The sequence below is a fragment of the Triticum aestivum genome, chromosome 1B, assembly GCF_018294505.1.
Source record: "Triticum aestivum cultivar Chinese Spring chromosome 1B, IWGSC CS RefSeq v2.1, whole genome shotgun sequence".
NCBI lineage: Eukaryota > Viridiplantae > Streptophyta > Magnoliopsida > Poales > Poaceae > Triticum > Triticum aestivum.
Window position 1 is genome coordinate 336431161 of NC_057795.1, and position 67089 is coordinate 336498249.

Here is a 67089-nt window from a genome sequence, read left to right on the forward strand (position 1 = left end):
CAGTAGCATAATTGTGTAAACACACAAGAACAGAAATAAAAATAGAAAAATATTTTATTCATTGGGTTGCCTCCCAACAAGCGCTATCATTTTATTCCCCTAGATAGGCATAATGCATAGATTCAAGCGTTATCATCTTTAGTTTTTGCTCCATATGTTGACCTCATGATTGATTCATATGGTGGATTAATTCTAGTTCTAGGGATGTGTTCCATGCCCTTTCTTAATGGAAACTAAAATTTAATATTCCCTTCTTCATGACACCTATAGTTCGTAAAAACGGTCTACCAAGTATTATGGGACAAGACGGATTACAATCAATATCAAGAACAATAAAATCTATGGGCACATAGTTCCTATTTGCAAGAATAAGAACATCATTAATTCTTCACAAAGGCTTTTTAATAGTAGAATCCGCCAAGTGCAAATTAAGAGAACACTCTTCAATATTGGTAAAACCAAGTACATCACATATAAATTTTAGAAGTCACTCATAATTTTTAATCTTGACTATAATGGTGGGTTCCCATTCATCACATAATTTTCTAGGAATTGAAATCTCTAGTTCTAACTTTACTTCTAAAGCTTTCATCATTGCTTCAACAATATGTATAGTAAAAGCTTTATTTTGTTCATAAGCATTGGGTGAATTTATCATGGATTGCAACAAAGAAATACACTCAATCAATGAACAACTATCATAATTAAAGTCTTTGTAATCCAAAAGAGTGGGCACATCACTAGCTAAAGTTTTTACCTCTCCAGACCCACTTTTATTAAATTTTTCAACAAGATATTCACCCTCCAAATTATGAGGACACCTTCTAGCTAAAGTTGACTCTTCTACAGTCCTCTTATCATCAATTTTAATATTACTAAACAAGGAATAAATAGAAGAAACACCAATCATCTTAAGATCTTCATCATTACTATGAAAGCAATCGGGCGAAAACGCTCCTTCTAAAAATTCTCTTTTAGCTCTTAGCATAGCGGTTCTTTTCTTACTTTCATCCATAGAAACATATAGAGCTTTAGTTGATTTATTGATATCAACTTGGGTGGAAAATTTTTAATCTTGAGATTTTCCACATCATGTCTAATTCTATCAATGTTCCTAGACATATCACTCAATTTTTCTTCTATCGTAGTGTTGAAAACTTTTTAAGCATTGATAAATTCTTTAATATTGCTTTCAAGATCAGAGGGCATCCTATTATTATTATTATTATTATTATTATTATTATTATTATTATTATTATTATTATTATTATTATTAGAAGAAGAAGAAGAAGAAGAAGAAGAAGAAGAATTACCATAGGAATTGCCATAATTATTAGAGGAATTTCCAGGGAAAAGCCTAGGATTAAAATTACCTCTATAAGCATTGTTATTAAAATTGTTTCGCGAGACAAAATTCACATCTACGGGATCACTATTTTGCTCAATTAAAGTAGACAAAGGCACATCATTAAGATCAATAGGAGCATTTTTACTAGCAACCAATTTCATAAGAGCATCAACCTTTTCACTCAAAGTACTAATTTTTTCAATAGAACTCACTTATTTACTAGTAGGAGCTCTTTCAATATGCCATTCTGAATAATTAGCCATAATATTATCAAGCAATATAGTGGCTTCACCCAAATTTCCATAAAAGATTTCTAGAAACAAAGTTCAATCCCGCATAAAATATTTGTATGATCATCCATAGATTTAAACCATGAGTAGGGAAATTTCTTATCATCAACTTCATTCTTTCCCAAGATTGGCAACATGTTCATGCTCAAGTTGCTTAAAATTCATGATTTGATTTCTAAGGGAAACAATTTCTCGGGAGGAAAATACTTAGTGATGAAAGCATCTTTGCAGTTATCCCAAGAATCAATACTATTTCGTGGCAAAGATGAAAACTAAATTTTTGCACGATCTCGCAAATAGAAAGGAAACAATTTTAATTTCACAATATCATTGTCCACATCTTTTTTATTTGCATATCACACAATTCTACGAAAGTGTTTAGACGGGACGCGACATCCTCATTAGGATTACCGGAAAATTGCTCTTTCATAACAAGATTCAACAAAGCAGCATTAATATCATAAGATCCGCACTAGCAGCGGAGGAGCAATTAGAGTACTAATAAAATCATTATTATTAGTATTGAAAAAATCACACAATTTGGTATTTTCTTGAGACATCGTGACTAGGCAAACAAGAACACAAGCAAACAAAAGATCGAACGAGAAAAAGCCAAACGTATTTTTGCAAAAATGTTTTAGAAGTGGGGGAGATGAAAACGAGAGGCAAATGGCAAATAAAGTAATTGCAAGGAGATGAGAGTTTGTGCATAGGAACCTGATAGATGTTGATGATGTCTCCCTAGCAACGGCGCCAGAAATTCTTCCTGATTGCTTGTATCTGCGTTGGTAATTCCCCTAAGAGGAGAGGATGATGCAACACAACAACGGTAAGTATTTCCCGTAGTTATCATTCCAGTAGGAGAACCAAGGAACACTATGTAAACAACACCTACACACAAACAACAAAAACTTGCAACCCAATGCGTAAGAGGGGTTGTCAATCCCTCCTCGATATTGAGATAGATTAAATTGTATGAAATTTGATAAATAGATCTAGCTAAAAGTGCAGCAAGGTATTTTGGTTTTTAATGTGATAGGAAATAGACCCATAAGCCGTAGATTTCACTAGAGGCTTCTCTCGAGAAAATAATATACGGTGGGTAAACAAATTACTGTTGGGCAATTGGTAAAAAAGCAAATAATTATGACGATATCCAAGGCAATGATCATGTATATAGGCATCACGTCCAAGATTAGTAGACCGATTCGTGCCTGCATCTACTACTATTACTCCACACATCGACCGCTATCCAACATGCATCTAGTGTATTAAGTTCATGGGAAAACGAAGTAATGCAATAAGAACGACGGCATGATGTAGACAAGATCTATTCATGTAGGAATAGACCGTATCTTTTCATCCTTAATGGCAACGATACATGCGTGCCATGTCTCTTTCTGTCACTCAGATTGAGCACCGCAAGAACGAACTCATCACAAAGCACCTCTTCCCATGGCAAGAAAAATCAATCTAGTTGACCGAACCAAACCAAAGTTTTAGAGAAGAAATACGAGGCTATAACAACCATGCATAAGAGAGTTCAACAAAGACTCAAATAATATTCACGGATAGATCTGATCATAAACTCACAATTCATCGGATCCCAACAAACACACCGCAAAAAGTCATTACATCAAATGGATCTCCAAGAACATCGAGGAGAACATTGTATTGAAGATGAAAAAGAAAGAAGAAGCCATCTAGCTACTATCTACGGACCCGTAGGTCTGTGGTAAACTACTCACGAATCATAGAGGGGCAAGGGTGATGATGAAGAACCCCTCCGTGATCGTTGACCCCTCCGGCAGAGTGCCGGAAAAGGCCCCCAGATTGGATCTCGTGGTTCTGGAACTTGCGGCGGCTGAAATTGTGTTTCCTCGACTCCCCTAGGGTTTTTGGAATTTTAGAGTATTTATAGAGGTAGAGGTCGGTGGAGAAGCTTCCCGTGGTGCCCACTACCCACCAGGGCGCGCATGGGCCTTCTGGCGCGCCCTGGTGCCTAGTGGGCCCCATGGGCCTCCTCTGGTGCACTTCTTTGGCCCAAAAAGACACCCAGGAGGCCCACTACCCAAAAAGACACCCAGGAGGTCCACTACCCAAAAATCACCAAAAAAATCATCAAAATTTATTAGCAATTTTATATTATTTTTTGGGACTAACCTATTGACATAGTGTCCAATGCAAGTTGTTATTTTCTGCTTGTTTTTACTTTGCGGATGAATACGAGGGAATTTGCGGGTTGCATAGCATACAAGCACACGTGCGAAACATCGAACTCGGCCGGGCTGCTAGTAGACTGCTCGGTCCCCGCACGTGCCCCCCTCGACTGGTGAGGCGAAGCGAAGAAGAGGTCGAGACATGGGCCAAAAGGTTAATTAGGGGAGGATCTCCCCTCTGATTGGCTGCATTCTTCATTCGACAGTACCCCACTTTCCACGCTACTCGTACCAAAGAAGAAAAAAAAAGCCTGTCACGGCCTCAGTCGTCGTCTCGTCTCTACACCCAAACACGCCGCCTCCACCGTGCTCCGTCCACCTCGCGCGCCACCTGCTCCTCCCAGCGCGCCGCCTCCTGCTTCCCCCAGAGCTCGCCTCCCTCCCTGCTGACCCTTCCCGCCCCCACCGTCCACACGCACACCTCCCCGGTGCGCCGCCCTCCGTCAACGACGACGTCATTGACGGCAGGGCGGTGATCCAGCGGCGACGGCGACCGTGACCGCATGATCGAGCGGCGATATTGACGAGGATTTCGGCGGCACACATGGTATGTTGCTTCTGTTCTGTGCGAGCGGCGATCAGCGAATTCGAGCCCCGATCTGGATCAGTCCTGCAGGGTCCGGGATCGGGGTTCCACGGTGGTCTGGACAATCTGATAACCGTGCTTGTATGCTTCAAGAGGAAGAAGGCACCAACAGTGCATTTTCTGATACATATGTTTCATCTTATGATGGTCTGATATCACACTAGCTGCTGGTTTGGTATGAATTTTCTGGTTTTTTTGGCTGTAATAGCTTAAAAACAGAGCGAGTGGGTTCAGTGTAGAACTGAAATGCTTGAATCAGATGCAGATTGCAGTAGCTCTTACTTTAGTTTGATCCAGTCGGTAACTGATTACTGATGGGTAAGCTTCGGCCCCTGTTGGTGTTGCCCCTGCGCCCAATTGGGTAACATCTCCGTATCCTCAGTTTGTCAAATGTATTGAAGATTTGACGCATCACTTCGTCCCTTGCCCAAGTCAGCTCGAACATCACACATTGTACCTGGCACACATCCCACACACACTGGTCCTAGCTAACATTTTCCCAGGCCTCGACTGCCAGCTCAAGGATGCTCTTACATGCATCTCAATTGGCCTCCCAACTACTCCACCTTAACCCAAACTACGAGTGCCAAAAAGATGAAACAATGCGCAGCAGCCACAAAGAACTGGCATTTCGTCAACCTCAACAAGGGACAAATCCCTGAAGCTGGTTCCTACTCCACTTTGGGCAGTTGACTAGTTAAGTCTTACGAGTACAATGTCATTTAGCAGAAATGTTCTCTTTAGGACTCTACATAGGGAATTGAGCCTAATGGCACCGACATAGGGGTTATATGATATTACTGACTAGCATCACTTGAGAAAATTAGGATCTGTACTCACTTTTCTGTTCCTCGTCTTGAATCAATGTCCACCTAAATAATGGGATAATGTATAATGATGCTTTCTGAATTTTTTTTCATTTCCAATTTACGTTTTATTCTTTGATGAATGAACTTAGGTTGTGTATTTTGTAATTACTAGTTGTAACACTGACACAATGGGCTGTAGCATTTGGTATTCCATAACTGCTCGACTCTCTGTTTGTCAGTAATGTTGCTCCAGGGTTGTGATCATTCGTTGATATTTTGGCTTGTTATTATTATTATTTTCAGTTTTTCATTCAGTCAGCTAACAATGTCATTTGTTCACAATGCCATGCCCTCCTCACGCGTTTATGAATATTCAATTGTAGGCATCCATGGGCCGCTTTACAGTGGGTTCTCATGTTTGGGTCGAGGATGCTGATGTGGCTTGGATTGATGGTCTGGTGGAGGAGGTCCATGGGGATGAATTAATAATAAACTGCACTTCTGGGAAGAAGGTACTCTCAGTTTCTCGATAACTTGCATTCTTCCTTGAAAATTAGAATTTAAGAATGTGTATAAACCAAATGTGGATCATTTGTACTCATGCTACCAGGGCTATTGCATTTTTCTCCTGAAATATTTGTTAAATCTCAGTTAATCATTATTTAGCTTCCAACTGTGAATTTGCTAGTGCCAGAATCCTATGCCTGTAGCTTTTAATTGTAAGTTAATGCACTGAAAGAAATTCCTAACTAAAATCTAACATTTGTGCACTTACTCTCAAGTTTTTATCTTATTACAGGTTACTGCCAATGTGTCAAGTGTCTATCCTAAGGATGTAGAAGTAAAACGCTGTGGTGTTGAGGATATGACAAGGCTAGCTTATCTGCATGAACCAGGAGTTCTCCGGAACTTGAAGTCAAGATATGGAATGAATGAAATATACGTGCGTTGGGTGGTGCAGCATATGATTTCTTCTTATGCTATTGATATTTGATAATGCACACATTTTCTCTAGGCTGGTAGTTGAATTATCTGATGAATTTACACCTGTACAATTGTCAGTTCTTATGTTTTGTAGTCTACAAGATTCCACTTGTGTAGTTGAGTTTACCATTTAGTGTTTGTAGTTTGTACAATTATGGAACTTGGAATTTATCAACACTATTTATGTTTGACCTGCTCTAATTGTTTGTTGTTAATATGGTAACATTTAATTGATTAAACTGTTCTTCCAGACTTATACTGGGAACATATTGATAGCTGTAAATCCGTTTCAAAGACTTCCTCACCTTTATAATGATCATATGATGGAAATGTACAAAGGAGCCGAATTTGGTGAGCTGAGTCCCCATCCTTTTGCCATGGCAGACCGTGCATATAGGTGTGTTTTCAGAAAACAATGAGCTTTTGAGTTTTTTTTGTGTGCTGGAATTTGTATATATATATTAATATACCCATGGTGCAGGCTTATGATGAATTATGGTACCAGTCAAGCCATTTTGGTGAGTGGCGAAAGTGGAGCTGGTAAGACAGAAAGCACTAAAATGCTTATGCAATATCTTGCTTTTATGGGTGGCAAAGTTGAATCTGATGGAAGGTCAGTGCAACAACAAGTGCTGGAGGTGAGGCCCTCATTATTGCTCTATTTCTCTTAAACAACCATGAAATAGTGGATACGTGGATTATGGGCTATCATTTTTGACTATTTTGTAATCCATCCCTTCATTCTTCAGGACTGCATCAAATTCGTATTTCATTAATTAAAGATAATGTTATATCACTGACTTATGTTTTCCAATTTACCTGTTCGATTACCACAGTCCAATCCTGTTCTCGAGGCATTTGGAAATGCAAAAACAGTCAGGAATAATAATTCGAGGTAATTAACTAAAATGGAACTATGATTCTGTTACTTTACCTTGTTTTCCTTGATAGTGTTTGTGTATTTAGCAGAAGTTTACGTTTTTCTTCTTACAATATGGCTCTACACATTTCTTGTGCCTCATAATGCAGTCGTTTCGGCAAATTTGTTGAGCTTCAGTTTGATCAGAATGGGAAGATCTCAGGAGCTGCTATAAGGACTTACCTTTTGGAAAGATCTCGTGTCTGTCAAATATCTGACCCAGAAAGAAATTATCACTGCTTTTACATGCTATGTGCTGCACCACCAGAGGTAACATGGCCGACACGATCAAATTAATGTGTAGGATACTGTAACTGAAATGCGGAATCACTATATTTTCTAACTTTCTGCATGCCATCATAAGGGGTGCTTTTATGATATGATACCAATATGTTTCTGGATAACCTGTGTAAGAGAAAACTGCAAACTGGGTACAAACATACCATCTGTACATAATCTGTGCCATCAGAGATACCGCGTTATACACTTAGTCAGTTGAGATGCCACATTATTAAATTACTTTCTCTGTAGGAAATAGTTCTTTGCTATTAAGTTCTTCAGGCATTTAACGGCAAGCATAAATAAAATATATAATACACTGTGTTGGTATTGCCTCTTATTTGCTTTACTTGTTTTAGGGTAGCCATTATGATTTGTGCTCTTAGTTACCATTTTTATCTTGTTGGGCGAAAACTACAACTTCTGATCTGTACTCAAATACTTGTGTTTCAGGACCGTGAGAGATATAAATTGGGAGATGCCTCATTGTTTCACTATCTCAATCAGTCTAACTGCATTAAGCTTGATGGAATGGATGATTCTTCAGAATATATAGCAACCAGGAGAGCCATGGATATTGTAGGCATTAGTTCTGATGAGCAGGTAGCCCAAGGTTTTGTTTGAAACTAGCTTAGTTCATCAGAAAGGTCATCTTTGCTTAGGATTTCTGTTGCATCGCAGGATGCCATATTCAGAGTTGTAGCTGCTATTCTTCATCTGGGCAATGTGGAATTTTCAGAAGGGAGCGAAGCAGATTCTTCTGTACCCAAAGATGACAAATCCCAGTTCCATCTCCGGACAGCTGCGGAGCTTTTCATGTAATACTCCTGGTCCAGGGTTCTGTCCACAGTATTTTTCGGTCATCTTTGACATGACATGCATTTTGCAACACTCTGCAGGTGTGATGAAAAGTCTCTGGAGGAATCTTTATGTAAGCGTGTTATGGTAACACGTGGTGAGAGCATTGTAAGAAACTTGGATTCACGAGCAGCAGCTCTTAGTAGAGATGCATTGGCCAGAATGGTTTACTCCCGTTTGTTTGATTGGTAAGTTTCAAAACATTGGTGTAGAAGGTACTTGTCATGTTGCCACCTATTATGTCACTGCCATTGCCAGAACAATAACTTTCACTTCTGTTCTTTAGGCTTGTGAATAAGATCAATACTACAATAGGACAGGATCCTACTTCAAAGCTTTTGATAGGTGTGCTGGATATTTATGGATTTGAAAGTTTCAAGACAAACAGGTACTTGTATGGAATGCTTTTGCATTTGGTCCTGTTTTAGGCTCAGTTTGCGGTTGCTGAACTGTGTCGTGCTGAACTTGTTAAAATCTATTGTTGGAAAATGGCCGCAAGAATAAACATAATTTGGTTAGCCAACATAAAATATGCAAAAACCGGTTAGTCTAATAAGATTATCACATCCACCACTATGCTAAATGCAGTCTTAATCTTAATAAAACAACAAATTAGAGTAATAAAACAATAAATTAGAGTATTTGCTGCAAAGAAATATTTGTTTTATTCGTTGAGTTCCTTTCAGTCAGCAGGAACGTCATTGTATAAATATCTCATTAACTTCACTGCTTAGGTTGTACTTCAAATATCTCATTAACTTCACTGCTTAGGCTGTACTTCTGCAAAGCAGAGAAACTTGGCTTATTCCACCAAATGAGATATAGCTATTATGTTAAACGTATGCAGTGACTTATATATGCAGAATCAGAATCATAGTTAAGATTTCAAGACGGTTTTTACTGTAAAACATTACCCCTAAGAGGAAAACCTTGATGGACTAAACATTGTGTAGCTAACATTAATGAGGACATCATGTAGGCTGGAAGTTATATGCGTTCTTCTTTTTGCAGTTATATGGATGTTCTGTTGCAACTGGTAGTAGCAACACGACAACAGGGTTGCTAATATAGTATTGGCATTTTTAGAAAGATCTCATTATTGGATGGTAGCATTCACATCTTTGCATGTTGTTGCTACAAGCTGCTATATAGTCAATTGCTCAGTTGCACAGAAACATGCTGCTGCTACGAAAGATTGAGTGTGATTTTGCGATTATGCTTTGACCGGGTATCTGTATTACGAAACTGAACCAGCACTGGTTAGATTTATTGATGGCGTTTATTGGGCAAGAAAGAGCTCCCATTTGATTGCTGTAAAAAGTAGAAAATGATGTGTGTCTCGGTACAAATAGTAGACATGGCATGTGCCTCAGAGGAAACTTGTGAAAGCACGTGAACATGGAAGAAAAATAGGGAAGCGTGCTTTTGCTTTTAGGCATGAAAATACAATAGCGTAGAGATAAGTCACTATAATATCTTCAACTCGATGCTATCTGCAGAATAATTCTCTAATTAGTAATTACTACCAGTTGACATGAAACTATCTACTCATGATATGGGGGATGATACCTTCTGTATGTTGATATTTTGCTATGCCACAGTTTCGAGCAGTTCTGTATCAACTTAACTAATGAGAAGCTCCAGCAACACTTTAATCAGGTTAGGGAGTTGAGGTCTAACTGATGAAATGTTCTACTTATGTTATATTATGGTCATTAAGTTTTACACTAATTCTACAATTTTCTGTGAGCAGCATGTTTTCAAGATGGAGCAAGAAGAATATACAAAAGAAGAGATTGATTGGAGTTACATCCAGTTTGTGGACAACCAAGAGATTCTTGATCTCATTGAGAAGGTGAACTGTTAAGTATACTAGTTGTACTACTGTAGTTGTGTAGTTTCTCTCTTGCATATGGTGTTACTTGCATTTTTGCCATACTCTTGTACATGTGCATATCCCGGCCTTTTGGCCCAATAATAAATAATTTAAGGCCCAGTTGCTACAACATTTGGTGTTTGTTGCAACATATCTTCCTATTATCTATATACACTTTCCTATATTAATAGTTTGCACTTGGCACACACTAACCTCTCATTTTGACCCTTTTTTTCTATATAGAAGTAAAACCCAGAACTGGATGTGAAATTGGCTTTTGGTCAGAATTAGTAAACAGACTAGAACATCTCAGTTATATGCATATCTTGTGATTACATATAATCCATTGATCGGTTCCAATGAGGTTGAGCCATGCTATGAAATATCATGTCTGATTTCTGATTTCCTGCAATGCAGAAACCAGGGGGGATAATTGCTCTACTGGATGAGACTTGGTATGTACAAGTACTGGTGTAGGTTCCTTTTCTGTTTGATTATTATCTGATTCTTTCTAACATCCCTTATCTTATACTTCAGCATGTTGCGAAATTCAAACCATGAGACGTTCGCTGAAAAGCTATATCAAAAATTCAAGGACAATCCACACTTCAGCAGGCCAAAATTTTCACGGTCTGATTTTACTATTCATCACTATGCGGGAAATGTAAGTGTCAAATTTCTCAAGTCTGTCTTAGTGAATAGACAGTTGTGTAGAACACATGTTGGATTTTGTACTGCTGATGCATTCGTCGTAGTGAGTAGTGACAGCAAAACAGGGAATCTCAGACTATACCAGTTTGAATGAAATATAGCTCAAAATCAGTTGGAGCTCTACATAATCAAGAGCCAACAACAAATAAACATACTTCTGCCCTATAATGGGATTTGTATTTTTAAACATTGATTAAACAAGAATTTATCAAATTGAACTCCCAAAGCTTGATGTCTGCTAAAGAAAGTTTTGTGTGCTGCCCTCTGGTATATTGAGTTACATTGTTGGATTATAAAACATGGTGAATGCCAAATAACCGTCTAATTTTACACGGAGATTCGTGTGATTTTTTCTTTTTTGGGGTTTCTGTTTGTTCCTTGTTGCACGTTTTACTCCTTTCTTACTTTCTTTTATAGGTTTCCATTTTTTTTTGTTTTCCATTAGTGGAACTACAGTTGCATGTTCGTCGGCTCTGTGTGCAACTGTCGTTTCTGGTTTTTCCCATTCCTTGGTACACGTTTTACGCCTTCTTTATCATTTTTTCTACTTTTTTTTTCTGCCCAGAACTACGGTGCACGCCCGTCTGGCCGCGCAGAACTACACTTGCACGCCCGTCATCCCCACGCAACTAAAGTTGCACGTCCGCTGCCCACACGCAACTACAGTTGCACGCCCGCTGCCCACACGCAACTACTGTTGCACGCCCGCGTACAACTGAATTGCATGCGCCACACTCCACGCGCCTGGTGTTTCTTTTTTATTTTTGCTTTCTATTTTATTTCACTGTGGACACGACACCAACGCGCAGATGCAACCAATTTTTTGGTTGATTTTTTTTTTGAAAATTTCCTATCAGTTGCACACCGGCCCCTACAGGCTAGTCTACTAAGTAGGCTTCAACATGCTGAAGCCTGCCCTCCAATAAATCAAACTTTTCTACTAATACCATTCTTGCTCAGCCCATCAGACCAGCTCTCAGCCCGTGCAGTATGCCATGCCATCCACGGCTCCACACACGCACAACCGCCAGTAGGAGTGAACGCGGTGATTGAACAGGAAGCTCCAACCCTAACGAGCGGACGCGGGGCAAGCTGCAGTCGACGACTGGCGAGGCAGCGCCACTGGTTGCCCTGTCCGGTGGGGAGTGTTGCACGCCCACACGCTTGCGCCCGCGCCCGTGCACTCAGTAGTGAGCCTGGGACTGCGGCGCCCGCGCCCACACACCGACGGCCGAATCTCTAACTAGTTCATGAACTGTTAATTGACGTTCAATGCAACTTATTTGTAGATTTACAAAAATGAAGAGAAAGAATATGAATATGCACAATTTTTATATGAGTAGCTCAAGCAGTCCTCCTGTCGAACCTGAAGCTGCCCCAGTTAATTTTAAGTCAACTACTGCAAGCTTTGCAAAGGAATAATCAAAATATTTGGACAAAAGGATTAAGCAGATATTGGCTAGTTTGCTAGACAGATTTAAATGTTGATTGGAAATTTGGTAAATTTTCAAAACATTCAGATTTCTTTAGTAAATACTATATGTTCCAGGTAGTAATGTGGGAAAGTTTGAGCCTATTTGGATAAAAGGATTAGCATATAATGGCTATTTTACTAGACAGATTCAAATTTTGGTTTAAAATTTAATATTTCCATCCAGAAAAATTCCAGCAAATACTACATGTTTCTAATAGTATATTCTGGGAATTTTTGAGCTTATTTGGACAACATTGGAGGTAATGGTTGTTTTCCTTCAAAAAGGCGTTCAGTTTTCCCGCCGTTAACTTTGAGCCCACCCTCCATTTTCTTCCTAGCTTCATCATTGCTGGCCCCTTCACGTACAGTTGCACGAGGCGCACCCTGCGCGCAATTGCAAGTGCACCAACATGCGTGCAACAAGGGTTTTTCTTTTTCACCGCGTGCTGCGGGCATGACTTCTTATTTCCTATTTTTTTTTCACTTGCAACTGAAAAAAGTAAAACATAAAATACAAAAATTAATTTTAAAAACATGCTGATGTCTGCCGTCTTAGACTTAACCAAGTCTAAGTCGACTGAGCTTTAGTCACACCCTGTTTTATTATCAATCTAATGAAACTAATTTGGTGTTGTAGATGTTAATATTTTTTTAGACTTGTTCAATTTTCTACTAACAAAGCTAGAACTTCAATTAATTTGGAACAGAGGGAGTATTTGTGATAGTACGCTGACCACCTTTTCCAGTCATATATGTCTTCATCTCTTTTCGCTTGGACACCAACTATAATATAATCAATGCTGTAAAAAGAAGAACTCCCCCAAAACAATCATACAACGTAGAATCTGTACTTACACTGTGATGGATTAGTCAGTTGGGCAAGGTAGTGCCACCACATCTGAGTCTCTACAGTTGAGATTGACACGCTTATGTAATAAGAACTTTTTCCTTTTGCAGGTTACATACCAAACGGATCTATTCTTAGATAAGAACATAGATTATGCTGTCAACGAGCATCAAGATTTGTTACATGCTTCTACATCTCCATTTGTTTCAAGTCTTTTTCCTCCTTCTGAAGAATCGACTAAATCGAATAAATCCACAAAGTTCACATCAATAGGTTCGAGCTTTAAGGTAAAGAAGTCATTGCTTGTTTTATTTCAGCCTGTACTAGATTTGTTATGACAATTTATATTTTTTTATCTGTAACATAACAGCAACAATTACAAGGTTTGTTAGAAACTCTCAGCTCAACAGAACCACATTACATGCGCTGCATAAAGCCTAATAATGTTCTCAAGCCAGCAATTTTTGAGAACAGTAATGTTCTCCAGCAACTTCGATGTGGGGTAAGAAATTAATACTGTTTTTAGTTATTTACTGGAAGTATGTACTTGGATTATTTTTCTTTTCTTACTGCAGTGTACACACTGATATTTGTAGAAGGTCCAAGAGAACATTAAGACAATCTTTTTATGTATACAAGTATTCCATACCATTGGCCGACCTGGAAATGAATCAAAGGGTTACTAACTTGCAAATTTCACTAGATTGCAGTTAACTTAAATTATAGCAAAAGCAAATTACACCACTGACACAAACACCAATATTAATATAGAAATGAAAATAGACAAATGCTATGAAAGGATGTATTCTATCTAGGCAGATACCGATTAAGTAAGATTCGATCTATCAAAGCTTGTGACATGTCTCCACTCTACATTGGCACCAACTTCCTCTGTTAGTCACCCCCGCCCTTTATTGTAGCACTGCCAACTTCCTCTGTCAGTCACCATGTCCACAAAAGGCACCACAGCAGCTATGCATATATACATATACTGGTCTTGTTCCGGAAAGAATTAAAAACAAATCCCCATCGACATCACTAACAAAAGCTGGGTAGTGGCTACCATCCATCCCGAAATCTTCTATGTGGTGTAGAAGTATACATTCGGTGTAGCTGTTCTTTTCACAAACATAAATACAACTTCTATCATTGAATAGGAGGAAAGGTGGAGAACCAAGAGGAAGCATAAGCACCGACATTGGAAGAGTTGAAGGAAGGTGCAACTAACTGGCACACTATGTTGGCCAGAGCCTGGGGGAGGGAGTGGCTACCCTTGCAGCCTAGCAAGGTCGGGATTGAGGATTTTCAGCTGCTGCATTGTGTTATTGTGTGGTACATGCGGGAGAGTGGGCAGTGAGAGTTGAGGCATTACTTATTGGGAATGAGAAGTAACAGTGCACTCGCTTGGGAAGGTGGCTTAGTGCAGGCCTAGGGTTTCTGGGAGGTTGTGCTTCACAAATTTGGGCCAATTATGAAAACTTTGCTATCGACCCCCATTGGGGCCACTTTGCCAAAATTTGGGCCTTCTGCAGTTTTCTAAGAGCTAGCGTTTTGAGAGTGACGCTGTTATATTTTGTATACAGGGGGTGCTAGAGGCAATAAGAATAAGCTGTCTAGGATATCCGACAAGGCGGACTTTTGAAGAATTTGTTGATCGCTTTAGTGTTTTACGACCAGAAGTTCTTGGTTTATGGTAATTCTAAGGTGTTTTGATTCGTGTTTTCGGATTTTTTTTCTTTGTGTTTAAGCACTCTAAACTAATCCTTTATTGGCAGTTATGATGAAGTTACTGCCACAAACATGGTCCTTGAGAAAGTAAATCTCACAGGTTATCAGGTGACTACTAAGTACTGAAACAAGTGGTGGTAATGTGTCCAGTTTAATCCATATCCTGTTCCAGCTGTACAAGATTAGTCTTTCTTTGGCTTCTCAGATGTTTTCCTCTAATGTCAAGGCCGCAATTTATTTCCTATTTTCCATATTGTAAACATGCCAGTCAGATAATCAGTTTAAGTTGCATCTTGCATGGTCTATCTGTATATATGTTCGCGAACTTAACCTTTACGCGGGTTACTGCAAATGCCTAAAATAATAGAGTAGTAATATATGTTGTAGATATCATATTATTCTATCACAGAGGTTACTCTTTTGGAGCAGTGTTATTGTAGTTTCTTAGTTGAATGCAAACCAGACTTGGCCAAAGCCATTTCAGACACAGGATCTTGTGGTACTACGATAAAATTATTACCAAGCATCCCAGAAAGGTTGAATCACTGACCACAGAGTTTCATGCATATTCTGTCAATAGATCCATCAAATTTATTGGTAGGATGAACAATGCGGTATCACATCCCTATCTGCACAAATTATTTCTTCTATACTTCTAATGCTGATGTTGGTTTTAATTCCTTTTGGTTTATCCTATGGTCTGATGTCCAATCTACAGCTAGGGAAAACAAAAGTGTTTCTGCGTGCTGGCCAGATGGCTGAATTAGATGCTCGGAGGACTGAGGTCTTGAGCTATTCTGCTAGTAAAATCCAGCGAAAAGTTCGGTCGTTCCTGGCTCGCAGAAATTTCATTCAGCTGCGAATGTCTTCTGTTCAGCTTCAGGCAATGTGCAGAGGTAATTTTCCTTTGATTTATGTGGCAAATAGTATCACATTTCAGCATTTGATTTTTCTGTGGAGATAATGACTTTTGAGCTGTGATAACTGAAGGACAAATTGCAAGGCATTATTATGAAGATCTCCGTAGGAAGGCTGCTTCATTAAAAATTCAGACCTACTATCGTATGCACTTTGCAAGGAAAAACTACAAAGCTCTCTATTCTGCATCAACTACTATACAATCAGGTCTACGTGGTATGGCTGCTCGCAACGAATTCCATTCCCGTGAGCAAACAAAAGCGGCAGTGATTATTCAGGTGTGTTTTCGGGTCTCATGTTATCGTGGGTAATAAGATCTTCAGAATAGAATGGTCAAGTTTCTTTGGCTACTCAAACTCATGTAGTGCTCTTTGTAGTAAAATTTTCAGATCATAATTCTAATACGGCCTAGATATTACGGTGTTGGTTTTTCAGTATCCAAAATCTTTGTTACCTTAAGTTGTATTCGTGGCACTTGTACTCCCAACAAAACATGCATATTTAGGTGATATGTTAAATGCCACATTGGATGAACTATAACTTTGTCTAATTGGAAGTACTCTACACATTCATGCAACCACATCTTACTAATGTGAGATATTGAACGTAGTAGATGAAATAACTGTTAGCTAGTAAAATACATGAATCCTTTTTTTTCTGAATGGAAAACTGTAAAGGAGGCCCATGAATCATGGTTCTTTTGTTCATGTTAAACAAATTAAACCTTCCTGCCATTTGTCTTAATTGCCATAATATTCTCCCATTTCCAATATCTCTTCTTCAAGTGTGTATCTATCTTGGTGATATACTCAAGCCTATGCATATGTATATCTCCCTTTCTTACCATTCACTCTTAACCTCATATATGTTACACTATCTTAACTTTAATCTCAATGATTTCGTCCACCGCAGAGTTGCTGCCGTAGTGATTTAGCAAGCTCACGGTATATGGGCTTAAAGAAGGCAGCGATCACAACCCAATGTGCTTGGAGAGGAAGGGTGGCCAGAAGAGAACTTAGAAAACTTAAAATGGTAGGAAAAAATGTCCCGACTATCCTTATCTTTCATTGCCCGTTGTTATAGTATTATTTGATTCATTAGTAATGTGCCATAAGAGATCAATTATCTCTAGTGACATGCGGTGCTGTCACTGTCATTGTGAATTGCTGTTGGTCACAGGAAGTTCAAAACTTGGTCAATTCATAATGTAGCAATGCTATTTGAAAATTTGAAACGTAACCGGTGCTACTAGAACTTATAGCTTCATTAATTTATGTTGAACATTCTCCAATTGTATATTCTACCTTAGATTACCTCCTATAGATGAAAAATATCACCATGCTAGCTTAAACGTTGTTCCTAAAACCCTGTTACCTGCAAGCTCACTTAATGTCCAATATGTCCACAGCTGTCACACTTCTGGTACTCTGGAAGTCTGGATCATCAATGAGCGCATATATAAGGGTTTAATACATGCTCTATTGACATGATTTCTTCTTTATTATTTTTAGGCTGCAAAAGAAAGTGGTGCTCTGCAAGCTGCAAAGAATAAGTTAGAGAAGCAAGTTGAGGAGCTCACTTGGCGGTTGCAACTGGAGAAACGCATGAGGGTAAACTACTGGATTACTGTACTTTACTGTCTTACTATTTATGTTGCACAGGCCTATGTTTGATAAAGTATTTGCTATTATGTCATGCATACTGGATTGTTATTCTTCTCAATAAGCTATTATCAGTGTTTCCATCTCCAAATGGAAGAAACTGATGTCTTGCTATTATCTCATACATACTTTACTGTCTTACAGTACTATTTAGCCTGCTCCTCCTAGCCTTCACATTGTGCTGCCCCTCCTGGTTTCTTGGATGTGTCTGTGTGTGTGAGAAAGGAGATGCCCCGAAAGGTAAAAAGGCAGGATTATGTGAGCCAGCCTGATCTTTTCACTCTGTGTGAACACATCTCCTGTCGTTTTCCCCTCATCAATCGTGATTCTTCCACCCCACGGACAGATTGGCCGGTCCCCACCAACCGACGCGTGCGTGTGCTCACGTCCGCCTGATTAGATCGGATGGCAGCGACGAGCACCCACTCTGTAGCGCACAAGGCTGCACAGTTAAGAATTAGATTTCTTGAAAGCGTAATAGTAAATCTGCCACTAGCTTCTAATTCTATGACATGTACAATCTACAATGCTGTTGTAGCCATTTCATCTTGTCGTTCTATCGAGGTGATTTAGCTTGGCCTTCGAACTTATCCCAGTCCAGGCTGTGCATGGGCAGACTCGCTCGACGGGCCTGGCCTGAAAGCCCGGTGCCCGGGCTGGCTTGGGCCTCATTTTTCCGCCAGAAGCCATACGCGAGACCCCAAAAAAGCCTGGGAGGAGTCTTTCCCCCCCTAGAAATTAGCTATATACTAAATTATTTTATCCCAAAACGACAATTTAATATTTTCTTAATATGAAATAAGTGTTTTTCCAGGCCTTGGGCCAGGCCAGGCTTGGCACTTTCAGGTCGGGTTTTGCAAGTCCCGGCCTGGCACGGGGTATGACCAGGTTTATTCTCAAGGAGGAGGTTATTTTCAATTATGCGGCCAGGTTAGATGCAATTTGCCGAAATCAGCACAGCGGGTTGCTTTGGGAGCCTTGGCGCAGTGGTAAAGCTGCTGCCTTGTGACCATGAGGTCACGGGTTCAAGTCCTGGAAACAGCCTCTTGCAGAAATGTAGGGAAAGGCTGCGTACAATAGACCCAAAGTGGTCGGACCCTTCCCCAGACCCTGCGCAAGCGGGAGCTACATGCACTGGGGCTGCCCTTTAGGCTCTGTTTGCGGTTGCTAAACTATTCTGTGCTAAACTTATTTTATAACTGTGTTGGAAATAGACACAGAAGCAAGAAAATGGTTGTTAGACAAATGAAAGTATAAGCAAAAGTTGGTTGGAAAAGCTGGATTCAGATTATAATATCCACCTCAATGACAAATGCAGCCTTTAGACGGAATTAGGGAGGTAAATCTGCGTTTTGATAGTTGTGGGTATACTTGTGAATGCGGTATAAGTTTTGGGACCAAGAGTGCACTTCACTCTACTCAGTCAATGTGTTTTGAAAGCATAGTAAGTAAATTCTCTAGGCAATGCATCTGTTCTTCCCCAGAACTTAGAATTTCATAACTTGTGCATTTTGTTGGTGAATTTTGTTTTTTAGGTGTTGTTTTCCCCCAAACAAATGAAAATAAGTAATACTAGAAGTAAAATGTGAACAACGAGCACTTTTACAAGACGATTAAAGTTAATATGGTTCCAAGAGCATGATATACTTCATGAACAATGTTTTTAGTTTCATGCTGCATAATGATGTTTACATGGCCATATGAACCATTATTCACTTTTGCATCTAGACAAGCCTGCAGTTGCTTTAACACATGAATGCATTTGAGTAGGTGTTTGCAATTTATTAGCATCATATGTTTATTTGTGAATCGGTAAATGGACATAAGTTCCTTCCAGTCGAGCTGCATTTTTTTTATAGTGATACTTTATCATGGTCATTCTTGCGGTTCCAAATTAACAATTTTTTTTTTCAACTCCATGTGCTGCTCATATGAATTGCTTGAACACGCGAATACATTTGAATGAATGCGCGCATCATGACCATTCTCCTATTTTTGAACTGTGAATTGCTAAATGAATGTAGATCCTTTCAGTCCATTTTAGAGTCAATTGCAACTATTCTTTATAGTGATACTTTATCATAGTCAACTCTTTGCATCTGATCTGCACATCTTGGCGACTGGTAGATTTGTTCCTAGTATCGAACTCCTAATCACACTATGTCAATCGAGTAGTCCATTATAAAAGTTATAGTACCACGATATATCACAATAACTGAAAATTCACACTTAATCTAATACACAAGTAAGTTAAATTAGTGTGTAACTATGTAAAATGGATATTACTGTTGGCACAACCTAGGTCGTAATAAGCATTCAATCTAGTTTCCCTTTTAAATCATTATTTAAGTGCCTTGTGCATTTTGCTGGCCTGCAGACTGACATGGAAGAAGCCAAGACACAAGAAAATAAGAAGTTGCAACAACAGTTACAGGAATTGCAATTCCAGTCCAAGGAGACAAAAGATATATTAAGAAGGGAACAGGAAAACGCAAAAACAGCATTGGAGAAAGCTGCCTTAGTACCAGAGATCCAAATTGATACAACTCATGTTGACAAGCTTACTGCTGAAAATGAGAATCTTAAGGTGAACGTGATACTGATAGTATCATCTTTTATCTTTACTGCAGTAGTTTCATTGTGTTTCTGAGTCTGTCCACTCTGGTGGAGTCATGGCAACCTGCAAAACCATTCGCCGTGAGTGGAATGTATGATGTCAGGCCATTATATGTGCTGAGTTGATTGAAGGCAATATATGCATCACAATATGTGATGAGAGTTCAAGCACAATTAAGAGAGTGCAATGTTTCACGGCCTAACTTTAAGCATGAGCTAACTAGTTGTATGTGGTATAACGGGGATATCGATACCGACTCCCCAAGCATGACGGTTCTCTAGCTGGTAATGGTGCTGCTACCTTGACCAGTGTAGGAAACATTATCCCATGCTAATAGTGTCACTTGTTAGGTCCTAACGGATATTTTCTCTGAACTATTTTTTATGAATATATTACACATGCAAAACCATAAGTTGGAGCTAACACAATACTTTAATCATTTTTGGAAGTCATGGTATTAGGCTTGATTACCATTAATGCAAATTAACTAAGTCGCTTCAGTAGTGAAAACGAGAAACTGAGAACAAATGTATTGTCTAATTTAATTCTTTGATCTGTTAAAAGTGGTTAGACTTTGAATCCGTTCTAAAAACAGCTAATTTGTTTGGCACACTATGCAAATAATCATTTCTTCTCCAATTGTTTTTGCTGCCTCTGCATTCTTCATACACCTATATTTTAGACCAACTCGACGCCTAAGAAACTGTCCTAACTTATTTAATAATAACTAAAAAGGACCATGATGAAATACCCATCCTTATCCTGCACCATTTGCTTGAAGGAAAGTTAACTCGACAAGCGAGTAATGCTGATCAAATGTGTTCCCGAGCATTTTTTGGTCCTTACAGTAAACCTAGTGACATTATCAATTAATTTCTCCTATTCATATCTATATATTGTTATTTCAAGTGAATGACTGAAACAATTTCCTTTAATATTTTTAGACTCTGGTGATTTCTCTTGAGACAAAAATTGAAGAAACAGAACAGAAGTTTGAAGAAATGAAGAAAGCCAGAGAAGAATTGCTGAAGAAAGCTACAGATGCCGAGTCAAAGATAAATGGACTGACCAACACAATGCTAAGGTTACCTCGATCTGGATAAATCTTGTAAAGGCATTGATTTTCCAATTAGCTTACACAATTTTCTTTATATTGTGTGACCGGCAGTTTTCAAGAAAAGTTGACTAATATGGAAGCTGAAAATCAACTTCTCCGGCAGCAGGCTCTGTTGCATTCTCGCCTGAAAACAATATCTGAGAACACTCCTCCCAAATCTGTACGTGGTCTCTATGTCTAACCCTGCTTCCTTCCATCCCAACCTTGTTCATTATAGTGCATTTTTTTATTTACATGCAAGTGTTTGAACACAGACATAGGTCTGCTGGTATTTATTTTCCATTTATACGTGTTTCCATGTTTTTATTACTGACATACTTCTATTGCCTTCCACCTTTGCAGAATTCGACTAATGGCAGCCCACACTATGAGGAACAGATGGTCAGAAGAAATTATCTTATACAATATGTTAAGTCGCTTCACTGTTTGTTTCTATGTTTGAATCTAAACTGGTCATTTCTACCCAGACACCTCATGGCACTCCTCGAGCACCCAAGGATTATGGGAACTTCGCACATCCAAGGGCATCCTTTTCTGAGAGGCAGCATGTACGTTCAATTTGTTATATTTAAATGTTTAAACAACGTAGTGAAGTTATAAAAACATATACCTTATGATGATTGGTTTTGCCCTTTTATTTTTCTGCAGGATACTGTGGATGCACTTATAAACTGTGTTACTGAAAATATTGGCTTTAGCGAAGGAAAGCCAGTTGCTGCAATTACCATATACAAATGTCTTGTTCACTGGAAGATCTTTGAAACAGAAAAAACATCTGTTTTTGATAGGCTTATTCAAATTTTTGGTTCTGCGATGCAGGTATTCTCTGCTGCTTTTGATCCTATTTTTTACAATGAATTGTTTCCCAAGATTTTTGTTTCTCGTGCATCTCTACCAGTTTAACCAATCTGTTCTTAAAACATGGCATTGTCTGTATTTCAGAATCATGATAGCAATGAGGATCTTGCATACTGGCTATCGAACTCATCGACTTTATTGATTATACTACAAAAGAGCCTAAAAGCTGTTGGCTCAACCGGAACCACTCCACATAAAAGACCACAGAATCAGTCATCGTTCCTTGGGAGGATGGTATGTTCCATTTGCTTATGTACTATAGGATCAGCATATTGATCATATGGGTCGGGAAGCCCTTGAAATTTGGAGTAACCTGTGTTCTAAACTATCAATACTGATTCTGTTCTTTTTTTTAACTAATAAAATAATTTGATCACTCATGTATCTGAATGGCCCCTATTTTTCATAAAAAGGAGCATGTGAAATGACATTAGTAGATTTTTTTTTTGACATGACATTAGTAGATTTGTTGATACTACCTTCACCGTGTCATATTTGATAATTTCAGCAACATTATAATTGAAGAAAATTATCAAGATAATAGTAGGAGGGGGGTATAGTGGATGAAAGGATGGAAGGTCTTGAGTGTGTAACAAATAGTTAGTACTCCATCTGTGATTCCATGAGCGATGTTTTACATTCGTGCAGTCAAATTCTTTGAAATTTGCTCTCTGAATCTGAGAGCACTTTTTGGCCTCCTGCTTCGGCGGACTACCAATAATCCACCCCTACATCTCCTTTTTCTTATATTTCCCTTATATTGTGCATCTGCACCATGTCAATGCCATTTTCACGTCATAATAATTCAAACTTCTATGTCTGTAGCACATACAATTTGACAACGTTTCAAATCCATAATTTTTTAAATTCAAACATAACACAGGGTCCAAATGTATTAACATGATCATCCAAAACAAAATATCATTCATCTAAATTGCATCAGACACTGTCACTGCCGCCCATAACCCCCCCCCCCCCCCCCCCCCCCCCCCCGCAATCTCTGAAGCCAAGATCTGACCACGCATAACATTCACATATGACATCTTTGGATCATCATGCTCAGCTGTGCTCATCTCCATCTTGGTAAGAACCTTCTCGATCATGACCCTCAGCTCATCCTCAATAGCATGCGTTCCTCGATGACCTTTTAGCTCCATCCACCTTGCCTCCTTCTCTTGCTTCCTCCCAGCCTCCATTTCTTTCGTTGCTGAGATCACATCTTGGAGAGCATCCATGTAGGTAGCACCCTGTCCTCCTCTCTTCAACTTCTCTTTCTCTTGCTTCCTCCCTGGAGGTCTACTCATTGGGAGCTTGGAGTGCAACTTCTATCGCTCTCCTCAACATCAAGATTATGGTCCGCCGGTGTGGGATACCGCGGCAGCTGGCGGTGACGGGCAGAGGGGAGGGGCTTGCGCGTGCGCCCGCCGGGGGGGGGGGGGGGGAGCGGCGGAGGCAGTGGTTACGTCGGCTGCAGTGACCTCTGCTCACCGGCTCCGTGTCAGCCGGGTGCTGCCCTTGGTGGTGGCAACAGCAGCCTGGAGGTGGTGAGTCTGGGGTGGTACGGTGCGTGGCTTGATGGGAGGAAATTTCAGCTTGCCAAAAAAATGTTGGTATTAGGGTGTGGGGTGTCACACCCTGTATGGAGGGGGTCAAGTGAGAATATAGTGTATCACCCTAAAAACTACAGTTACTGCAAGTGGAATTGGTAGTCTGCTGGAGCAAAAAAAGTAGGCTTTTGGGAAGTTTTTAGGTATTGGGGGTGGAATTGGTAGCCTCTTGGAGATGCTACACTTTTCCCAATTAATACTTATATCTTATTTTCAATATAAATGAGCAAGACATTTTGTGCTCTGACTCTTAGCATGGCATGGCACTACTGTTTTACTTCTTCATGTGATTTGATGGTGGTCAGTACTTGATAGTTGCGCTGTTATGCTGGTGTTTTATGGTCAGGTATTTCGTTCTTCGAACATTACTGTCGATATGGATCTTGTGTGTCAAATCGAAGCCAAGTATCCTGCATTTCTTTTCAAGCAGCAACTTACAGCATTTGTGGAAGGCTTATATGGAATGATCCGTGACAATGTCAAGAAAGAATTATCTGCATTGCTCTTGCATGCTATTCAGGTACTCATGTGATCTTCGCCGGTTAATCTCATCTATTGCACATTCAGGATATGCATCTTTCTTTCACGAAGCCCCCATTATTTGTTAACTAGGCTGTCCTTTATTACATTCAAAAATTTGCTATGTTGATGCATTTGCCAAAACGTGTTTGCAATGTTTTACTATTTTACTTTTAGGGTTAATTTTTGGATTATGTTGGAACTGCAGGTCCCGAGAATTATGAAAGCCAGTATGGTAAGAGGACGTTCATTTGGGTCATCAAGTTTGAGGGGGCGTTCATTTTCAAATCAAGGTAGCTATTGGCTGGCGATAGTTGACAATTTGAATGAACTCTTGAATATCTTGCGAGAAAATTGTGTAAGTGTTTACTACTTAATATACATAAAATCCTTGCAACTAGTGAATAGTACTCTTAACATCTTCTCACATTTTAGGTCCCTGCTATTTTTATTCGGAAGATATTTACCCAGATTTTCTCATTTATGAACGCTCAACTTTTTAATAGGTAATTATCTGCTGATTCTTGCATTAGTTTGCCATTTTCTTCCCAGTGCATAAATTGGTTGTTCTGTCAATGCATTGCTCTGCAGTCTTCTTGTGCGCCATGAGTGCTGCTCTTTTAGCAATGGAGAATATGTAAAACAAGGATTGGCACAATTAGAGGTGTGGTGCGGAGAAGTGAAACCAGAGGTAATCATATGACACTGCTGCATATATTTGAGATTCTAGTACAAGTGCATTATTGGCATAATCCAGTAATGATATTGCTAACACTCAGGAAAATATAAAGATGTTCATATTTTGTTCCTGCTCCAACCTAACTGTTAAATGCTAACAGTATGCAGGATCTGCATTGCATGAACTCAGGCACATAAGGCAAGCTGTTGGCTTCTTGGTATGTTACTAGACATGTGCTTTTAGATCCACTCATTATTACTAGACCAGTTCCCACGTATTATCATTGCCTATCTTTAACTTGCATTGCCCCAAGTTGCATACGGCATATCAAATGGTGAAGCTGTTGCAAGAGCTAAAGTCTGGACATTGTTAAAGAAATGTCAAGAGATAATGTGCACATTCAATAATTATGGTCAGTGTAAAACATATTACGGATTAAATCCAGTTCATAGGTGGTCTTAGAGTCCAAGATGTTGATCCGTACCATACAAATGTACGAGTGTGATCAGTATAGTTAGTTTTCTAGGGTGTAACCCTGCTTTCTTTAGTGGGAGACAAGGAAATATATCAATGTTTCATACTTACGTACTACTCCCATTGTCTCTACTTAAATGGCGCACATGTATTTCAAGATTCAACTTTGACCATCAATTTGACCAACAAAACGTGGGTATGTCTCACAAAAGTTATACCATTCTCACATGCAGGAACAACGAGGGTACCATGTAAATAGAGACAGAGGAGTAGGCTATAGGTTGAATATTTATATTGTGTTTTCCGAAAACTGATCTAAAGTTAAGTTACCAAAGTAGTAACATTTTATAAAACTTAATAAAATTACACATTTTCCAAATCCATATTGCTACCGGAGCAATGTTTTAAGCTCATGCACCAAATTCATAATGCTACATATGGGCAGCCTAGGCCCTTTTGGTATGTCACCCTAGCCAGCAAATTGGCAATATTGTGTTATCGTATCTGCTTGATAAGGTGATGCAAAAAATGATGCGAATTTAGTTTCTTTTCCTGGCTTTCGTTGATAAACCTGATATGCCAGTAGATGCTTGTATTTTATGTTCCATGTCTTGCATGGAGTTTGACATGAATGCTAAATAGTCAATGCACATATTTTTGTTGTTATGCAGGTCATATTCAAGAAGTTCAGGATTTCATATGATGAGATAGTCAATGATCTCTGCCCAGTGAGTTATTTCCCTCCCTCTGTGTGTTGGGGGATGCGCATGTCACATATGCAGGAACAAATAATTAGACATTGCATTTTCTATGTTATTATGCAGGTGCTAAGTGTCCAGCAGCTCTACAAAATATGCACTCAGTACTGGGATGACAAATATAACACAGAGAGTGTATCTGAAGAAGTAAGTGGAGAAAGTCCAATCCTGTCGTGTAAATGATAATCATGAAAGCTGGTCTTCTTTGTCTACTGAATGTGATGCAGTTATTTACTCCGTATTACAAAATAGTTCCACATTGTTTCCTCTGTTCATCCAGCTTTTCATATCCATTCCCTACATTGTAAAGCACCCCAAAGCCCAAACAGCTGAAATTTCCACTCTGTACTCAAAATTAGATAACCAAACTGAGCACAACCTGCACATGCTTTTTGCTATGCTCGGAGAGTGTGATAGTCAGGTTAAATTTGCCTTCATTGTGAGCAGCACATACCTAAAACACAATATACATCTATAATTCTCGCAGTTCCAAGTTAACAACCTTGGTTTATACCAGTCTGTGATTTTGAAAATTAGTCAAATATATCAGCCCAAAAAATTCTACCTTATATGCAGCTTGGATGGACTCCCTCCAATTTTCACTTTATTAGGTGTATCTTGGTCTAGCACACCTGTAGGGGGGGGGGGGGGGGTCACGGAAGCCATTAATTGTAGAGGAAAATGGCCATGGTGTTATTGTCTACGAAATACGAGAGAGAATAATTAGTATGCATGTTAACCATAAATGATGATTGGGGTCAAAAGAGGGAAGCAATCTTAATCTACGTGCAAGCCTTATATTTTGAAAGAAGATTGAAAACGCAGTATGCCTTTATATAAGCAACATTCATGCAAACCTATCGAGGTGCCGTTTCAAAAGTTTGTATTGCTATGAAGTGCCACTTCAAAGTTCTGAATATATCCAATATCACTCCAAAAGCGCTTGTACATTTTCGTGTTGTTATCCTGGTTTCAAACTTTTAATCGACTTCTCATCCATCTATATGACATTGGGTAGGCCGGGGCTTATTGATTTGCTTCTTGATTGTAGGTTCTTGACGAAATGAGAACTTTGGTGACAGAGGAATCGGGCCATAATGCTTCAGAGGGCACCTTTTTACTGGATGATGAAATAAGGTACATGTGTTTTTTTTTACAATGCCGGGCATACTTTCAAGGATATGCTAAACACTGGGCTTTTGGGTTTTGTTTGTTTGCTTGCAGCATGCCGATATCACTCGAGGAGATAGCAGATTCCATGGATGTTAAGGAATTTCAAAACGTGGCCCCACCATCAGAACTCGTCGCAATGTCTGCCTTCCAATTCTTGAAAAGTTGACAGGGCCCTCTCCCAATTCTTGAAAAGCTGGTCGAGCCCTCCAAGATGCGGTCTGTTCATTCCCTTGGACATATTCTGCTGAACTGCGCCAGTAGATCTCTGTATTCTTCCTATCAATGTTGTAAATTCAACCTAGGGTTTCCCTTCTGCCCTGCAGTCCTGTTGTGCCATGTAAATCATCATTCTTTCCTAGATAGGTTGGTCTTTTCTCCCAATCTTTTGTTGGTTGGGTTGGGTTGGGAATAATGTCTTCACCCTCCCAAATCCATGTCACAAAAAGAGTGGAATTATTCATTCTTTGTAGCATATGGAACAATGAGCAACACTTATACCATGTCTATCCATATTTTATCACATTTGATGTGAATAACTGTATAGTTAAACATTTTTTTTCAATTCATCCTTGTGTTGTGAATGTCTGTATTTCTTATAATTTCGGAAATTGTCACTTCACTTTTTTGTGGATATTTTTCTGCGGCCCGAGGGGTATTTTTGGAGGAAGCTGAGGGACAAAATCTAGTTCTTACCTATGCCTTAGACACCTTACAAGTATCATGATAAATGTAGTGGCCTTTTCTTATCTATGCAAATCCGTATTAGTTAATTGCACAAAACCACAACTTCACCTAGGATAAACAGAATTTTGCATGCAGTGCGTCTGAAAAGAGTTGTAGTATTGTTTTACCATTTTGCGGGCACAAACAGAACATGACGATGATGTTGGATGAAAAAGTAATGAACATGAAATTTATTCACTTGACAAGAAGAACAAGTTTGCTTTGGGGGTCATCGCAATCCGAGATAATATATGACCTCCACGATCTGCGGAAGAGGCCTACTTCTCACAAATTGAGGCCGGAAGTTCCGGTCCTGCCTGTCACAAATCAACAGAACATTTATTTTCACAAATTGACAGAACATTTATTTTGGCGGGATCTGAGTCCTTTTTTTTTTACAGGAAGTCCAGCTGTCTTGAGAAGTGACGGCCGATTGAATGACAAACAATTGATATATCAATGGACTGTGATATTTGGCACACGTGTGCCATATAAGCAAAACTGCCACACCTTTACTTTTTTCATTTTAAAGTACCACATGATTCCTCGTCCTTTGACCTCGCCTCCTCCCAAACGACCCTGTAGACTCGCCCGAGAAACCTGCTTCTCCCGCACATCTCGGACGCCCACCCCTGAGAAAACTGTCACTTCTTCATGTCTACCACATGATTTCTCTTCAGGGCAAAAGTTACCATGGTATTTGTATGCAAGTTATCAGGCCCGTGTTGCATAACTTACCGTGCTATTTACATAGAATGTACCACGTATCTATGCTTCAACAACTACGTGCCTTCAAAGTTACCAATGTGTTTTGTACGCTAGTCATAAGGTCTTCGATGTGTAAAATACTGTGGTACTTACACATAAGTTATTAGGGTATATGTACATCAACCTCCCCCCGGTCAAAGTTATCATGAGGGATTGTACATGAATTACCGGGTCTACAGTTCATATGTTATCATGGTGCTTGCACCTAAAAACCTGGGTTTATTTCGGTAGCTTTTTTCATAGGTCAAAAAATTACCACGAAGTTTTTGGGTAACTTACCACACCTATAGCACGTGTGTCCCTCATGACACTAAACATTATGTGACTTTCTTGTGGCACGCCATGCGTTCTGTTCATCCAAGAGGCCCACGCGCGAGGCGAGTGTATGTTTTTAACAACTTAGTTTCCTGTGATAAAAAAGTTACCATCATGTTTATATTGCAAGTTATCGGTTATGCGGTGCTTATATTATCATGTTATTTACACAAAAAATATTGAGGATGTTTTGAACAACTTTTTCCCGGGACAAAAAGTTATCATGGTGATTCTAGGTAACCTATCAAGCCCGTAGTGCTTAAAATATCATGCTATTTACACAAAATTTATCAGGGGTATGTTTTAGCAAATCCCCCTTCCCCCACGGGTCAAAAACTTATCATTGTGTTTAGTTATCGCAGTGCATATGTTTCCATGCTATCTAATCTAACATATAAAGCCTCATGGACTCGTAGGCACAACCGATGCCACCAGTACACGGTACCACGCGAGGAAAAAAAGTCCACCGAACCGCGCCACGCGTGGGGAGCCTCATGGACTCGTAGGCACAACCGATGCCACCAGTACACGGTACCACGCGAGGAAAAAAAGTCCACCGAACCGCGCCACGCGTGGGGTGCAGCGCACCACGCGAAGAGAAAAGCGACGCTCCTATGGTACCCGCTAAACCAGCGCCAGACAGAAATATCTTCCTCCTCACCCCCTTTCTCTCCCTCGTCTCTTCCCATCCCGCTCCTCTTCTCCATGCCGCCGCCACCGCCGCTGCTTCTCCTCCCTCTCGGTCGCCTGTCTCCCCCGCCTCCAACACCTCCTCCTCTCTTTGCCTCCTCACCCAACCAGCACAGCCAGACCACGCGATGTGGACGAGGAGGCAACAGATCGGACGAGGAGGCAACAGATCGGAAGGCGGGCAAGAGGAACCAGGTGGTTCTCCTTCCATGGCCGGGCCTCGACCAGCCGCATCTTCCTCCTCCCAGTCCGGCTGAGAGGAGTGGCGGATCCGCCTCCTCAAGCGAGCAGGGGCGCACGGGGATTCGATCCAGGGATCTCCTTGCGAGAGGCCGCCACCGTACCGACTCCAACCTGCAGCCTGTTCCAACTCAGGTTTGTCTTCGCTCTACTTGGTAGGCCACTGGCAGGAACATGTACGTTGATGTATTTGATGTGGCTAATTGCAATCTCTAGCCTTCCTACCATCCTCCCCTTTATCCCTCTTGATATGCGAATTAGGATTCTAGCTAGCAATGCCTCACTATGCTATGTTGCAGCAAAACAATGATATAGATTTGAAAAGTTGATAATCAAGTATTACCTTCGTTTCAACAGAAAATAAATGGTTGGTGAACAAATATATATGTACAAAAAGTCTGCACAAATAGAATCTTCAATGGAAATACGCAAAATAATAGTCCTATGCATACAAGATACAGTACTGTGTGCCATAGATATAGCCTAAAATCTAACTCTGAGTCTCTAGATAATGTGAACCCGTGCTTAATTATAAAACTTGTGAATCAAAATCACTTGAGCAAGTTTCAGATTTATAAATATACTCATGCTTTCCAATTAACGATCCCAACTAAAGCACCAAGAAATATATCATGTTGACAACTTTACTCCTTGCTTGCAGAAAGTGACAGTTATACAAGAAGAACCAGATGCCACTGAAGATGCCAACAGTAACCATGTGTCTCAGTTTGTATTATATATGGGTTCTTTATGCTTGCCTTTAAATCCTTCTTAATTTTCCCTGTGCAGTCCAAGTAAGCATCGCGAACTGCCATAAGCATCGCGAACCACTCGAGTATCTTCATTCCCTGTGTAGAACTGTTCAAGAAAAGCACCTGTAAAACCAAGTTCGTCTTTCGCTCTGCAAACCTGCTCAAAATAGTGGTCGTCCATTGAGACTTATTACTTTATTGTTTCCCATGTCTCAGCAGCGTGGAGGAGCCGGCTTACCGTGTCAGAATTGTGTGTACTTGCGGGCTACTTCACCGTCACCAGCCCATCTGTAGGTATGCTAGCTCCTCCTCTTCTCTTCTTTGATGCAAATGCACAAAAGGAGAAGCTCAAATCTGGAGAGTAGCCAATGAGATATAGTTTTAAATTTTGTCTTTCTGCTGTAGTATTGTAGGGATGGACATATGGATTGAGTGGTACCCACCTGAAAGATACACATCTCAGCAGCCAAGAACTTCAATAAAAATGTATATCCCAACTCCTTTTATAATCTTGAATGCTTCTCGGTCAACGTCGGTGTCACTTCCAGTCTTGGATGCTACCAGGATGCCAGGTGCAAACTTCATGGAGGCATAATGGCTCTGTACTAGCTTTTCTTGATGAATGAAAGCAGTGATGCTGATATGGACTATCTGAACAATCCACATTCAGTTTAAGTGATGTTACTTTGCTTGAAATTTTGAGATTGAACTATTAGCTTACTATCAGGTCTGCACCATTCTAGATATCATCTTGACTTTTAACTTCTCCAAATGCAACATTGGATAACATAAATAGGAAAAAAAATCAAATTGTGAAACTGTAAGTAATAGCTTCACCTGAATATTGATCTGTTGTGTTATTGCAGGGAAGAGGTATGAAATTCTCAACTTAGGAAGGAACATACAACCTGTAATGTGTCGATCACTAACTAATAAATAGGAGTCTGATGTTGGAAAGAAGCAACTGGTACCAAAGAAAAAGCATCACGACTCCCCTTACAAATCAATGAAGTGTTCTAATTCTAATTCTGGCGATCTAAGCACCGGTCCAAGGTGATTTACCTCTTCCAGCCACTTTCAGCTTGTTCCAATTCAGTCCCCTCTGAGTTTGTTCTAAAAGAAAGTTCTTGTTAGGGATTTGAGTTTATCCTTTTAATTAACGTGTGCTCGTGCTAAAGCAGCGGCTCTCCCTCGGCTATGCCTGGATGTTCGAGCTGTCAGTGTGGTACAGGAGCAGCAGCCACCATCGCTGTCAAGTAGCTCCAGCAATCACGTGCTCACTCTTGCTTCACAGACTATGTATGGTCAGTTCAGGTGATTTTTCCTCGGTGATTATTGGCACCCAGGATGTTACAATCTTATTCATGATCTGATAATTAGCTAGGAATTTTTGAATAGGATTTTAATCAGTTACTGTTTCTTTATTTTGTCCAGAAAATTGGAGGTTTTAGGATCTTTGGAAGTTTTTTGAGGCATCACCCTTCTTGTCCGCAGTTAAAAGGTGTGTGTGTGAGTCTGAGAAAAATACTTTTGCTTTACTTATGTTTCAACTTTGGCAAGGCATGTTTGTACAGGTAGTAAAAATGTGATGCAAATGTTTCTTTTACTAATTTGTGGATTTTGATAGTAGAATGTTGTTTTGGGCTGGTGCTAAGGATCATTCAGTTTCAAGGAAAAAGATATATGTGTGGTTTCTTTGCTTTACAGAAGATGCATTATATGATGTTTTCATTTTGGTAATCATAAGAAATTTTACATTTGATGGTGAATTTCAAAATTATTTTGTTTGGATTCTGAATCATGCTAGGCAATGTCGTCTTTGTAATAATTTAAAAGGGGTGCTAGGCAGAACCAAGCCATCCACGTAGGCTATGAATAGTGCAGCGAGCGAGCGAGTGAGCTGGCAGCGACTAAAAACCTAGCTTCCCCACCCACGCCCATGACAGCACGCGACCGTCCCTCCTCCTCGACCTCCCTCCTAGCTGACCCCCCTTTCTCCTCAAGAGAAAAGCCATGAGTTGTTTTACTGAGAGAGAAGAAACAAGTAATATCACATTCTGAAGGTTCATTTCCTTTTATATGGGTGATGGGTCCTTAAAATTGTAAGCATTGCAGTTTTCTAACCATGTACATGGGTGGTACGCAGCTAAGCACTCAAGCTATGATTATTGTTGTATGTATGGATTAATAGTGGTAATCACTGTTTGGTTCAGGCCTTGAGCAGCTAAGATAACTCAAATGTGTACGCTCATTCAAAGTAACTGATTTACCTAAAGAACTTGGTTGATGATCAGGTGTGCATTTTGTATGCATTGGAATTAGATTCAGAATGCATGATGATTGGTTTCTTCTGTGTTCATATAGGAAGTAGCTTCTCATGCGCCAACATTTTTTAGGTGTGTTGTGCCGAGGAAATCTTATGCTTCAGTGCGTACATTTTGGTTGTGTTTGTCTAGAGTTTTTTTTTGCTTACAGGACAAAATATTCTTATTTACTTTGATTCATCTATTTGTAGCAAAAAACTATTTCTTCGTGCATAAATATGTTGTGTTCATTATTCGGGTCAAATGAGTGAGACCGTCGTTTTTGTATTGGCTTCAAGGGAGGATGATTTGCTGTGTACGTTTCATTTTCCATCACGGCCATCATGTCATCCACTCATGTACATGTCATTCTCTGCTTTTAAACAAGTGTCGAGTGTAACCGCTAGCATGTGTACGAAGACAAATAATTCTCAAGGCACTGGCATGACTGGAGGAAAAGAGGTTCTGTGACTCAAGGTTGGGTCGCCATGTGTATATTTATTTATGTATTCATATCCATGCTTGTGTGGTTTTCTCTATTTTCGGTAGCCAGTCGCATGCCTTCTCCTTATTTGCTTTGTCAATGTTCGTGTGTGCCCAACTCAATTGTTGCTGCTTTTATGTATGTGCTTTCTTATGTGGTAGATAAACTCTTGCTTTAATATGTGCACTTCCAGGTTTGACGCAGTACAGTGCGGGGGAGGCGGTGTCCTCTGCAGCTAGGTCTACTTGCTGGCGACCTCACCATCACCAACCCATCTACAGGTATGCTAGCTCCTCTTCTATTAATGCAAAAAGGAGATGCTCAAATGGATTGAGTGGTGCCCTTCTGAAAGTATTGCACTGATGGACATATGGATTGATTGGTAGCCCCTTGAAAGCTACACAGATCTGAACCAATAATTTTAATAAGAATGTGTATCCCAGCTCCTTTTATAATCTTGAATCCTTCTCGGTCCTACTAAACTGTAACTCATGTTTCTTTTTGGAAACAATATTTTGGACATATATTAATTAAGCTAGCTACATGGGAACCTTTTGTTCTGGCCAGATTTGATGATTTCTCTCAATATACTGCTGGCGATGTAGTTGGCAATGATTAGGTGGGCAGTTCTTCGCATTGCATTCTGTATTTAAGTTTGGACAATTGGCTGCTAATTTATCATGTGAATATGTTCTCTCTCTGGAGATGAAGATAGCAAATATTTTTATATTCTTATCCAATCAGCTCACACCATTGTTGTGATCAACAAAAGATTCAGAACTTCCAAGCTCCGTTTTTTCTTGCTAGCTATGAAGGTGATACTTTAGTAAAAGGTGCATACAGTACTAACATTTTTTCTATCTTTATGCTCCTCCATATGGATGGGAACTAAAAGGATGATGATATTATTCTACCTTTCAATATTTGGTGGTGCATATTTAAGAAAATCACTGCTAAGCATGTCATTTTCTAGAAAGGCGCTTGACTGGAATGTATATGTATATAGTTAATAAAATCATAGTGACGGATTTTTCAGTTCCTCTATTTAGATTAGAGGCGTCTGCATGCATATTAACCAAGTGATCAGTCTTTCCAGCTCAAAAGAGAAAGTGACCGATGTTTTGGCATATTTTCCTATTAGGAATAAAATGGATATGCCCATGTGCATATGCACACAGATTTCAGGTTACAGTGTAATTAGGAAACAGATGATACCTCATTGTGTAGTCTTGGTCTGAGAAGAGTGGATATACTTGGTGAATATATATGTTCCACCCGACCATTAATTTCAGAGAAAAGGACATGCACTTCAGTAGCAAAAATTTGATTGTTATGTACTATCTGTAATGCTAAGCATTTATTTGCTAATATCTCCTCATCTGAATTTGTATTTTGGTCATTTGGCCTTTTAACTATATGGGCATCTGCAGATGGTCTGAAAAGCAAGATATTCTAGAGATAATAACTATACTTGCTGCTCCAGATGGACTAAGAATGGAACCATATCCTAGGCCTACATGCTAATATTGTACACCAACGAATGCTTCACTTATTTATACTTAATCAGTTGTGTAATAATAAGCGCGATATTAGCTTCTGTACCCATCTTAATGGTTAAAATACTTTTCTTCAATATGTGACACATTTGCTTCTGTTTCCACATGTCTTGCTTCATGATATCAACATTGTTAATCGTTTATCTTTATCTTTCTTTCCCTTTACAGCCTACTTGAATGGATATGGTTCTTGAGAGGCCATTTCTTATGCATCAGGCCCTGAAGGTGGATGTTGCTTGTATGCTAAGCAAGGAAGAGGCATGCCCTACCTGGCAGCGACCACCTTCCACTCAAGGGATATAGCACTATCATTTAGCACACACTGTTCCAGGAGAAACAATAATCATGAACAGAAACAGTAACCAACAATATCCCTACTGACCGGCGTGGCTCCACCAACGATCCATCAGCCCCTGGTACAGAAAGAGGTGATTCATCACTTGCTATACAATCTCTTTCTCTATTTCCTTCTGATTCATCCTTGCTTTCCAATCTCCTTCTCTATTTCCTTTCTCCTGACTGTAGTATCCTCTTCAATCTCAGATCCAGAAGCTCACGCATGGAGGACATGGACATTGGTATCGTCTGTGACGAGGGTTCCCCAGGATCAATAGCGTCAAGGACAGGAACGCCTGTGCCCAATGTAATATTCTAAAAACCTGTTATACTCCATTCATCGTAGAGATAGCCTCCTGCTCCCCCTCTCTTACTCACGTACGTCCTCCTCCTGCCTCCTCCTGCCCCCCTCTCTTACTCACGTTATTGGCCCCTAATTTGTGACTTTCCTACGTTATTGGCCCCTAATTTGTGATTTTCCTGAACATGACACCTTTTCTTCTCCGGATCTGCATTCCACCTGTAGTAATTGTGAGATTATATATGCATTCGTGTTCATTCTTAATTTAAACTAGACCTAGCTGTATATACTACAAAATTTGTTAAACATGCGCTGGGCAGGTTTCCATGATGAGTTCGTAGCCTTTATGAAGTTCTTGCTGATTGTTTTCTGTAATCATCGCTCATTTCTCGTCTCCATAGCACAAAATTTGATTCTTGCATCTAACCTTACCGGCGTGTTTACTGAACTTTGTATATATGAATTTCACCTCGTATTTTCTTCCTGGCTTGATAAGAACTGAACAATACAATTTGCTTTCTCGTGTCCAGTAATCCAGATTGAGTAATTCTAGAGATATGCGACCCGTAGACCAGTTTATGAAATTCTTTAGGTGTATTTTTCTTTCATGTACATAGCTGGAAATTGTTTGATATACATTTTATAAGGATAAACAAGGCTTACTGTACGTAAGGCTTGATACTACCCCATTTCAAATAACTAAGGGAATCACTATTTCTCAAATGCAAGATATTGGTTTATTTTATTTCGTATGCCATGTTTTTTGTTTCAGTTCTTTGTTTTTTCAATCCATTTGCTTTCTTGAAATCTTCGTGATAACAGAGATTTGAGAAGGATCTGTCTCTAGCTGTAGATGATAACTACATAATTATTTGTTCTTTCTATGTGAAATATTTGAAAACCAAATGCAAATCGTTGCAATATTTAGCCTTCAGTACTTATAATGCACAAATGTAAAATTATATTTTGCTATTATGTTCTTCTATTCTAGAATCATTTCCCTAATCTGCCTATTTTGATCATGAAATTAAGTCAATTTCTTCTACTATCTTCATGTGCTTGCGGATAGGATTCTGAAAGCTTATAAACTTATTTTCAAAGCTTGCCTAATAATTTTATCATATAAGTTGAAATTCAGTAAAACATTCCCACTTGACAGTGATCTATTGTTATTCCCTTAAATGTTGATCCAAGTGTCATAAATGGCACAAGATGCAGTTTTGATTAGATTTTGAGTGTGAAATTTATACTGTCTTGCGGTGATGCATGATGTTATTTATTTCATTAGAGAAAGATAAGTGTTAACCTATTAAGTTAATTTGGGTGACGGATTTAATGCTTATGTTAATTATTTGCAGTTTATTTACGGGAGAAAATAGTGGTAGTTTATTTATTGTCATTGGTTAAGACTGCTGCTATTAGATCCATATGGTTGCGGTATATCTTCAATTATTTGCTAAATTGAAGGATTAATGTTCCGCTATTAGGTTAATTAGGCTAGCAGCTTTTAGCACTTCTCATCTATTGGTTCAGCTATTATTTTCTGAGAAAAAAAATTTACCCTTGCTTTGTCCCTACAGGATAATGACTACCTGATAGTGATTCCTTATGCTCACATCTTTGGCCTCATGCTGCAAGCTCTAAAGCTGCCCCCTGCAACTTACCAGCACAAAATATACCCAGGCGGAAAGAATCGTGTGACAGTGACTTTCATTTCTACTTTGGAATTGCTAGATGGTTCACTTGTCCCGAGTTCTATACCAGGTGCAATCTTAGATAGCTATGAAGATGCAGAAGACTGCTGCTATGGAGGCTATTACATTCATGGAGAATGCATATGGCAAAGAAATGAGGGGCTACCACTACACCCATGTCAAGAGGCTAGAAAATCAAGTGACGCACCTGGTCAAATGGTTGACTTCATCCAATGAGACAATCAAGAAGCTGCGCAAAAACATGCTACTACGCTGTCAGGTACATGAACTCATATTCTGCCCGGATAGAAAACACAACAGCTGCTCGCCACCTGAAAGGTCAGGACAACACCAAAGGAGTTATGAAAACAGCTCTTGCAAGCATCGAAGGACTGACGCAAAGGCTACGCTACATTGCTATGAAGTTTGAGCAGCGCCTTGAAGCAACCAGAAACAGTTTCTGGTAAACTTTGCTGAATGTATCCTGGATAGCGTGCTTCATCGGTTACCGCAACAACCACCTTTTGTTTCATATCTATCAGACCAGCATCTTTCCCATTTTGGACTACTCCCAACAAGATATGTATAGACTTTAGTCCTCCCTTGCTGCCTCTATGGTGAAAAGTAGTCTATGATATAGTTTACGATCTTTAGATTTTATTGTTGTCTGTATAGTCAAGAGCGGTTTACCATCGCTTATTGTATATATGTGAAGGTCTCCTCTTCTACTGTTGTTTCACAACACTATGACCGAAGAAAACAACCTTTCCTTTTATCCATGCTTTCACACTAATGTTTGCATCAAACATTCCCTGTGATCATATCTGCAGCACTTACAAGCTCATATTAAGATTTCCCAATCGATCCTGTACACATTCAACCAATGTATATAAGCTATTCTTTTTGAACAATAATAGGTTAGGGCATACTCTCACACCGATTAGCTTACATTCGGCCTTTGCGCCATTGGCGCAACGGGTCATCTAGTTTACACATAAAAATGCCAAGGGAGGGAGGTATACTACCGTGCTATTGACACAGAAGATGCTGGAGTATCTTTTCAAAAAAAAATCCCTACGGTCAAAGTTACCATGGTGTTTCTATACCTCAGTTATCAGATGTGCGCTGCGTATATTACCATCTATTTACACATAAATTATCGGGTATCTTTTCACATTTGTCTTCCCCAATGATTAAAGTTACCACGATGTTTGTATCTAAATTATCAGGTCTATGGCGTGAATGTTATCGTGCTATTTACAGAAATTACCGGGGGGCGGGTTCAACAAATTTATTCCTAATGATCAAAGTTACCACGAACATGTCAAAAATAGTATTTTCCTTAGCCTACTCAACAATGAGTGTCATAGGTGAGGTGGTTAGCTCCCTTTGTTGATTACCTGTAGAACAGAGATCAAATCCTAGTCCAAGCATTATTTTTGCTGAAAATCGGGAAGGAAGGCGCGTGGGCCATAATTGACGATTACAAAAATTAGGAAGGCACGAGCAGGTGTGCCCGATAAAATCGGGGAGGGCGTGCGGGAAAGGAAAGAAATCGGGGGAGGTCGTGCGGGAAAGGAAGGAGATCGGGAGGCATGCGGGAAAGGAAAGAAATCGAGAGGACGTGCGGGGAAGGAAGGAGATCGGGAGGGAACTGACGGCGCTGGATGCGTGTGGCAATTTCGCAATCTGCCACACGGTTGCGAGATACATTTTTCGTATATCAATATATCACTTTTTATCTTTACCTTTTTCTCCCTACTTGTTTTTCTTCTTCCTTGTTCGTTCTTTGTGTTGAGGGTGACGAGACCCTAGGGACAATTAGGTCGACCTGGGGCAGCCATAGCCACTACACGCCCTGACGGGGTCCCTCTCGGGCGTATGGAGTTTCGGGTCTCCAAAAGACCTTGCCGGCATGTCTTGCGTATCGCGCTCCGGTGAGACTCCTCCAGCTACGTGTCCTGCATACAACACTCACACGCCAAAGGTACACAGTGACGTGTTCGTGTGCAAACAATGAGGTGTGGGACGACCCCTTGTATTAAAAAAACATATTATCGGCTACACCAAGTGTTTGGCCCGTTTAGCAGGTTATTAAATTATGACAAGATAACATTTGGAACACCAATCAGAAGCCCATACGAGAGGGTACGGTACGTCCACACATCAAGTATTCATAATCTGAACACAACAAAGAATTGCCGTAGCAAACAACCTGACAATGTTCATACCTAGCACTACTAGCAGCAAGGGTACTACAAAAGCCGATGCGCACACAGCAATTCCGAAAACAAGGCCAAACACACCAGGAATCAGCATAACAGAGAGAATACAAGTCAGGGCAAACTGAAATGGCCAACTTCAGAGCTCTAGCCACCGCCGCGATCTTCCTCCTGGTCGCGCTCTCCACGTCGCACATTGCCTCCTCCCTTCGCCCCGGCCTAGGGGTCTGCCGTGCCAGCGGCTATCTCCCGGGCAAGTCCGGCAACTGCGAGAAGAGCAATGACCCGGACTGCTGCGAAGACGGTAAGAGGTACCCACAGTACCACTGCTCGCCGCCGGTCACCGCGACCACCAAGGCCGTCCTGACGCTAAACAGCTTCGAGAAGGGCAAGGATGGCGGTGGCCCGTCAGAGTGTGACAACTCCTACCACAGCGACAAGGAACTGGTCGTTGCGCTCTCCACTGGCTGGTTCAAGAACATGGCACGTTGCGGTCACCACATCAAGATCACCGCAAACGACAAGTCCGTGTACGCCAAGGTGGTGGACGAGTGCGACTCCGTGTATGGCTGTGACGCTGACCACAACTATGAGCCTCCATGCGATAATAACATCGTTGATGCCTCACCGGCGGTGTGGAATGCCCTGGGGCTCGACCAGAACGTCGGCATGGAGGATATCACCTGGTCAGAGGAGTAAACAGCATAACCGCGTGGCAGGCATACAAGATAAGTGAGTGATATATATCATGTACAGAGTTAAAATAGGAATATGCAACTAGGAGCCTCCGTGCGATAGGAATATAAATTGTCCCTGTAAATATGATATACTATGTAATTTGTGCTCAATATGTTAGAGCTACTTTCTATGGGAGTAATTTGCGATGCATGGACAACCCCCAAACTTCCAATGCCTTTATCTGAAAAAAAAAACAGAATTAAGTGACTACACAGGTTGTAGAAAACCAGATATTGAGACAATCTCGGGAGCCAAATCATCCAGAAACACGCACTTGGATGCATTTTTTCTCAATTCTTTAGTGTCCAGGAAATCTGATACAGCCAAATAATCAGACCATATTTCCAGTATAATTGATCAAACCAGGACAAACCTGCTTCCTTTTTTGGGCCAAAATGTTCAGTTATACACTCAGTTCTCATTTATTTTATGTTCCATCTGTTAGTCTCTGTTTTAAATATTAAGCCTTTTCAATTTCATCAAAAGTCTCCTTTTAACAGTGAAACAACACAAACTTACAGAAACCATACGATGCCAGTTTCAACCAGCAAAATGATTTGCTCACAATTGATCAACTACCATTCTATTCGAAATACGACTCATTAAGCTACTACTGAGTAATAATGTAATTCACATTACAAACACAGGAAAAAATGTGACGACGATGGAACAATTACACATCAATTTTCTTGTCAAGCTCAGAAACTAACCTTGGAGTTGACAAACCAAGAAAAGGGACAGTATGTTACATGCCTACTTAAACCAGTGTTATAGTTCAGTGAACACACGGTAGCATAGTAATTGCTGAAATGTTTTGCCCAGAGCTCTATATGATAGCACGCCAAATATGTGCAGCCAATCATCAAGAACTTGGCGCCCATGAAATTGCATAGCAATTGCTGATTTCTGAGCTCTACATAAAGTACCCACCCATACCACTTGAGCATAAAGCAATAGTTCAATTGAAAGCTGCACGGCTTAAGGTGGCAAATAGCATGGCTAACCCGAAGCTACTAGCTGTGCTTGTGCTCTTGCAGGTAATCACTCTCCATATCCATGGTGTCGCATCGTCCACAGCCAACAAACACGTGCCAAAGCCCAGTGGTGGCCGCTGCCATATCAGCGGCTTCCTCTACGGCAAGGCTGGCAAGTGCAACAAGGAGAATGGCTCCGACTGCTGTATTCCCCGCCACCGCTACCCGCAGTTCAGGTGTTCGCCCCCAGTGTCCTCCAAGACAGTGGCAACCTTGACACTGAACAGCTTTGCCCGCGGGGGCGACGGTGGTGGGCCGTCCTTCTGTGACGATCGCTACCACAAGGACAGCGAGCTGGTGGTGGCGCTGTCTACTGGGTGGCTGCGCCTCGACGGCACACGTCGGTGCAACAAGATGATCCGCATCAGCGGGAACAGGCGGTCCCTGCTGGCCAAGGTCGTCGACGAGTGTGACTCAGTGCATGGCTGTGACAAGGAACACAACTTTGAGCCACCATGTGCAAACAACATCGTGGACGGGTCGCCAGCGGTATGGAAGGCGCTGGGGCTCAACAAGAACGTCGGAAAATTCAAGATCACTTGGTCTGATGTGTGAGCTCTGAGCTGCACCATGGCAATGTCGTGCTAGTCTATACTTAGAGGCATACACAAGGGAACTGTGTGCTCCTCATTTATATAAACCATATGGTGTGTGTGTGTGTGTGTGTGTGTGTGTGTGTGTGTGTGTGATGATGATGATAATCTTGGCGATGGAGCAAATAAGTCGTATTTGCTATCCCAAGAAAAGTGTGTACTTGTTAATTTCCAAAACTATGTGTGCTACTGTATTAGCAATAAATTACTACTTGAAATAATGCACCAGTATTTTGCATGTTAAGAAGTTGGTGATGCACCAGTATTTTGTATGTTACCAAGTTAGTAATGACTCTGGTTTTGTGCGGTGAAAGCTCATTTAGGTTACAGATGTTTGAACAGTTCAGCTATTTGAAACAAAAACAAAAATCGAAGAGAACCAGACAATGCCAGCAAATTTCAGGTGTTATAGAAATTTTATGTTATAACAAAAGATACTGTAGAAGTACCTTAAGAGATACTCCCCCTGTCTCGCAACATAAGATCCTTTTTTAAGCTAACATAGCTTGAGAAACGATCTTATATTATGGAACGCACGGAGTACATCTTTAGACACCTGTCCAAATTTGTTCTTCGTCTAACAGGAGCCAGAGTAGCCAATCACATGTATCCTCTGTACTAGAATACAACAATTGCTAACTGAAACTGAAGACAACATATGCATTTGAGTGCTACACTTATATATACCAGTACCACAGTACCAGTTAGTCTACTCACAGTCTAATACTGCCTCCGTCCGGAAATACTTGTCGTAGAAATGGATACAAATGGATGTATCTAGAACTAAAATACATCTAGATACATCCATTCCTCGGACAAGTATTTTTGGACGGAGGGAGTACTAGGTTAAAATTACTTGTTATTGGCCCATTGAGCAGGTCAAATAACCATACAACTATTTGGCCTGGCATCAGAAGTCACAACTCACCTGAAACCCTATGAACACATCAAGGCCATCTAATAAATCTGAACACCGCAACGAATTGCATGGAAAACAATGAAATAATGCCATAACTCATAACACCACCGTTTGAAAAATAATATCATAACACTAGTCCAGTCAGTAGGCACTAGGAATAGGTGGTTTCCCGGTAGGCTCAATTTCTTTTTCGCTGAAACGGAACTCCAATAATGATATTTCAAATATCAAAATAAAGTCTTTTGCCACAGCAAATTCCGGGTTTTTCCAGAGCAAAAAGGCTGCCCTCTCACAGTCTGGGTTTTATTATAAAGCCAAATAGGAAAGCAAAATATAAAGAGTTCGGTCTATTTAGGTTATTAATAAAAATTGGGATTGAGGAACCAAGAAAAGGGACATCACGTTAGATGCAAAGTTAAACCAGTGGCTTAGCCATGCCTAGAAAAATCAAGTGGCATAGGAATTGCTGAAAAAGGCTTTCCTAGAGCTCTAATGTGGCCATGTCAAATGTGCGCAGCGAATCGGCAAACTTGTAGCCTATGAAAGAAATACCATACCACATCCAGTACTTGCAGTCCTTAACTCAAACAGAATTAGCATTATGCTTAGCAACAGTACCGACGCAACTTGTTATGCTGCAAAAATGATAAGCAACTCAGTGCACATGAGTACGACTGTGCGATGTAGACCATAAACTGTACTGTCGTTCATGCCCATTACCATGCGGAGGAGTAATTGAACACCTATCTGTCCTATCACATGAATAAATCTAGCTTTGGAGGGGATCGAACACAGGCACACACAAAATGCGTACTCACCGAGGGCAGTGGGGCTGCAGGGAGGCGCCGGTGATGCCATAGAGGCATCTTAGTTCTCCGGCTTCGCTGCTCCGGCCGCGAGGGGAGGAGCCGCCAAGCTCGGTCGTGGGCGGCCGTGTGCTGTGGTGTGCCCTACTTTTTCTTTTTTTGAGCAAATGTGGTGTGCCCTACTGGAATTTGGAAAATGAGAGACGACGAGTGGAGAAGAGAGAGTATGTGGGCCGGAAGAGATGTCGACGCAGCTGATCGATAGACACGGCCTAGCGGCCTACTAAATACTACTACAACAGTTTCGAATACAACAATGTCTTGGCTACGTCCAGTAGCGGGAGCAACCGAAATCACTAAATAGTACTCCAACTATTACCTTAAAAAAACTATTAACTCCGTCCGGAAATACTTGTCATCAAAATAGATAAAAGGAGATGTATCGTATTTTAGTTCTAGATACATCCCTTTTTATCCATTTTGATGACAAGTATTTTCGGACAGAGGAGTAATTGAGAAGTACTCGTTTTAAACATCACTTCCACCTTTCAGCAAACGACAAGTGAAGCGCGATAGCATTTTCCCTTTATTCGTACATCCATTTATTCAAAATATTTTATCTCTTAAACCGTACGTCCAAATCCCGAACCGTTTTCACCGCCGGATTCCTCGCGTCGAGATCTTTAAAACTAGATACCATGTTGATAGGTTTTGATGAAAAAATCACAAAAAACAGACGGAAAAATGACACCGGGAGCATGTTTTTTTCGTTCCAAAAGTCGTTTTTGAGAGGCACGGTTGCGCCTCTCGCGGAAGCAAATTCATGTCTCTTGCAGAAGCAAAACGATGCTTCTCGCGGAAGGGAAAAATATGGTTTTTTTTATTTCCAAGAGGCACGGCCGTGCCTCTCGCGGAAGCAAATCCTTGTCTCTAGTGAAACCAAAACCGTGACTCTCGTGAAAGGAAAAAAGAAAAAAGTGTGTATTCTTTTCGTTTTCGAGAGGTGCGACCGTACTTCTCTTGGAAGGAAATCCATGCCTCTTACGAAAGGAAAAAAAGAAAGAGAAAAATGTGTTTTTATTCATTTCCAAAAGCCACGGCCGTGCATCTCGCTGAAGCAAAATCGTATCTCTCACGGAAGCAAAAAAACGTGTTTTTTTGTTTCCGAGAGGAATGGCCGTGCCTCTCGCGGAAGCAAAACCATGCAACCACGCCTCTCACAAAAGCAAAACCGTGCTTCTCACGGAAACAAAAAAATAAGACACGTCTTTTCGCGAAAAAAAAACAATTTTTTTGTCAAAGAGCTAAGAAAGACCGGTGAAAAACAGTAAAGCCAAAAAACCCATCTAAAAAGCCAAAAACGCGTGCAGAAAATTAAAAAAAATCCAGAGAAAGCGCTCAGAGCGTGACGCGTGGCGGCGGTTGAGAGTGCACCAAGTGGCGCGCTCTCAGCCCACCCCAAGTGACACTTAGGGAGGCTCCCGAATGAGCGCTCCTCAATTAGTTGCTCCCGGGAGCAACTAACCAAGGGGTACCATATCCAACAGCCGCCGCCATGTGCCGCATTGAAGGAAATATGCCCTAGACACAATAATAAAGTTGTTATTTTATATTTCCTTATTCATGATAAATGTTTATTATTCATGCTAGAATTGTATTAACTGAAAACTTGATACATGTGTGAATACATAGACAAAACACCGTGTCCCTAGTATGCCTCTTCTTGACTAGCTCGTTGATCAAAGATGGTTAAGTTTTCTAGCCATAGACATGTGTTATCATTTGATGAAAGGGATCACGTCATTAGGAGAATGATGTGATGGACAAGACCCATCCATTAGCTTAGCATAATGATCGTTCAGTTTTATTGCTACTGCTTTCTTCATGTCAAATATATATTTCTCCGACTATGAGATTATGCAACTTCCGGATACCGGAGGAATGCCTTGTGTGCTATCAAACATCACAACGTAACTGGGTGATTATAAAGTGCTCTACATATATCTCCGAAGGTGTTTGTTCGGTTGACATAGATCGAGATTAGGATTTGTCACTCCGAGTATCGGAGAGGTATCTCTAGGCCCTCTCGGTAATGCACATCACAAGAAGCCTTGCAAGCAATGTGCCTAATGAGTTAGTTACGGAATGATGCATTATGGAATGAGTAAAGAGACTTTCCGGTAACGAGATTGAACTAGGTATGAAGACATCGACAATCGAATCTCGGGCAAGTAACATACCGATGACAAAGGGAATAACGTATGTTGTCGTAACGGTTCGACCGATAAAGATCTTCGTAGAATATGTGGGAACCAATATGATCATCTAGGTTCCGCTATTGGTTATTGACCGAAGAAGTGTCTCGGTCATGTCTACATAGTTCTCGAACCCGTAGGGTCCGCACGGTTAACATTCGATGACGATTTGTATTATATGAGTTATGTGATTTGGTGACCGAATGTTGTTTGGAGTCCGGGATGAGATCATGGACATGACGAGGAGTCTCGAAATGGTCGAGAGGTAAAGATTAATATATTGGATGACAGTATTCGGATAGGTACATATCGGAGTACCGGGGGGTTATCGGGACCCCCCGGGGGAAGATATGGGCCATATGGGCCTTAGGAGGGAGCACACCAGCCCACAAAGGGGTGCCCCCCCCCCCGAAGGAAGGAGGCCGAATAGGATTAGAAGGAGGGGGCGGCACCCCCCCTCTTTCCTTCTCCCCCCTCTCTTCCCTTCTTCCCCCTTCCGATAAAAGAAAAGGGGGGGAATCCTACTAGGAGCCCAAGTAGGACTCCTCCTACTTGGGGCGGGCCTAGGGCTGTCTCCCTCCCACTCCCTAGGAACACACATAAACTATTCCTAGCCGTGTGCGGCGCCCCCATCCGTAGTTTACGCCCCCGGTCATATTTCTCGCAGTGCTTAGGCGAAGCCCTGTGCAGATCACTTCACCATCACCGTCACCACGCCGTCGTGCTGACGGAACTCATCTACTTCCTCGACACTCTGACTCTGATGGATCCAGAGCTCGAGGGACGTTATCGTGCTGAACGTGTGCAGAACTCAGATGTGTCGTATGTTCGATACTTGATCTGTCGGAACGAGAAGAAGTTCAACTACATCAACCGCTTTGGCAAACGCTTCAGCTTTCGGTCTACGAGGGTACGTGGATACACTCTCCCCCTCTCGTTGCTATGCATATCCTAGATAGATCTTGCGTGAGCGTAGGAATTTTTTTGATATTGCATGCTACATTTCCCAACAGTGGCATCCAAGCCAGGTCTATGCGTAGATGATATGCACAAGTAGAACACAAACAGTTGTGGACGGTGATCGTCATACTTCTTACCACCAATGTCTTATTTTGATTCGGCGGTATTGTTGGATGAAGCGGCCTGGACCAACCTTACATGACCACGTTCATGAGACCGGTTCCACCGACAGACATGCAGCTAGTTTTGCATAAAGGTGGCTGGCGGGTGTCTGTTTCTCCAACTTTAGTTGAATTGAATTTGACTGCGACCGATCATTGTTGAAGGTTAAAACAAAAAACTTGATAAATCAGCGTTGTGGTTTTGTGCCGTAGGTAAGAATGGTTCTTGCTAGTAGCCCGTAGCAGCCACGTAAAACTTGCAACAACAAAGTAGAGGACGTCTAACTTGTTTTTGCAGGGCATGTTGTGATGCGATATACGTTGTTGTATGAGATGGTCATGTTTTGTATAAGTTATCAGCAACTGGCAGGGGCCTTATGGTTGTCGCTTTATTGTATGAAATGCAAACGCCAAGTAATTTCTTTACTTTATCACTAAGCGGTAGCGATAGTTGTAGAAGAAATAGTGACGAGACGACCAGGACGCTACGATGGAGATCAAGGTGTCGAGACGATGACGATGGAGATCATGACCTTGCTTTGGATATGGAGATCAAAAGCACAAGATGATGATGGCCATATCATGTCACATATTTTTATTGCATGTGATGTTTATCTTTATGCATCTTATTTTGCTTAGTACGGCGGTAGTATTATAAGATGATCCCTTAACTAAATTTCAAGGTATAAGTGTCCTCCCCGAGTATGCACCGTTGCGAAAGTTCTTCATGCTGAGACACCACGTGATGATCGGGTGTGATAGGCTCTATGTTCACATACGACGGGTGCAAGTCAGTTTTGCACATGCGGAATACTCAGGTTAAACTTGACGAGCCTAGCATGTACAGACATGGCCTTGGAACACTGGAGACCGAAAGGTCGAACGTGAATCATATAGTAGATATGATCAACATAAAGATGTTCACCATTGATGACTACTCCATCTCACGTGATGATCAGACATGGTTTAGTTGATTTGGATCACGTATCATTTAGATAACTTGAGGGATGTCTATCTAAGTGGGAGTTCTTAAGTAATATGATTAATTGAACTTAATTTATCATGAACTTAGTCCTGATAGTTTTGCACATCTGTGTTGTAGACCAATGGCCCGTGCTACCATTCCTTTGAATTTTAATGCGTTCCTAGAGAAAGCTAAGTTGAAAGATGATGGTAGCAACTACATGGACTGGGTCCGTAACTTGAGGATTATCCTCATTGTTGCGCATAAGAATTATGTCATTGATGCACCGCTAGGTGTACCCCCCCCCAGCAATTGCAGACATTGTGAATGTGTGGCAGTCACGTGTTGATGACTACTCGATAGTTCAGTGTGCCATGCTTTACAGCTTAGAATCGGGACTTCAAAGACGTTTTGAACGTCATGGACCATATGAGATGTTCCAGGAGTTGAAGTTAATATTTCAAGCAAATGCCCGAGTTGAGAGATATGAAGTCTCCAACAAGTTTTATAGCTGCAAGATGGAGGAGAACAGTTCTGTCAGTGAGCACATACTCAGAATGTCTGGATATCATAATCACTTGACTCAGCTAGGAGTTAATCTTCCAGATGATTGTGTCATTGACAGAGTTTTTCAATCACTGCCACCAAGTTATAAAGGCTTCGTGATGAACTATAATATGCAAGGGATGGAAAATACTATTCCCGAGCACTTTGCAATGCTCAAAGCTGCGGAGGTAGAAATCAAGAAGGAGCATCAAGTGTTGATGGTTAATTAACAAGACCACTAGTTTCAAGAAAAAGGGAAAGGGAAAGAAGGGAAACTTCAAGAAGAATGGTGCTACCTCTTGAGCTTGCGTTGGTTTTTCCCTTGAAGAGGAAAGGGTGATGCAGCAAAGTAGAGTAAGTATTTCCCTCAGTTTGAGAACCAAGGTATCAATCTAGTAGGAGACAAAGCACAAGTCACCGAATACCTGCACAAACAATCAACAAACTTGCACCCAACGCGATAAAAAGGGGTTGTCAATCCCTTCACGGTTACTTGCAAAAGTGAGATCTGATAGAGATAGATAAACGGTAAAGTAAATATTTTTGGTATTTTTGGTTTATAGATTGGAAACTAAAGATTACAAATTAAAGGAACGGCGACAGAAATTGGCAAGTTGACGGGAAACTAATATGATGTAAAATAGACCCGGGGGGCATATGTTTCACTAGTGGCTTATCTCAAGATAGTAAGTATTACGGTTGGTGAACCAATTACTGTCGAGCAATTGATAGAAGAGCACATAATTATGACGATATATAAGGCAATGATCATGAATATAGGCATCATGTACGTGTCAAGTAGACCGAAACGATTCTGCATCTACTACTATTACTCCACACATTGACCGCTATCCAGCATGCATCTAGAGTATTAAGTTCATAGAGAACAGAGTAACGCATTAAGTAAGATGACAAGATGTAGAGGAATTAACTCAAGCAATATGATGAAAACCCCATCTTTTTATCCTTGATGGCAACAATACAATACGCGCCTTGCTTCCCCTACTGTCACTGGGAAAGGACACCACAATATTGAACCCAAAGCTAAGCACTTCTCCCTCCGTGATCAAACCCCCCTCCGGCAGGACGCTGGAAAAGGCCCCTAGATGGGATCTCATGCGTACATAAGGTTGCGGCGGTGGAAAGGTGTTTCCGTGGCTCCCCCTGATGTTTTGGGGGTATAAGAGAATATATAGGCGAAGGAACTAGGTCAAGAGAGCTCCGAGGGGCCCACGAGGTAGGGGGCACACCCTACCCCCTAGGCACGTCCTCCACCCTCGTGGCCGCCTCGTTGCGTCTCCGACTTCATCTCCAAGTCTCCTGGTTTCCTTCTGGTCCAAGAAAGATCATCATGAAAGTTTCATTCCGTTTGGTATTCCTTTTCTGCGAAACTCTAAAACAGGCAAAAAAACAGAAACTGGCACTAGGCTCTCGGTTAATAGGTTAGTCCCAAAAATAATATAAAGTTGCATATAAAACATCCAAAACAGATAATATAACAACATGGAACAATCAAAGATTATAGATGCGTTGGAGACGTATCAAGCATCCCCAAGCTTAATTCCTGCTCGTCCTGGAGTAGGTAAATGATAAAAATAGAATTTTTGATGTGGAATGATACCTAACATATTTATCCATGTAATTCTCTTTATTGTGGCATGAATGTTCAGATCCGAAAGATTCAAAACAAAAGTTTAATATTGACATAAAAATAATAATACTTCAAGCATACTAATAATGCAATCATGTCTTCTCAAAATAACATGGCTAAAGAAAGCTATCCCTACAAAATCATACAGTCTGGCTATGCTTTATCTTCATCACACAAAATATTTAAATCATGCACAACTCCGATGACAATCCAAGCAATTGTTTCATACTTTGATGTTCTCAAACTTTTTCAACCTTCACGCAATACATGAGCGTGAGCCATGGATATAGCACTATGGTGGAAGAGAATATGGTGGTTGTGGAGAAGACAAAAAGGAGGAAGATATTCTCACATCAATTAGGCGTATCAACAGGCTATGGAGATGCCCATCAATAGATATCAATGTGAGTGAGTAGGGATTACCATGTAACGGATGCACTAGAGCTATAAGTTTATGAAATCTTGAAAAGAAACTAAGTGGGTGTGCATCCAACTTGCCTGCTCATGAAGACCTAGAGGAAGCCCATCGTTGGAATATACAAGCCAAGTTCTATAATGAAAAATTCCCACTAGTATATGAAAGTGAGAAAATAGGAGACTCTCTATCATGAAGATCATGGTGCTACTTTGAAGCACAAGTAACATTGCCCCTTCTCTCTTTTTCTTTTTTCTTCTTTCTTTTTTTCCTTTTTATTTTTCTCCTTTTTTTATTTTTCTCTTTTTTTCTTTTTTTTTGTCCGGAGTCTCATCCCGACTTGTGGGGGAATCATAGCCTCCATCATCCTTTCCTCGCATGGGACAATGCTCTAATAATGAAGATCATCACACTTTTATTTACTTACAACTCAGTAATTACAACTCAATGCTTAGAACAAAATATGACTCTATGTGAATGCCTTCGGCGGTGTACCAGATGTGCAATGAATCAAGAGTGACATGTATGAAAGAATTATGAAAGGTGGTTTTTGATACGTCTCCGTCGTATCTATAATTTTTGATTGTTCCATGCCAATATTATTCAACATTTATATACTTTTGGCAACTTTTTATACTATTTTTTGGGACTAACATATTGATCCAGTGCCCAGTGCCAGTTTCTGTCTGTTGCATGTTTTTTGTTTCGCAGAAACCCAATATCAAACGGAGTCCAAATGGGATAAAAACGTACTGAGATTTTTTTTGGAATATTTATGATTTTTGGGAAGTAAAATCAACGTAAGACGGTGTCCGAGGTGGTCACGAGGTAGGGGGGCGCGCCCTACCCCCCCAGGCGCGCCCCTGACCCTCGTGGTCCACCCGTAAGGCGGTTGATGCTCTTATTTTGGCGCAAGAAAGATAATTTTATGAGAAAGATCTAGGCGAAAGATTCACCCCAATCGGAGTTACGGATCTCCAGATATAAAGGAAACGGTGAAGGGGTAGAATCAGATAACGCAAAAACAAAGAGATAGATCCAATCTCGGAGGGGCTCTCGCCCCTCCCAAGCCATGGGAGCCAAGGACCAGAGGGGAAACCCTTTTCCCATCTAGGGAGAAGGTCAAGGAAGAAGAAGAAGAAGGGGGGCTCTCTCCCCCTTGCTTCCGGTGGCGCTGGAACGCCGCCGGGGGCCATCATCATCATCGCGATCTTCACCAACACCTCCGCCGTCTTCACCAACACCTCCATCACCTTCCCCCCTCTATCTACAGCGGCCCACTCTCCCGCAACCCGCTGTACCCTCTACTTGAACATGGTGCTTTATGCTTCATATTATTATCCAATGATGTGTTGCCATCCTATGATGTCTGAGTAGATTTTTGTTGTCCTATCGGTGATTGATGAATTGCTATGATTGGTTTGAGTTGCATGTTTTATTATTGGTGCTGTCCTATTGTGCCCTCCGTGTCGCGCAAGCGTGAGGGATTCCCGTTGTAGGGTTTGCAATATGTTTATGATTTGCTTATGGTGGGTGGCGTGAGTGACAGAAGCACAGACCCGAGTAAGTAGGATGTTTGCGTATGGGATAAAGGGGACTTGATACTTTAATGCTATGGTTGGGTTTTACCTTAATGAATCTTTAGTAGTTGCGGATGCTTGCTAGAGTTCCAATCATAAGTGCATATGATCCAAGTAGAGAAAGTATGTTAGCTTATGCTTCTCCCTCAAATAGAATTGCAATAGTGATTACCGGTCTAGTAACATAGTCAGTTGCTTAGGGACAATTCCGCAACTCCTACAACCACTTTTCCACACTCTCTATATTTACTTTGTTGCTTCTTTATCTAAACAGCCCCTAGTTTATATTTACGTGTTCTTTACTTTCTTGCAAACCTATCCAACAACACCTACAAAGTACTTCTAGTTTCATACTTGTTCTAGGTAAAGCGAACGTCAAGCGTGCGTAGAGTCGTATCAGTGGCCGATAGGACTTGAGAGAGTATTTGTTCTACCTTTAGCTCCTCGTTGGGTTCGACACTCTTACTTATCGAAAGAGGCTACAACTATCTCGTATACTTGCGGGTTATCAAGACCTTTTTCTGGCGCCGTTGCCGGGGAGCAATAGCGTGGGGTGAATATTCTCGTGTGTGCTTGTTTGCTTTATCACTAAGTAATTTTTATTTGTTGTTCTTAGTTGTTTTCTATCTTTAGCTATGGGTAGGAAACGCAAAATAGCAAAAAAATTAGTTGTACCTACTGCTCCAATGGTTGAAGAACCACTCAAAATCTATCACACTACTGAAGCTTTTTACTTGGATCATCTTCGATCCCTATGTGCTCGTGCTGAAACCCCAACTAGCTTAGTTGAGGGCAAATCTTTAGATGAGCATGCTTGTTATGTACGACACCGTATATCTGAAAAAGGGAAACTATTATGGGGTCAAATTCAATGTTTGCAATGCTATGCTTGGAATTTATGTGAAATATATGATGTTACTTGTTGTTCTGAAGACCCTAAGAAACACCTACCCTATCAATGCTTGTTTAGTGATAATGGAATCGTATCTTCGTATGCTAAGGGTCTTTACAATTACTATGATGTTCAACAAATTGAAGAATTTGTTGCTTTTAAGGGTGCTTATGAAATTGCTTCTTTGATTGAAACGTATGATGCTACTTTTCACAAATCTGAAAATTTTGCCATACTTGAATATTGCTATGAGAATTATGCTTCTAATGCCTATGTTAAACAATTTATTGAGGAAGTCTCCGCTGTCCAAGAAGAGAATAATATTTTGCAGGAAGCTATGGAAGAAGAAATTGATGAAATTGTGAGCTCATTGGATGAAAAAGATGACGAGGAGAGCGAAGAACAAAAGGAGGAAGAGCGGATTGATCACCCGTGCCCACCTTCTAATGAGAGTAACTCTTCAACTCATACATTGTTTAAGTCCCCTTCGTGCTTACCGAAGGATGACTGCTATGATGATTGCTATGATCCCATTGATTCTCTTGAAATATCCCTTTCTGATGATGCTTGTTATGCTTGTGGCCAAGATGCCAATATGAATGATGCTTATGGAGATGAACTTGCTATAGTTCCTTATGTTAAACATGAAATTGTTGCTATTTCACCCACGCATGATAGTCCTATTATCTTTTTGAATTCTCCCGAATATACTATATCGGAGAAGTTTGCCCTTATGAAGGATTATATTGATGGGTTGCCTTTTATCGTTGCACATGATAATTTTGATAGATATAATATGCATGTGCTTGCTGCTCCTACTTGCAATTATTATGAGAGAGGAACTATATCTCCACCTCTCTATGTTTCCAATACGATAGAATTGTAAGAAACTACTTCTACTATGCATTGGCCTTTACTATGTGTGTATGAATTGTTCTCTTATGACATGTCGATGCATAGGAAGAGAGTTAGACTTCGTTGTTGCATGATATATGTTACTTTGTGCTCACTACTAAATTGTTAATTAAAATTGGCTTTGATATACCTTGGGATCCGGGTGGATTCACTACTTGAGCACTATATGCCTAGCTTAATGGATTTAAAGAAGGCGCTGCCAGGGAGACAATCCGGAAGTTTTAAAGAGTCATTTATTTCTGTTGAGTGCTTTCATATAGTTTAAAAACAACAAAAATAAAGAAGGGAACCCAAAACTTTTCAAAAATAGAAGTGAAAGTGAGAGAGACGAGCATTGTGAAAGTGGGGCCGTCCTTGAACTTTGTTCATGCCCATGGGAACTTTGTGAATCTTAATTGCAGAAACTTTTCAACAAACATAATTATCCCCTTGTTCAATTCCATTGTATTATAAAAATAATGTGCCAAGGTTTGCCTTTAGGATGTTTACATTGCTTGTTGGTTTGTACGTTGCAGGACATAAACTTTGGCTGTAGTGTGCAATTTTACATTTTTAACTGGAACATCAATTGGTTATGATTCCTTTTGCACTGTCTTTCTATACAACTTGTTTATTTTTCCTAATTTTGGTAGAATTTTTGGGGTAACAGAAGTATGGTGGATGTTCAGATTGCTACAGACTGTTCTGTTTTTGACAGATTCTGTTTTTGATGCATAGTTTTCTTGTTTTGATGAATCTATCAATTTACATCAGTGGATTAAGCCATGGAAAAGCTATATTACAGTAGAAACAATGCAAAAACAAAATATGAATTGGTTTGCAACAGTACTTAGAGTGGTGATTTGCTTTATTATACTAACAGATCTTACCGAGTTTTCTGTTGAAGTTTTGTGTGGATGTAGTGTCTAATCGAGGATGTCTCGATATGAGGAGAAGGAAGAGAGGCAAGAGCTCAAGCTTGGGGATTCCCGAGGCACCCCAAGTAAATATTTAAGGAGACTCAAGCGTCTAAGCTTGGGGATGCTGGGGAGGCATCCCCTCTTTCTTCAACAAGTATCGGTATGTTTCGGATTCGTTTAGTTCATGCATTATGTGCAAGTCTTGGAGCGTATTTTGCAATTAGGTTTTTATTTTTCTTTTATGCACCATGCTGGTATGAGATAGTCCTTGGTTGATTTATAGAATGCTCATTGCACTTCACCTAAATCTTTTGAGTATGGCTTTATAGAATGCTTCATGTGCTTCACTTATATCTTTTGAAGTTTGGATTGCCTATTTCTCTTCATATAGAAAACCACCATTTGTAGAATGCTCTTTTGCTTCACTTATATTTGTTAGAGCGTGGGCATATCTTTTTTAGAAAGAATTAAACTCGCTTGCTTCACTTATATCTATTTAGAGAGATGACAGGAATTGGTCATTCACATGGTTAGTCATAAAATCCTACATAAACTTGTAGATCACTGAATATGATATGTTTGATTCCTTGCAATAGTTTTGCGATATAAAGATGGTGATATTAGAGTTATGCTAGTGGGTGGTTGTGGATTGTAGAGACACTTGTGTTGAGGTTTGCAAGTCCCGTAGCATGCACGTATGGTAACCGTTGTGTGACAAATTTGAAGCATGGGGTGTTTCTTTGATTGTCTTCCTTATGAGTGGCGGTCGGGGACGATCGATGGTCTTTCCTACCAATCTATCCCCCTAGGGGCATGCGTAGTAGTACTTTGATTCGAGGGCTAATAAACTTTTGCAATAAGTATATGAGTTCTTTATGACTAATGTGAGTCCATGGATTATACACACTCTCACCCTTCCATCATTGCTAGCCTCTTCGGTACCGTGCATTGCCCTTTCTCACCTTGAGAGTTGGTGCAAATTTCGCCGGTGCATCCAAACCCCGTGATACGATACGCTCTATCACACATAAGCCTCATTATATCTTCCTCAAAACAGCCACCATACCTACCTATCATGGCATTTCCATGGCCATTCCGAGATATATTGCCATGCAACTTCCATCATCATCATATTCATGACTTGAGCATTCATTGTCATATTGCTTTGCATGATCGTAAGATAGCTAGCATGATATTTTCATGGCTTGTCCGTTTTTTGATGTCATTGCTATGCTAGATCATTGCACATCCCGGTACACCACCGGAAGCATTCATATAGAGTCATATCTTTGTTCCAGTATCGAGTTGTAATATCGAGTTGTAAGTAAATAAAAGTGTGATGATCATCATTATAGAACATTACCCCATAAAAAAAGAAAAAAAAGAAAGGCCAAAGAAAAAAAAGAAAAAAAGAAAAAAAGAAGAAAATTAATAAAAAGGGGCAATGTTACTATCTCTTTTTCCACACTTGTGCTTCAAAGTAGCACCATGTTCTTCATGTAGTGAGTCTCATATCGTATGCTTCAAAGTAGCACCATGTTCTTCATATAGATTGTCTCCTATGTTGTCACTTCCATATACTAGTGGGAATTTTCATTATAGAACTTGGCTTGTATATTCCAACGATGGGCTTCCTCAAATGCCCTAGGTCTTCATGAGCAAGCAAGTTGGATGCACACCCACTTAGTTTCTTTTGTTGAGCTTTCATACATTTATAGCTCTTAGTGCATCCGTTGCATGGCAATCCCTACTCCTCGCATTGACATCAATTGATGGGCATCTCCATAGCCCGTTGATTAGCCGTGTCGATGTGAGACTTTCTCCTTTTTTGTCTTCTCCACATAACCTCCATCATTATATTCTATTCCACCTATAGTGCTATATCCATGGCTTGCGCTCATGTATTGCGTGAGGGTTGAAAAAGCTGAAGCGCGTTAAAAAGTATGAACCAATTGCTCATCTTGTCATCAGGGTTGTGCATGATGGGGGCATTTTGTGTGACGAAAATGAAGCATGGCCAAACTGTATGATTTTGTAGGGATAAGCTTGCTTTTGCCTTGTTGTTTTGAAAAGACATGATTGCTTTATTGGTACACTCGAAGTATTATTGTTTTATGTCAAATGATAGACTATTGCTTTGAATCACTCGTGTCTTAATATTCATGCCATGATTAGACATATGATCAAGATTATGCTAGGTAGCATTCCACATCAAAAATTATTCTTTTTTATCATTTACCTACTCGAGGACGAGCAGGAATTAAGCTTGGGGATGCTGATACGTCTCCGTCGTATCTATAATTTTTGATTGTTCATGCCAATATTATTCAACATTTATATACTTTTGGCAACTTTTTATACTATTTTTTGGGACTAACATATTGATCCAGTGCCCAGTGCCAGTTCCTGTCTGTTGCATGTTTTTTGTTTCGCAGAAACCCAATATCAAACGGAGTCCAAACGGGATAAAAACGGAAGGAGATTTCTTTTGGAATATTTATGATTTTTGGGAAGTAAAATCAACGCAAGACGGTGTCCGAGGTGGTCACGAGTAGGGGGACGCCCCTACCCCCCCAGGCGCGCCCCTGACCCTCGTGGTCCACCCGTAAGGCAGTTGATGCTCTTCTTTTGGCGCAAGAAAGATAATTTTATGAGAAAGATCTGGGCGAAAGATTCACCCCAATCGGAGTTACGGATCTCCAGATATAAAGGAAACAGTGAAGGGGTAGAATCAGAGAACGCAGAAACAGAGAGATAGATCCAATCTCGGAGGGGCTCTCGCCCCTCCCAAGCCATGTGTCGGTGTCAAAACCGGTGGATCTCGGGTAGGGGGTCCCGAACTGTGCGTCTAGGCGGATGGTAGCAGGATACAAGGGACACGATGTTTTTACCCAGGTTTGGGCCCTCTTGATGGAGGTAAAACCCTACTCCTGCTTGATTGATATTGATGATATGGGTAGTACAAGAGTAGATCTACCACGAGATCAGAGAGTCTAAACCCTAGAAGCTAGCCTATGGTATGATTGTTGTTCGTCCTACGGACTAAAACCCTCCGGTTTATAAAGGCACCGAAGAGGGTTAGGGTTACACAGAGTCGGTTACAATGGTAGGAGATCTACGTATCCGTATCGCCAAGCTTGCCTTCCACACCAAGGAAAGTCCCATCCGGACACGGGACGAAGTCTTCAATCTTGTATCTTCATAGTCCAGGAGTCCGGCCAAAGGTGATAGTTCGGCTATCCGGACACCCCCTAATCTGGGACTCCCTCAGTAGCCCCCGAACCAGGCTTCAATGGCGATGAGTCCGGCGCATAGATTGTCTTCGACATTGCAAGGCGGGTTCTTCTCCAAATCCTGTGTACCTGTTGAATAGAGTCCGACTTCCAGTGAATATTGCGCTCCTCGGCTTCCACGCCCAATAATGGCCGTCTTCCACGTGTTGAACGAATGGGAAAAGTCGGGGTATTTTTACATTTACCCCCTAGCTGCGCAAATGAGCTGCCTATAAAGGAGACGAGGATCTAGATCCGAATCACATCATCCTCCCTTCGCGAGCATTCATCAGAGCGCATCTGCCAAAAATCCATTCCATCATGGACAGTCGACGCGGCTCCTCCTCTCACCCTCCCAGCCCTCGGCCTGGAGATTGGGAGAGATGCTCCGTCCCGTACAGCGAGTTAGTGACGCTTGAGGGAGTCTTGGATTAGGGGGTGTCCGGATGGCCGGAATATAGCCTTTGGCCGGACTCCTGGACTATGAAGATACAAGATTGAAGACTTCGTCCCGTGTCCGGATGGGACTTTCCTTGGCGTGGAAGGCAAGCTTGGCGATACGGATATGTAGATCTCCTACCATTGTAACCGACTCTGTGTAACCCTAACTGTCGGTGTCAAAACCGGCGGATCTCGGGTAGGGGGTCCCGAATTGTGCGTCTAGGCGGATGGTAACAGGAGACAAGGGACATGATGTTTTTACCCAGGTTCGCCGGTTTTGACACCGACATTGGTGCTTTCATTGAGAGTTCCTCTGTGTCGTCACTGATAGGCTTGATGGCTCCTTCGATCATCAACAACGACGCAGTCCAGGGTGAGACTTTTCTCCCCAGACAGATCTTCGTATTCGGCGGCTTTGCGCTGCGGGCCAATTCGCTTGGCCATCTGGAGCAGATCGAAAGTTACACCCCTGGCCGTCAGGTCAGATTTGGAAGTCTAAACTTCACGGCTAACATCCGCGGAGACTTGATCTTCGACGGATTCGAGCCACAGCCGAGCGTGCCGCGCTGTCATGATGGGCATGATTTAGCCCTGCTGCCAGACAGTGCCCTGGAGGCCGCACATGAGTCCGCTCCGACCCTTAATTCGGAGCCGACCACGCAGATCGAGGACGGGTGGCTAGGCACCGCCTCAGGGGCTACAACCCCTACGGCGATGGAGCCGAATACTGACCTTGTCCCTTGTGAAGCTCGTGACTCCGAGGTGCCGGACTCCTCGCCGGACTCCGAACCTCCTGCGTCCATACCAATCGAACTCGATCGGGCGCTGATCATGGAGTTCACCGCTGCGGACATCTTTCAACACTCACCTTTTGGCGACATCCTGAATTCGCTAAGGTATCTCTCGTTATCAGGAGAGCCCTGGCCGAACTGCGGTCGGGATGGTTGGGATGCGGACGACGAAGAAATTCAAAGCCCACCCACCACCCACTTTATAGCAACTGTCGACGATTTAACCGACATGCTAGACTTCGACTCTGAAGACATCGACGGTATGAACGACGATGCCGGAGACGACCAAGAACCAGCGCCTACTGGGCACTGGAAAGCCACCTCAACTCATGACATATACATGGTGGACACACCAAAAGGAAGCGATAACGAGGAACAACGGGACGCGGCGAAGGATAATTCCCCCGAAAAACAACCAAAACGGTGACGCAAGCGCCGCCCGAAGTCCCGCCTCGATAACAACAACACCCATAATGACCCAGCCGTAGAGCAGGGCGAACCAGTAGACGACGAACATACAACCAAGCAACCATCTGAACAGGATGAATTGGACAAGCAATCCATCCCCAGCGGAAACAACAGTCCAGACGATCTCACGCCAGACACATCACCAGAGCATAAGAACCTTCACAAAAGGCTCGTCGCCACGGCAAGAAGTTTGAAGAAGCAGAAGCGGAAGCTCAAAACAGCGGAAGACATACTCAGAATGAGATGGAGCAAAGTCCTCAAGACCGCAGATAAATACGGTGATAGTCACCAAACAAAGAGCTACCCAAAGCGCAAGCTGTCGCCCGAATTTGACGAGGAGGCCGTCGAGCCCCCACAGTCAAAAAACAAAGAGGCCGCCTGGCCGGATAGACGACCAGACGACAGGCTAAGAGCGGCAGGCGGCGCCGTACACAAGCCAGCACACGATCCACATAAGGATCCTCGCAGAAAGGATGGCCTGGTCAGGTCCATCCATGGGCCAAAAAAGAGGGCTCCAGGAAGCAACAAAACACGCCGAGTGTCTGAAGATAACGGCACACCTAAGTACAGGGGCGCCGCACACCCACTATGTTTCACCGATGAGGTGCTAGATCATGAATTCCCAGCGGGTTTTAAGCCCGTAAACATAGAGGCATACGACGGAACAACAGACCCCGGAGTCTGGATTGAGGATTACATCCTACACATACATATGGCTAGAGGAGACGATCTCCATGCCATAAAATATCTACCCCTCAAGCTCAAAGGGCCAGCTCGGCATTGGCTCAAAAGCCTCCCAGAAAATACCATTGGAAGTTGGGAAGAGCTCGAGGATGCGTTTAGAGCAAATTTTCAGGGGACTTATGTCCACCCTTCGGATGCAGACGATTTAAGTCACATAACTCAACAACCCAGAGAGTCAGCGCGCAAATTCTGGAACAGGTTCCTCACCAAAAAGAACCAAATAGTCGACTGTCCGGACGCTGAAGCCTTAGCAGCTTTTAAACATAACGTCCGAGACGAATGGCTCGCCAGACACCTCGGCCAGGAAAAGCCAAGAACAATGGTCGCGCTAACGAGCCTCATGACCCGCTTTTGCGCGGGAGAAGATAGCTGGCTGGCAAGATGCAGCACCAGCGACCCAAGTACATTCGAGGTTAGAGATGGAAATAGGAAATCACAACGCAGAAAAGATCAGCGCCGGAATAAGGAAAATGGCCCAAAGAACACGGCGGTCAACGCCGGATTCAAAAGCTCTCGGCCAAACAGCAAAACACTGCCTCTTAAGGACAACAATGACGAGCTATCCAACCTAAACAAAATCTTGCATAGGATATGCCAAATTCACAGTACCCCCGGGAAGCCTGCAAACCACACCCACAGAGATTGTTGGGTCTTCAAGCAGTCCGGCCGACTTAACACCGAACACAAGGGGCTCGACACACCGAGCGAGGACGATGACGAACCCCACAAGCAGAGCGCCGGACAACAAAAGGACTTCCCACAACAGGTCAAAACAGTGAATTCACTTCAAGTGATAACAAGGAAAAATAGGGCGGCACCTGCCAAAGCGCATGCCGCACGGTCCACCCCAGTGGAATCCCGAGATTGGATGTCAAAACCAATTACTTTCGACCACCTGGATTACTCCAGAAGTATTCGAAATGTAGGATGGACTGCTCTGATATTGGATCCTATAATCGACGGACTACAATTTACACAAGTCCTAATGGATGGCGGCAGCGATTTAAACCTGCTATATCCGGACACAATCCGCAAGTTGGGGATAGACCCTACTAAAATTCGCCATAGCCGCACTTCCTTCAAAGGAGTGACGCCAGGCCCTTACGCCAAGTGCACGGGCTCCTTACTACTAGAAGTTGTGTTTGGTTCACCCGACAACTTCCGCCGCGAAAAGCTAATCTTCCATGTCGCCCCATTTAAAAGTAGCCACCAAGCACTATTGGGACGTGAAGCTTTCGCCTGCTTTAATGCAATACCGCACTACGCGTCTCTTACACTTAAAATGCCCGGTCCACGCGACATCATCTCATTAAAAGGTCGTTCAAGACCCCGGAGACGGCTAGGCGAGTCCGGTATAAATAAACTAGGGGCTTCCTAGACGCACACCCCTCTACAAAAGGCTGCGTGCATAAACAATGAGAGCCAATAAAGCTCAACTTTATTCATTTTTAATCATACTCTGTTTTAAACACATTTCTTGCACGATATCTTTCCTAACTAAGTTCGTCTCTTTTACAGATGAACAGCGTGCTACACCCGTCCAGGATACAGCACAACGGAGACACAGGCGCAGACATGCAGCAGGGACCCGTTGCAAGGATTCTTTTCAGATTAAGACCCTGCGTAAACCTTTCTTACTGTCTCTTGTTGGTACACATCCCCCGGTTTTTTACCATAACCGAGGAGGAGGCTGGCGTTTTGGCATTGGCCGCATCAGAAATTTTCGCCCGTACCTGGACACTAGGGGCTTAGGGCATTGTTCTGCCCATTATCATAAACACCGAATACCTTAGGGAGTGTTCGGCATCTCGACTTAGGCCTTATATGCATCAGCTCCGAATCATGTCTTTGGTCAAATGTTGGGTTTGCCCGGCTCCTGTGTTTTGCTGCCTTACATTCCGTATCATCGGCTAACGCGGCACCAGAAGAACTACTGCGATTGTGCCCCGGTTCGGCCGGGCGAGCACCTCAGTAGAGAAAGCCTAAAACTGACTGTCATGATATAGCGAGAGACTGGTCAACCACTCGATCGACTACCGGAATGTCTAGAATTCCACCGCTTTGACGAAGGACCGTTTCCCGGTCAGGCACATATGCGCCCCGAATTCAGAGAGCGCGGTGCCCCTAGGGGCTATATCGTAGCCCCACCTTCGAACTCCTATGGCTAAGTGAAAGTGATAAAGCATTATAGTCCGGTTGCCTAGTTTGCTACGCTACCACCTCCTTCACAGGACCAAGACGTTGGATTAAGTGTGAAAATGCACCATTTTGCAAACACCCCCACACCATGTGCGCGGGGGCTGAAGCCGAAGACTGCCATCTTTCAGGTTATACACAAGTATACATTAACGGCCGCACAGGAGATGTTTCAATACTTGAACGCACAAGTATAAAAAGCACTTATATTATGAATATCGTTTTACAAATCATGCATGTCATTTGAACATAACATTTTTCGAGCACTGCGACTCTATTACACGAGTGCCCTGCAGGACTTCCCCAAAATAGTGCTCGACGGGTAACCGGCTCTTGTCCGAACCCCGGGTTGCAACATCGGTGGCATCCATCTCCGTCCAGTATGTCTTCACACGGGCGAGAGCCATCTGTGCACCCTCTATGCATGCCGACCGCTTCATCGCCTTGATATGCGGCACCGCCCCAAGGAATTGCTGTAATAAGCCAAAATAACTCTTCGGCTTGGGCCTATCCGGCCACAGATGAGCCACTACATCCGTCATGGCAAATCCGGACAATCTATTCAGCTCAGCCCACTCAGCCAACCGATCGGTCAACGGAAGTGAACGCCCCGGACTGTGGAATTGAGACCAAAAAAGCTCTTCCATCTCGTGATCCTTTTGGCTTCGGAAGTGCACAACCGCATCCGCCGCAGTCGCCGCCAGATCAAGATAAGGATCCTTCGCACCCCACAGCTGTCCAAGCTGAGCATATTTTTGATCTGTGAACTTCCTGCGCAGCAGAAAGGGCTTGCCAGCCGCAATGTCTCCGGCCTGACGCAGCTCCTCCTTTATAGCCCTCATTGCAGAACGGGCATCCTTGGCTTCGGCGGTGGCCTTCTTCAGGTCTTCTTGCTCCGCTTGGCGTTCTTTTTCAAGAACCTCATAGCGGTCGGTAACATCCTTCAGCTTCACGGCCATTCTAGCCATCTCCTCCCTGCTTCGGCAGTGAGCAGCCCTTTCGGCTTCTAGCTCTTCGGCTGCCTTCGAGGCAGCCGCATCACTCCTTCACAGCAGCAGCACCATCTGCATTAAGCATACATGTTGTAAGGAGTGGGCATCAGCTCCCTTACTAGGTGACCACGGAGAAACAACCTACCTTGTGACTCGTCAAGTCGTTTATTGACCAGCGCGATGTCCGCATCTGCAACGTCGAGTTGCCGCTTTAGTTCGGCAACTCCATCAGTCCGGCTGGCCACCGGACTATCCGCCACCTGCATAGGAAAGGCGAGAATTAATACATGAGATTATGATCCTCGGCACGCTGTCGCTTTCGACAACATACCGAGTCTCAGGGGCTACTATCTATACAGGGCGCACTTTATGTGTAAAAAACTGTCAAAAGGTATGTCATTTTTACGTACCTCAAACCCCGCCAGCAAACTTCTGACGGCATCATGCAACCCGCCCTCAGCGGATGAAATTCTTTCAATCACCGTACTCATCAATGTACGGTGACCTTCTGAGATAGACACCCTCTCGAGCAGATCCTTCAGCTCCCCCGGTCGTACACCAGTTGGTGCCGAACTCTCCGGCCCTGCCGGACTCGGGGATACCCTCCGCGACGACACCTCAGGGTCGTCCGCCCCGCCTGACGGTGCGGCAGATGGAGGCGTCTCACTCTCCATCATCTCCGAACGAAGGTCCCCCGAAGACGAGCTCAGCTGAGAAGGACGGAGATCTGAACTACAAGGTAAAAACTTCGGTTATCCTCAGAAGCAAAAATAGGGATGTCCCTTATTACAAAACTCCCCTTTTTCTACTTACGGCTCGCTGGAGGGCTAATTCCTTAGGGGAGATAGTGCGGCCGGGGCTTCCCCAGGCGCAGGACCCTCTGGTGAAGATTTCTTCCCCCGCTTTGAGGCCTTGGCCTCCGGGTCTTCGGAAGCGGTCCTCTTCTCCCCCTGGAAGGAGGGATTCTCGATCCCCCCTTTCTCGAAAGCCTCCTTGGTAGAGGCGGTAGTTTCTCTGTTTTCCCCTTCGCCTTCCTCTGAAGGCGCAACCTCCAGCATCTTGACCAACACGGGATCCGACGCGATCTCTGGGAGGGGGGCCGGACACCATATCAGTTTCGCTTGCGCTATCCACTCCTGTTCAAAGGACGATTGGTTAAAAGGCAAATCCAAGATATGCAAACGAACGGTATGTCCGGACATAGGGCTACTTACTTGAGTATCCGGCGATTGCAGCTTAGGCCGGCGTCCTCGGTCAATTCCGGACACACCTCTTGTGATCCGAAGAACAATTTGTACATCTCCACGGTGTCATACCCATGAAGTGTTGGAGAGCTCGTGGTCCCTCCGGATTGAATTCCCATAGGCGGAGAGGGCGACGTTTGCAGGGCAGAAGACGCCTAATCAGCATAACCTGCGTCACCACGACCAGATTGATCTCCCTCTCTTGGAGGTCTCGAATCCGGCCCTGCAATAGGGGTACGTCCTTGGGCGGCCCCCAGTCAAGCCCTTGGCTGACCCATGACGTCAGCCGCTGTGGAGGACCCGGGCGAAAGAGGGGCGACGACCTCTACCTGCTGCCCCTGGGAGCGGTAATATAGAACCACTCCTGTTGCCACAAGCCGAGCTCCTCCTGAAAAGAGCCCTCGGGCCATGGAGCATCGGCCCTCCTGCTTATGACTGCCCCGCCGCACTCTACTTGACGCCCCTCAATCATCTTCGGCTCCACGTTGAAGGTTTTGAGCCACAAACCGAAGTGAGGGGTAGTGCGGAGGAAGGCTTCGCAGACGACAATAAACGATGAGATATGGAGGATGGACTCCGGAGCCAAGTCATGGAATTCCAGCCCATAGTAAAACATGAGCCCTCTCACAAAAGGATCCATCGGGAAGCCTAAACCCCGACGGAGGTGGGACACGAACAGGAAGCTCTCGCCGGGCTCGGGAGTAGGAATGACTTGCCCTTTGGCAGGCAACCTATGCGAAATCTCGTAGGTCAGGTGCTTGGCTTCTCTCAGCTTTAGCACGTCCTCTTCCGTGACGGAGGAGGGAATCCACCGGCCCTGTAGGTCGGAGCCGGACATTGTTGAAGGTCCGAGGCGCTTGAATCTGGAGCTCTGGGTGTTGGAACTTGGGGAGAGGGGCAGATTCGATTGAGGATTGAAGAAAAGAAACGAGCCTTGGTCTCATTATAAAGAGGGAGAATACCAAGAGCCATCCCCATGACCATTTGGAACTCACCTTCGATGGAGGAGGCATGGCAACGGGCACGGTTGGGTTACCCACGTCCGTATTAATGGGAATCCCGGAATAAGGGGGACACAATCTTTGCTTCGACAAGACGTGCCAAGGAAACCGCTTCGCTAAATGCGCTGAGGTGGTATAATAAAAACGATTCAAGTAAAGGCTTGGTAGTGGTGTGACGTCACGCCACAAAATACGTCAGCAGACTGAACTTGTGTACACATTATTCTCTCTATGGTGGTATGTGGAATTTATTTTGCAGAGCCGGACACTATCCTGGTGTTCGCAATCTTCTATGGATTATTCGGAAGAGGAACCCGCCTTGCAATGCCGAAGACAATATGCGCGCCAGACTCGTCGTCATTGAAGCCTGGTTCAGGGGCTACTGAGGAAGTCCTGGACTAGGGGGTGTGCGGATAGCCGAACTACCATCATCGGCCGGACTCCAAGACTATGAAGATACAAGATTGAAGACTTCGTCCCGTGTCCGAATGGGACTTTCCTTGGCGTGGAAGGCAAGCTTGGCAATACGGATATGTAGATCTCCTACCATTGTAACCGACTCTGTGTAACCCTAGCCCTCTCCGGTGTCTATATAAACCGGAGGGTTTTAGTCCGTAGGACAACAACCATTACAACAATCATACCATAGGCTAGCTTCTAGGGTTTAGCCTCCTTGACCTCGTGGTAGATCCACTCTTGTACTACCCATATCATCAATGTCAATCAAGCAGGAGTAGGGTTTTACCTCCATCGAGAGGGCCCGAACCTGGGTAAAAACATCGTGTCCCTTGTCTCCTGTTACCATCCGCCTAGACGCACAGTTCGGGACCCCCTACCCGAGATCCGCCGGTTTTGACACCGACACTAACCCTCTTCGGTGCCTATATAAACCGGAGGGTTTTAGTCCGTAGGACGAACA

The 67089-nt window shown here is 42.1% G+C and overlaps 2 protein-coding genes and 1 long non-coding RNA gene across 19 annotated transcripts; all 3 read left to right on the forward strand.

The window, feature by feature from the left end:
• The first annotated feature begins 4056 nt into the window (after positions 1-4056).
• Positions 4057-27875, forward strand: LOC123122514 (myosin-8). Its single transcript, XM_044542714.1, has 39 exons — positions 4057-4404; positions 5636-5764; positions 6052-6195; positions 6488-6633; positions 6718-6874; positions 7073-7131; positions 7266-7425; positions 7888-8037; positions 8116-8252; positions 8334-8480; positions 8579-8680; positions 9894-9951; positions 10046-10147; positions 10586-10623; positions 10706-10832; positions 13311-13487; positions 13571-13702; positions 14784-14893; positions 14976-15036; positions 15647-15824; positions 15919-16124; positions 16759-16878; positions 17358-17456; positions 19885-20094; positions 21069-21208; positions 21293-21401; positions 21584-21622; positions 21709-21789; positions 21890-22060; positions 22184-22333; positions 24053-24226; positions 24434-24583; positions 24661-24731; positions 24817-24916; positions 25065-25121; positions 26050-26106; positions 26203-26283; positions 27188-27273; positions 27361-27875. The coding sequence occupies exons 1-39, from the start codon at positions 4402-4404 to the stop codon at positions 27473-27475; spliced, it is 4533 nt and encodes a 1510-aa protein (XP_044398649.1). The 5' UTR covers positions 4057-4401; the 3' UTR covers positions 27476-27875.
• Positions 27876-29784: 1909 nt separating this feature from the next.
• On the forward strand, positions 29785-38246 carry LOC123122523 (uncharacterized). 17 transcript variants are annotated; one of them, XR_006460250.1, is made up of 12 exons: positions 29785-30180; positions 30707-30755; positions 30835-30932; positions 31014-31091; positions 31203-31283; positions 31664-31850; positions 31979-32111; positions 32232-32298; positions 33778-33865; positions 35309-35568; positions 35684-35783; positions 37358-38246. It is a non-coding gene; the product is annotated as an uncharacterized lncRNA (long non-coding RNA). The 17 variants fall into 17 exon arrangements; XR_006460259.1 differs by having other exon boundaries at positions 31017-31091; XR_006460256.1 differs by having other exon boundaries at positions 30835-30922.
• A 1393-nt stretch (positions 38247-39639) lies between these two features.
• LOC123078424 (putative ripening-related protein 4) lies at positions 39640-42020 on the forward strand. Its single transcript, XM_044500936.1, has 2 exons — positions 39640-40388; positions 41426-42020. Exons 1-2 carry the CDS (start codon positions 39823-39825, stop codon positions 42018-42020), a joined length of 1161 nt encoding a protein of 386 aa, XP_044356871.1. The 5' UTR covers positions 39640-39822.
• The last annotated feature ends 25069 nt before the right edge of the window (positions 42021-67089 follow it).

What these genes read in the sequence shown, in the direction of transcription:
- LOC123122514 (XM_044542714.1), top strand. An exon ending in GCTCTACTGGATGAGACTTG is followed by an intron (nt 10,624 to 10,705) that starts GTATGTACAAGT and finishes CTTATACTTCAG; the next exon opens with CATGTTGCGAAATTCAAACC. An exon ending in CAGAGAGTGTATCTGAAGAA is followed by an intron (nt 26,284 to 27,187) that starts GTAAGTGGAGAA and finishes TCTTGATTGTAG; the next exon opens with GTTCTTGACGAAATGAGAAC.
- LOC123078424 (XM_044500936.1), top strand. Translation starts at nt 39,823, where the DNA reads ATGGCCAACTTCAGAGCTCTAGCCACCGCCGCGATCTTCCTCCTGGTC. An exon ending in GATATCACCTGGTCAGAGGA is followed by an intron (nt 40,389 to 41,425) that starts GTAAACAGCATA and finishes GGTGGCAAATAG; the next exon opens with CATGGCTAACCCGAAGCTAC.